The sequence below is a fragment of the Cheilinus undulatus genome, linkage group 3 (assembly GCF_018320785.1).
Source record: "Cheilinus undulatus linkage group 3, ASM1832078v1, whole genome shotgun sequence".
In the NCBI taxonomy this organism is placed as follows: Eukaryota; Metazoa; Chordata; class Actinopteri; order Labriformes; family Labridae; genus Cheilinus; species Cheilinus undulatus.
The window spans coordinates 49,575,494-49,647,582 of NC_054867.1; the positions used below are offsets into that span (position 1 = coordinate 49,575,494).

Here is a 72,089-nt window from a genome sequence, read left to right on the forward strand (position 1 = left end):
TGCTTAATCAATCAAAAATTGTGCTATAATACAGAATGATTTTTTGCTTGTGTTTGTTGAAAAAAATGAAGAACTTCAAAAGTAATAACATGTCAAATCACAAATGCAATATTGGGGGGAAAATTGCAGTTAGATTATCTTCTCATTTCATTGAGCCCAAGTATCTACTTTGTACTCAGTACTTTTTACTTTACTTTTAACTTATTAGATTTATAGACCCGTACTTTTACTTTTACTTAAGTAAATTATAACCAGACTAACTGAACTTTGGCTGGAGTACAATAGCCATGTACTTTTTCCACCTCTGATATAGCCAAATAAAGAAAGGCCTTTCCATAGAAAGCTAAGAAGATGTAAAAGTTTGTTCTAAATTAAGCCCACCACCTTCTGGATGTAGTCTATCATTTAAACTATGGAAATGACATTAATATTTTATCTGAAACTGAATGCCTTAACCATATCGCTGCCCTTATCCGCGTTTAGTACAGTTTGTCCCTAGCAGAGACCCATCCAGCCGGTCCTGTCTATGGACGGCTGTGATTGGTCAGGGTATCAGAGCAGAGCCGTAATTGGTCAGACTATCAGCGGTAGCGGAGCGGGCAGAACAACACACGTTAGAACTGAAATCTTAGAGTTTGAGCCATTTAGCTGATGACCAGCTATTGAACCTGTGTAATGGGTTAATTAACTAGTTCTGTGTAAATGTACGTCGTCATTGATAATCTCTGCGTTATTTAATGAATCACTAACTGAGATCAAAATGCTGTTGTAACGGAGTTAGCCGTGTTAGCTTAGCGGGCTAACATGTCATTGGAATCAGCGCTAACGTTAGCTGGTGATTAAGCTTTGATTTTCTAGCTAACAGGAAAGAGCTGCACCGGAAACAAGGTAAAAAACACTTCGATAGATAAACTAGACAATTTTTGTACTGTTATGAGGGATTGTTTCTGACAGAAACCTTGGAGAAGACAACGTACTGTCGTGTAGTTCTGGCTAAAGTTTAACCTAAGCTGTGTCTTTGTACCTTTTTGTCCACAAACTGCAAATAAAACGCCTCATTTCCCTTCTAAACACTTACTTAACCTTTATAAGTATGCGAGATACCGTTTCGACCTCCAGGACAGTAACGTTGTCAACCTTAATACCTTAATACCACGTGTTTTGAAGCGATACAACCTTTGTTCATCTAATGATCACTAATGTCGAAAAGCACTAAACTTAAAAGTAAATCTACGTCTGTTTCATGAGACAGGTGTGTATGAGATGATTTAGTACTGCAAAATGCAGTAAATCACCTATGTGCTGTCTAAATGACCCCAAACTTTGCCATTGTTCTGGTGCTGAAATGTTGCCAACAGACTTTTGCAATTCTGGTACCGTGTATGTAGTTTTTGATCGTTGAAAAGGAGGAATTACCCAACATTGGCTGCCTAGGACTTCTGTTGTCTTTCACACAACGTCAACACTAGTATTAATACTGTTTAATTTTCACTTGTATGAAATCAGAGATCAAGTTCAGGTATTACTTTATCCCGACCAGATTCTGTTCTCTATTAAAAAATCAAAACTGATGCCGTAAGTTTGCTGCAGCTTCATTGAGTACCAGAATTTGCATGAATCAAGGATAAAATTACAAACCAACATGTGTTTTTAAATGGAATTTCTCTAATACATAGCCCTAGCACTTGGAATTATTTTGATCTCACTGTAGTATAGATAAGTTTGTTCACAGCAGCTTTCAAATTAATAAGACATATTTGAAGTACTAAATATCCTATAAGTGATTGGCACCATTAGACTGTTTGTATTGTTGTGAGAGCTGCACCGATTGTGAACATTAGAGATGAGGTAACAATGGGGCTGATACCAGTGCTTTTATTCTGTCATTATTTTCTCTCTTGTTTGATTAAGGAAACAGATCAGAGTTTGTCCAACAGGGACTTCCTCTGCCTTACACAAAACTCTGCTTTGAATCAGCAGTTAGGTGAGCTAGATGGCGGAATTAAATTGATAAATCTCATTAATTACAAATACAGTAGCAGCTTACCGTAGCATATATGTATGGGCACAAACGTGAGAGGTTTCATGCTGCTAACACAGTGAGCCAACTATGAGAGCACAGTGCTGACAAATGCTGCACACTTTTTGTATCTGAGCTAGACACACACAAACTAAAAGAGACTTTAAGGATCAATAGATAATAACAAAGATTTCTGTGCTCTTGTTCCTCTCCACTTAATCTTGTAGGACTGGCGTATGTAAGCCCACTGCCCCTATGTACACACGCACTTCCACTGTCTCTCCGCCTGTCACGGGATATAAAACGTGCCAACAAAACTGCGTACCCATAAAACCAGTTTAATGAGACAGAAAGCAGGAGAGAGGCTCTTGGGTACATGATGTGAAGCAACAGCTGAACGAATTAGGTATGAGTTATTTGTTAGAAGCTGCAGTAAACTTCCCACTTTTTATGATTTTATATATCACTGAAACAAAGAGGAATAAACAGTGTTAATCGTTTTAGACTGTGAACTAAACACAGAAATGAAATCACATATTATCTAAATTGTTAATTTAGTCAATTTTGGCTAAACACACACACAAAAAACAATTCCAGAATAAATTAGGGAATAAAGTAAAAATGAATTAAAGGCTATGACACACAATTCTCAGGTGGAGATTAGTTTTAGCTAAAATCAGAGATAGTCATGTGACCTATTGCAAATTTGAAGATTTCATATAATTTTTAGTAAAAAGTTTACTGTCAGTGTTTTGTTAGGGACTCAAAATTGAAAGCTCATTGCAGAAAGGATAAAAAACGTTTTTGATGTTAAGTCTTCCAAGGACAAAAACTGGTATCATCCAAAATCTTTATCAAGAGGTAAGACAGGAAACATTTGGAAATTAGAGTTGGGCAGTTGGATTGGAATTGGTGCATCTCTGGGTTAAGCACAACAAGAAAGAAGAAGAAGGAAAATCAGATTTAGCCTCTTAATTTTGCTTCGCCTTCAGACCCCTAGAAAGTTCTGAGTCCTCTCGCCATAGTTTCCTAAAATCCTGTGGGAAATACTGGGAAACAACAGATAAATACTGACCACTGGTATCTGTACATGTCACCTGGTTTGCCAGTGGCTGTTGTTGGTCAACAGGGCCAATGTCAACTGGTGCTGATGTTAAAGTGATGCATCATTTCATCCTTATTTTATCCACATTGATAAAGTAATGTTGTAACTACAGTTTTCTGTTACTGCATGTACCTATACATCTCAGGTAAATGTGATGTGAAGATTTACAAATAGGATTTTTCTAACCATGTATTTTTCCACAGAATTAGTTATGGCCAAAATATGGATAAGTTAAGACCTCTGTAGGGCTTGAAAAGATATTTGAGGGATAGTGTTGTTATTTAAAATGAACCTTTCCCTTTTGAAGAAGGACCTGTCTGGTTAAATCCCTTGTCACTCCCCTTTCTCCCCACAGCATGAACGGCCCCCCCACCAAGCGCCTCCGAGGCCTGAACCAGGATGTCGTGATGGCGATGCCCTTTGATGACCCATTTGGAGATGACGATGACTTCACGCAGGATGACTTGGATGAGATCGACATTATCGCCTCTCAAGCCGTCACTTCAACTGCGATACCTGGACACGGGCCTAAACCAGCGGGCAGACAGATGGAGCCGGCTCGTGGGCCTTCTTGGTCAGGGTCTGCGGGACCGAGTAAACCTGTGAACAGAGCCACGAGCGATCACAGCAGAGAGACGTTTGGATTCAACAGCCACAGTAACAGCAGAGGGAACGCTGGGACACAAAACAGAGAACCTCTCAGTGAGTCCAGAGCTGAACACAATACTCCTGACAGTTTTATGCCTTATTTTAGAACGGTCATGTGAACAGACATCTTGTGTTAGAATGTGTTTCTACTCCTCTGATCATCACAGATTAATATGTATGTCAATAGGAGGTGAAGTAGTTTAGTTCATCTATAAAGGAAAAGCCTAAAGTGTTTTTACAAAGAACAGACTGACGGGAAATAAAAACACAAACTGACTACAAACGGAAAAATAAAATCCTGAGGATAAGGAAGCTAAATAATATTTTTAAGTATATTTGTATAAATGCAGGATTTACCGCAGCTGTAAGGTGCCATAAAAGCTTCAACATGCACCTTGAAAAGTATTTAAATCTAACCAAGGGAAGGTGTTTGAACCCTGCGGTAATTAAAGTAAATGAAGAGGCTGTGGGTCGATGTTTGGACATCAGAGCTGTGACCTCTTTGGAAATTAACCCAAAGCCTTCTAGCCTTGAGAGGTTGTTGTGATTTTTTTCATATTTAACATATGATCAACACATAATTATATTGATAGATGGTGTTTGAGAATAATTGGCAATTTTTTTATAACAAATAATTACTATCTGAAGCTTTAGTGTAAGAAAACTTTCACAATTTTGCAGTTGCCACTGTGTTAGAATGTATAAGAATTTGACTTTGCTATTACAAAAGTAAACTATATAGATATCTATTTTCATACCATGGCAACAAACCAGCTTTTTAAAAAAATGACTGAAGAGCTTACTTTTTCTTAAAGCTTGATACTTTGATGCTATTGATCATTGAGATTATGCAGATCCTAATCACTTGGTAATGGACAGTATCAAAGTATTGAGAACTTTAGCAACAATATCATTGACCAGGTAAAAGCTAAAGACTATCTGCTTTATATTTTTAATGAAAAATGTGAATGTGAAGATAAAACTGCCAGTACACTTTGTTGGTGTTATTGACAATTGTCTGACAATTGCTTTTTTTGTGAACAGGCAGCAGGCTGCAGCAGCAGTTTGGCTCAGACAGAGAAGACTCGTACAGAACGCTGGAGGCTCAGCATGCAGAGCTGAAGAGAAAGGTGAGAGTCACGGACTGTATTTGTTTCCCAATTGTTTTCCAATTATGCTTAAAGCTCTTAACACTGCACTAAAGCAAACAGGATGTACATATTGCATCAAGAATGAGGATGGGTAATTGAAATCTAGTCCTGTAAGAACCTAGTTTTCCTTTTTCAAAACACCCAAAAACAGTAGCGCTTTATGCTGACCTTACACCAGAGGACTTTGATAAAACTTTTACTCTTTTAAAAGATTAACATTTGACGCCCCCTCAAGTTTCAAGTTGCTTGGTTTTTAGTCTCAGTTTTTCACAAAGACAGGGTCTTGTACAGAGGCGGTTTCAGTTACACAGGCTTTGGTAATTTTCCTTTCATAAAAATATCTACTTTATATAAAAATGCATGCTTAACTAACATATTGGAGCAAAATTACATCGCATGAAAAGACACGGTAGAGAGGGAGGCAGAGAACGAGATGGAGTTCGTTTATGAGTTGATGTCTCTTCTAATTAGATGTTTTTAGATAACTTACATAGAGTAGAAACAAAAGGAAAGTTTAGCATCACTGCTGAGAAAAACCAAAGCAACTGTGCAAGTTACTGTAACAATCGAAAAACTCCCAGACACATTTAAGAGTTTAATTACCTTATGAAAATGCGGAAACAAAATTGCTCTGGCTTTTACTTTGAAAAAGACAATGGAGGTTTACAGTACCTGTCATCAGCCTGTAATGACAGGATACACACAAGACCTGAGCTGTCGTGTGAAGACAACTCTCTGCATCCCTCAAGTTATGAGCAGTGCTTAGCAGCTCAGATTGAGGTCAAAATGAGGTATACACAACACTGGCTCCCATTGGATGTTGAATATGGTCATGTCATTGAAAACACAACTTGCATAAGACCAGACTAATGACTTACGAAAATATAAAAAATGTTTGATATTTTAAAAACACCAAGACTGAAGAAAGACAATGTTAAAACAGCTGGGATTGAGTTTCATGACCACCTTTCACCACCTTTGTCTGGGACTTAGAAATTGCTTGAAAAGTAATTTGGTATAATTCCAGCATTAGCCTATCGATACTTCGATCAAGTGTGGTGCTTGTGGGTTCTGTGATGCAGCACCATTTTATCGCGTTGTAGGTGTAAAAATATATATAAGTCTTTGCAGAGAGGAACACAAGCTCTAAGTAAATCAGTGATGTGCATCAAATTAAACAAACTTCCTTCTGGTGGCTTGGAAAATAAAAAACTTGACTACTTCTGAAAGTAGCATGCAATCATAACACCGGCTTTAGCTACTGCAGGACAGTTATTTCCTTCTCTGCCCGGGTCAGCCGCAGAAAGTGCTCCCAAACTCTCTGGCACGTCCTGTTACTTAAAAATGTGTATCAAGTGTAGATATCCAGTGTTGAAATAAACAGAATTAAAGTTATTTAGCTCATTTAAGAGTTTAAATGTAAAGCTGAGGAAAAAAGGAAAAAAAAAATGTTACAGTTTTTTTGTTTTTTTTCAAGTTTTGAGGATGAGAAATTTGTTTTTGCTGCAGTCAAAAATAGAAAAGATGGAACTGATACTTTTCCATTTTTTCAAGACAGGTTTTATTGGTTTGTACCACTTCTGTAAAAATGTATAGTCATTTTTTTTTCCACCATACTATAGAAAAGCATTGATTATAGCATCAGTAAAGGTATTAATATCATAAAAGTTAATGATCTCTGTTTTTAGTCACAAATATGGCATGTTGTTCAGCCTCATTTTTTAGTCAATAAAACACATTTTAATCATGAAATGGTACAAAAACTTCCGATTTTAATTAAATTAATGTTAGTTTGGACCAAAAATGTTATTGTAGTGTGACTTGTGCCAGCTGAGAGCTCACGCTGTATAAATATGTCCTGCTGAATTTGTGTCATTAGCTCAAGGAGGTGGAGGAGGAGATTGTGCTGAAGAACGGCGAGATCCGGGTCCTCAGGGACTCTCTGAAAGGAGCTCAGCAGGAGAAGGAGGCCCAGAGGCAGAACCAGATGTTGCTGGAGACTCAGAAACAGAGAGAGCACAGCGAGAGGGAGAAAGAGCTCAACAGGAAGGTGAGGAAGTGAAAAACCCTATATATACATTATATACTATACATTTCTTTAAATAGTCTAATAAAGGTATGTTGTGTGTGTTCAGGTCCAGTCTTTGCAGACGGAGCTGCAGTTTAAAGAAGCAGAGATCAATGAGATTAAGACCAAACTCAGCACAGACAAAAACAAGACCGCTTCTCCTCTGCCTAGAAACAGGTGAGTCATTATCAACAATACTTACAACAAATAATTATAACTTTGAATGTTTATCCTCTGTACCATTTTTATTGCAAACATCTTTATTTTGAAACCACTGGTTGGATAATAAAGGCAATTTTAAACTGTAATTTTCAGTTTATTTGAGCCCTCTTCACACATGCTCAAAGCTCCTAAAAATGTCCCAAAAATTTCAGGTTGATAAAAAAAAACAAAAAAAACAGCCTGGTGTTGACCACACTTTTAGTTAGCATCAAGCCAGACCTAAATCTGACAGGATACACTCTCTTCTCTCAGTCCTAAAGTGTTGGCCCAGTTGCATCATGGGAGCAGCAGCAACTCATCCTCTCCAGCAAACGGTTTCATCACCAAGGAGATGTTTGGAGCCAGCGTTCCTGCCAGAACAACGCCAGTGAAGACACGGAGGGAAGGTGGGTCATGTGGAGAATGTTGCTGTCCTGCAGGTTTCAGCTGTCAGTGTTTAAAAGGTGTGTTTATTGTGTTAAAACTACATTTATTGATGTCTGACGTTGTGTGGTTTTGTACAGACAGGGCATCAAGTAGCAGAGAAAGAATGGAAGTAACTCGCCCTGACCCCTTCCTGTCTGTCAGACCTGCACACCTTCAACACAAAGGTAAGTGTGCAGCTTTATCAGAAGATTTATTCAAATGATATACCTGCAACATGAAAATCTGTTTGCTACCTGATTGAACAGAGTCATAATTTTAGAAACAGTGTGGTTTCATGTTAAGAACTCTGTCTTTAATCATAGGTTTTACCTACGTGAATAAAATAAGGTAATTTTGCCTATTTGTCATTTTCCCAAAATCTTGGGTGGATTTTTAGTAGTACTCTAAAACGGCCTCTAAAAATGAGCTCAGGGGTCTGACCCAGCCCCAGGGCTTCTGGTTGAATAACCTGGCTGTAGATTCTCTGTGCATGGAACACGCATGTCAGGCATGTAAGATGCAGTGCTCATGCTGACAGTCTAAAAGTCCTGACTTGTTAACATGCAACAGAAATGAAGATCTAGCTGTACCGATTTGTACAGAAATAGCCTGTTTTAGATATTAGTTTATAATGAAGATCATTCATGTATTCATCTGTTAATGAGACAAATTAAAAGTGTCTGACATTAAATGAGGTTAAATACATATTTAATACTGAGTGGAGATGAATATTTGGCTCCACAGAGAAAACTTTCTGTCATTTTTAACAACTGTTTATATTTTTAATTATAACCAAAAGCAGTAAGATAGTGAACCTGCCTAAAGGCTGCTGCAAGGGGAATTAAATATGCGTCCTCTACCAGCCAATTACAGGGAAAATAAGTGCTGCAGTAGGGAGGAAAATAGGTTACCTGCTCAGGTTTAATTAGGTCTGTCTCATATTAATAACTCTTTAAAGCTATCTAAAGGGGAAAAAACAGTCAAAGGAAGTTAAAAATACTGGAACTTTTCATAAATTAACTTTCTTGCAACAGTGACAGTTTGGATATACAGTAGATGAGACTTTGGATACTACAAATCAGAATCAGTCAGCCACAGTGGTATCTTACTTAGTGATATCTCAAACCAGGGTCAGGGTTTCCATACATCCTGGAAAACCTGGAAAACAGTTGATGAATTTTCTGTCATGCTCTCATGATAATGAGTTTGTTTGCATGGAGTTGAGCCTCATCCAAGGTTTGGTCATATTCAGGATGTGCTATTTACATGCCAAACAGTAAATGGGATACCCAGAATATCCCAGTTTCTATCTAAAAGCACACTTTGGTAAAATTCCACAACCCATTTGCACTTTTTCAGTAATTTATCTGTTTACTGTTCTCAAACACTGTAAGAAGGCTCACTCTGGTAATATGCAACACCTCCTTTTTACATTTTCATTAATTAGTCTATTTACTATAGTCCAACACTGGGAAAGAAGAAAGCTTGGTGTTCTAAAATGCCTCTCCTCACGTGCACATTTGCACTTACTAGTCTATTTACTGTACTCAAACATTGTAAGAAAGCTCACAGTGGTAAAATACCACACCTCGTATGCATATTAACACTAATTGATCCAATTACTGTTCTCAAACACTCTAAGAAAGCTCACTGTGGTAAAATGCCACACATCATATGCATATTTTCACTAGTTAATCTATTATACTCAAACACTGTAAAAAGCTCACTTTGGTAAAAAGCCTCACATCATATCAGTCAATCAGTCATTTTTCTTTGTACAGCACTTTTCATACAAAAAAATGTAGCACAAAGTGCTTTACACACAAAATAAAAAATACATCACTCCACCCTACCACATCCCTCCCCAGCCCTTTCCCCAGCCCATCCCTGTCCCCTCATCCCCACTTCGTAATCCAAACACAATATTGGCAGGTATATTATGAAGCGCATTGAGTAGTCAGACGACTAGAGAAGCACTGTGCAAGCTCAAATCCATTTACCAAGTCCGTTTTATATCATGATCAATGGATTCAGTAAGAGCAGGAATATGCGTACTGAGGAAATGCCATTATGAAATTCAAAATGAGGAAACACTTGAGGTTAGGATAAAATGTTAAAACAAAGTAACAAAAGATGAAATTAAGAAATAAAGATGAATTAAAATGTAAGGAAAACTTAACAAAATATACTTAGATAAGAATAAAAGCACTAAAATAGCAACCATATGCACATTGCACTTACTAATCTATTTACTATAACTCAAACACTTTAAGAAAGCTCACTTTGGTAAAAAGCTCACCTCACATGCACATTTGCCCTAATTAATGTAAACCATCTTCAATTAGCCCATCTACCTCATGTAAAGTTGCTCACATCCTTGCATATTTTGTACTTCTGATCATATCTAGTCAGTATTCTTGAACCCTTTGCACATCTTGTAACCATTCTGTCAAAGCACACTGACTTGTATAAACTAGAGGAAATACCTAACGAAAGCTTGTAAATTGAAATCTTTATCAGGTTGGGATATTGAGACCCTGTAAACACAGGCAATGAGACAAAAAATGTTAAAAAATATTATTGTTTACAATTCTACTAATTTTATATCAGAATTCTCCAGAGAAGACAATTTTTTGACAAAATTATTTAAAGCACCATATTATATGGACATTTATGGACAACAGTATTAAGGAAAGCAGCAGCTCTGATGAACAGAACCCCATGTGTGTTGCATGAGACAAGAACATTCATTGTTATCATTAAGTAGGGCAGGTGTAAGATTCTTTCACTGGATCTTTGTGTTTTATGAAGCCTAGTTTGTATTTTTTTGTCTCAGAGAAAGTAAGAGGGGAAAAAAATTGTAGATGGTCAAACTATTATTATAACTTAGAATAATAAAACTGTATGCAGTGTAATTGAGTTGTTCTGTTTATCAATCCGTCGTCATGTATGAACATGTAAAAGTTCATAGCTATAGTCTTGAGCCCACTTCTCAGCCCTTTTAAAGCTGTGATATTTACACCCCTGTGACATTTCCCCTTCACTGTGAACGCTGAGGAGGCCTAATGGGGGGACAAGTGATCCCCCCTCTGTGCCAGCAACAGAGTTTGTAATAGATGTGTTACAGAGGAGAGAACAGGATGGCAGCCAGCAAGAGAGTGCAGTGCTGTCTATGTTCATATTAGACTGTGTGTAAATGTGGAGCCCCCACTGAGCTGTGCTCTCTAACACTGCAGTGAAATGACAGACGGGGACACCAAGCCATCACAGTATCAGTATGAATATCTCAAGATGTAATGACAGAGGGGCCTAATTATGGCACTGTTGTAGATATGTCCTGTGAAAACACCTATAGACTGGCATCTTTTATCTGATTTTCATAGAGAGGAACAGATTGGTGTAGGGGCACGATGCGTTCCTGTTGTACCTGCAAGATTGTCACTGAAAATGTCCCAGAAAAGGACCTCTAAATACGAAATACGAATGTTTGACGCTTGGTTTAGTTGATGTGGTTTATCCTGTCACACTATAAGAACATCATTAGAATTCAGTCTTCCCTGGGTGACTTTAACAAAATCATTAAATACAGAACAGCTTCCAGGAGAATAAACCTTCCTGACATGTAATACAAGCGTTGTAATTAGCTACACCTCTATGAACATGCAGGAGAATAATGGGTCATTCTTTAATTTAAAATGAAAGATTCTGGCTCATTTGTCACATGAAATCACCCGAGATTCAACCACAATAAAATCCAACTATTTAATAGAACTGTCATTATGTTTGTATTCTGATCACTTTTTAGTTTTAAACTTTCCTTTGTCCTATGACAAAGACTTGAAGTTTCATCATGCCACCGTGATGTCAAAAGCTTCATTTTATGTTTTGCTTCAGTTATTGAGATATTCTGCAAAATGTCTGTGTTATAATCAAGTCACATGGCGTTTGAAAGATTATGCAAAAGGTTTGTGAAGCAATGAGACCATTTAAGAATGCTGCAGGAGACAGTTGCTGCTGTCTGAACTAAGCTGCAGCAGCTCCAGTCAGACTGGCTGGGGGTTGCCTGCAGTTCTGTTTTTCAGATCACCAATAGCTCTTTTGTTTTGAACACTGCAAGCAGACAAATCTAACAAGACAAATGGAGGCAATACATGTTGAAAGCTGAATATATTCTTGAGGAAATTATGCTGTGATTCCTGGAAATGATTACATCTACCTTTTTTTTAGATGATCTTTTCAAATGGAATCCTCAGCCCGACGATAAGCGCCCCTGTCCCTCCACGAAACTAGGATGCACAACGCTTTACCAGTTAATACATGAGAAATTATAGATATTCTCAGTGAATCTTGGGTCTGAGCAGGGCTACAGAGGCACTTGTTTTCATCACCTAAAGCAGGGATTATCAAATGCATTTGTGCATGAGCTGCACTGTGGGGCTGGTCTTTCAAACTAACTAAAATTAACAAAAATGTTGTGTTTTCCATCACTTAGTTTAGTGCAAATATCCTGATTCTTAAATGGTAAAAACATGCAAGAAACTGGTCTTCTGTTTTGACTTTAAAAAAGAGAAAAATCCACTCTCAAAATGCCTGAACTGGTCAGTTAGAACAAAAAACATCAACTTAAATCAAGAGTGGACTGATGAGTATGTGTTTATTATGCATCTTATTTTCTGGTGATGCATGCATTGCACATATTGTGCAAAATACACTTTTTCAGACTTTCTAGCAAAAATATGTGCCCCCGGCCACAATCCTCCCAAGAATCAGACCTCTGAAGGATATTTAGACGTGCAAAAATCCAATACTGGAGTGTTTTTTCAGAAAAAAAACTTCACAGGCATGGTTTGGGGACCTCTTATACCAACATAAACTTTTCTTTAAAGGGTAAGATATGTGACCTTTAAGCTTTTGATTGTGTTGGGACTTGGGTTTTAGGTCTTTGATACGTATCTAAATATTGATTGCTTTTGGTTAAAATAAATCTGTAGATATGGGCTCATCAGATATCTGCCATCCAATATTATGCTTCCCTATTATTTGCTTATAATGGCAGACAGGTGGATTTTGGTTAAATTGATCAAATGTGTAGCAAAACTAGATGAAATTGTTCAATTTCAAATATTTTGGGTGTTCCTATAGCAGCTGAAGGAATTATTTTATTAAAGAGGATATCCTCATTACTACATCCTATGTTTTCCTTTCTTTTTCTGCACATTTTATGAATTTAGTCATCTTCTAGGGGCTGGAGGGGAAGCTGGGGGGGGGGGGTGCCAGTTGATGATCACTGCATAAAGGGTTATCCTTTTTTGAAAATTACTGGTGATTTCATATTTTTGGCCCCATGTACTTCCTGCTGTAAATGCGAGGTTTTGAGATGAGGTCCAGTAATACCAGTCTCAGAAACCACCACATGTACCAGGGATTGCATTTTGACAACAAAAGCTTCAATTCATCATTCACCCTCCCACAATCAAAAGGTTATGTGTTATCAGAGGAGAAAGTCGTACTTCTTGGTATTTTAATACTTTTACAAGGACCACGGGAAAGTAAAGCTGCTGGTGCCCCATTATTCCACATTTTACGGTAGCTGGGGAGCTTAGGGAGCTTAAATAAGGCATTAAAATCAGAATATATCAGCCTCTTTTCAACAAGCTTTTTTAATGTACACATTTCAAAGTGTGTATGTATATTTTGTGTTCTGTGTGTTTTAAATGTCTTGACTGTGTGTTGTGTTGCTTTGTCCTCCAGGTGGCGTCCTGCTGGGATTATTACTGCAGCAGCCTTTGTCTCCCAGCAGCCTCGGCCTCTCCCACCTGCTGTCTATGAGTCTCAGTGACATCAAAATGACATCAAGGTAGATTACAAAACAAAACTGCACCGTTGCCATGACAACATCGGCTATAGTGGAGTGTTATTTGTGTAATACAGAGCTGCTGTAGTTAGAGGGAACGTGTCTGCAGCAGGTTATGAAAAAAAACCACATTGGCTCAAATCCTCTTATATTACTGCTTTCAAAGAGCCATTGAGGAGGGCATTTAACCTTCAGCTACTTGTTGAATCAGCATTATAACAACAGATCAAAGCAGAATGGATTTAGCCTCATAAAAGTCAGTCTAGTCAGGCTAAATAAAGAAGGACAAAATATTCAGAATTTCTGTTTAAGATTTTTTTCTGAATTTAGTGCAGCAGACTTTCATTTAAAAAGTCTTCATCACTCCCTGGTGAGCAAAAGTAAAGCACAGAATTCTAGGAATTTCTATGATATTTGGATCTCCTCTGTTTCTACACCTCTTTTCAGAAGTTAATGATATAATGATATGAATCCTGCAGCAGTTTCCCAAAAAGCAGTTTGTCTTTATGCGGCTAAAAAGAGTCCCCTTAGATTACCAAATCAGATTATAGATTATTTTAGGTTGAAATATTTCCAAATTAAAGTCATTTAGTTCAGCTACTTTGTCACCATTATTTATTCCAAACCCACCAAAACCAATGGTCTTTTACGTTAAATAACTTGAATAAAGGATTACTCGTTTCAAATATAAAATTAAAGGCTATATTTGACCAGAGTACTAGGTTCCTGGTTTGCTTCCCGGTCAGGGCCTTTCTGTGTGGAGTTTGCATGTTCTCCCCGTGCACGCGTGGGTTCTCTCTAGGTACTCCAGCTTCCTCCCACCACCAAAGATGTGCTCGTTAGGTTAATTGGTGACTCTAAATTGGCCGTAGGTGTGAGTGTGAGCGTGCCTGGTTGTCTGTCTCTATATGTCAGCCCTGTGATTGACTGGCGACCAGTCCAGGGTGTACCCCACCTCTCGCCCAATGACAGCTGGGATAGGCTCCAGCCCCTCCTGCGACCCCTAATGTCCACTATCCTCTAATGGAAGATGTGTGTAAACTGGAAAGTTACAATTGCACTGAACTGTGTCCTAGTTCCTTTGTTTCATTCCGCTTATTCCACAGTATCAAGTATTTAAATACTCAATCACTGGACATTTATGAATCGGTTCCGAATCTTCCACCTCCAAAAACATGTTTTTTTTTTCTCCCACCTCTGTAACCCAAATCAGTGGAATCACAATATGCATTTTCTCACTAGTTAGCCCTCTGTTCTTCCATTCAACGCTTGTTAGTTTGTACAGAACAACAGCTAAAGTGACACAATGTAGTGATGTGTTTGCCATTACAGCTAACTATCTTATGTAATGTGTTTTGTGTGTCATCTCTGTATGTCATGATTTCAGCAGGCGGTCTGGAGGGTTTACACTCGACTCTGATACTGCAGCCAGCGCAAGCGCAGGTGGATCTCCCAGGGCTGCCCAGAGTCCAGTCCAGAGTCTGGCTGTAACTGGACTCAACATGCTGAGTCAGAGCCGAGCAGAAACTGCAGCCAGCAGCAGAAATAAAAGGTAGAGACTTAATGAGGTGTTATAGCTGCTCTGAACTTTACTGACTTTGATATTATCTCCTGAAGGAACCAGAATAATACATGAGGTGTCAGCTGAACAGTTGTGTGGAGAGCAGAGACCTCTTGTGGCCAGATCTTGTAATAACATGCATCTTGTAACAACATGCATGGCTAAACATCACTATGAGGTCATATGTAAATGTAGATGTATGCTAGTTAGGAAATAATCTAAAGAAATAAAGAAAAATATATCAGTTTTGACCAGTGGTTCCAGCCAATGTCTGAAGAAAGGATTTAGATGTAATCCTAAGACCCTTTTTTTAATTACACTTTCTTACAATGGTCATTCTTAAACCATGTTATGCCTTTCAAGGAATATTATCCATATTATCCACCTATACAGACTTACAAAAACACTGAATGAAACCAAATCTAAGTCGAGATTTTAAATCTTGTCTGATTCACAGGTCGTGTCCTGGAGCCGTCCTCCTCCTCCCTCTGGTGGACCTCCACTTGTCTCGTCTCTGTCAGGCTTTCGACTCACTCCGCTCCTCCTCCACTGCCAGCAGTAGTTCAAACTCCACTGCTGCCAGCTCATTCCCAGCAGGCCGTGCTGCTCCTGCGGCTGGACCAGGGAGGCTGGAGGAGACTGGTTGTACTGGTTTCAGTGTGGAGGACACTGGTTTGGCTGCTCTGAGGCTTCTCTATCTGCTGCTGGCACACAGTGACGAGGTGACACAGCAGTCTCCAAACTGACACATTTAATGACTTAACTGAGATTTTGAAATATTAGTGTTGTAATTTAAGGTTTTGCCCTAAATTACAACACTGAATCCACGAGTTTACAAAGAAATGACTGCAGTTACAGAGAGCAAAAAGGATCTGTAGTGAGTAATGTTGGGGAAAAACAGAGCATGTTTGAACACCTTCCTATCTCAATATCCCTGTTTTCGTTTCGTTCGTTCATTAGGCAGTGTGCATCATAAGTAATGCTCATTAAGTATAGAAATTCTATATATTGTATATTGAGTAGCAGTTGGGCAGCAGATTGCTAAATCGTTTTAATTCAGAACAGAGAATTATAGATAAAATGTAAAATAAATGGTACAGAAAATAAAGTTTTCACATTCTCTATTTACACTAATGCATATGTAGTTTTGCTCAGAGCTTTTCCACTCGGTCCAAGTGTGCTTGTCCGTTAAAATTTGATAATATATGCTAAACAGCCATGGACTGGCATATGATTATATTTCTTTTTCCATGCTTGTGCACTTACCATGCTTTATACGTTTAGCTCAGTTGAACAAACTCCAGCCTGTTTGTGTTGATTTGAAAGCTGTCTATCAGACTCTTGAATGGACCAAACAATCGTGCTGAGACTGCTTGAAAGGGCGGGTCTCTGTTCGCTTTTTTTTTTTTTTTTCAGACTCTGGTGCGGTTTGTTCATTTCCAGAGAGAACACAAACCGGCATCGTTCTGACCTAACTGCAGGAGGAACTGAGCTTGGAATCAACCACAAACCTTGGCCAGACAGATTTGTTAACAACCTCAGGCGGACCTCAAGGATTTTTAGAAATGATTGCACACGTGTCCTTTCTTTATCCTCTCATCGGGCTTTTGTTCTGTTTGTAAATGTCCCCGTGTCAACTCAGACCAAAGCTGAATTATCTGTGCAGCAATTTAAGGATGGTCAGTGATTCAGATTAGATTAGAAGTGAAATCATCCTTAGATACTTCCACATTTGACTGAACTACAACCAGACTTTCCTGTGCAACGCCTGCTGCAAGTCACTGAAATATTAAACCACAAATATGAATACCGCAATGTTCAATATTGATTTTTAAGATCTCACTCAAACATGTTAAATAAGGCGGGACCTGGTCTTACCCAGTGATAATCTGCCTGTTGAGTATTTTCTGAATATTCAACGGTGACCGTTTATATTTTTGTGTTTATAGGCGGTGGAGGCCGTGCTGTCAAAGAAGAATCAGAGCAGAGCTGTGGACAAAAAGGTATAAACTTTATTTACCTTTAATTCTTAAATAGAGTAAAGATTGGCCATATTAAATATCAGCTTTGTGATAGGAAACTAGTGACTGCTGGTGATAATGTTAAAACTTAAAAGCTTTATCTGCAACTAGACATAAAAAAGACAAAGATACAGCAAACATTTGACTCAAGGCCCTTAATCCTCATCTGAACTGCCCCTGAAAGAAACATTTTGGGAAAGAGTTTACTTTTAAAGATCAAAAACGACTCTCTTTTTCTCCCTGTGGTTGCAGGCTGAGCACTCAACTACAGATGTAGGTTCTTGCTCCCAGAATGCTTTGCTGCAGTCAGTGTTGCATCTATGTGAAGCAGGCACAGGTGGCAGTGAGAGCAGTTCACAAAGGAAGCAGCTCGTCCTGAGCACCTTGAAGACTCTGTGCGTCCTAATTCAGAGGGCGAAAGACACACAGGCCAACGGGTAAACAAACAAAAACACTTCATGATGTTACTGCAATGATGTTTTTCTTTTACATACATGCAGTTATCTGCAGGACTGAAGTAATTTCGTACTCTTCACTATTACAAGTGTTAGCATTAGCAGCAAGGATGGGAATGAAATAGAACTGTTATTAATAAATACAGCAGTATAGTGGATTCAGTTAACTTGTTCTTGTAATGATAATAGAAGTAAGAATGATGTTAATAGATAAAGCAATGAGCCCTGTAATACTAGCATTAGCAACAATAATGGCAGTGAAGAGAAAGAAAGATAAACTTTATAAAGGTGATGATAGCAATTCTAGCTAAACAGTTCTTAGAGGTCACATACTATGCAAAATACACTTTTTCAGGCTTTTCTAACAAAAATATGTGCCCCTGGCCTGTCCACAATCCCCCTAAGAATCAGAAAAATCCATTCCCTCCCCCACTCTCTTTCTCCACATTACAGAAAATGTGTTCTGAAACAAGCTGTTCTCAGATTTTACCCTCATGATTTTACCCTTGTGTGGGCAGTTAACACCACTCCCAGGTTTGGTTGGCCCTCCTCGCTTGGAAGAAAGTTCCGCCCTCCTCTCCTGGTCCTCCTCTCAGCTGCCAGCTGAAAGGACCAGGAGAGCCACATCCATTAATCCACATCCATTTCCTGAGAGGGGCGGAATCAGACAGCTCATTAACATTTAAAGCTGTAGACACAGAAACAGCTCGTTCTAAGCTCGTTTAGACATGCAAAAATCCAGCCCTGGAGAGGTTTTACAGTAGCAGACTTCACAGGCATGTTTTGGGGAGCTCTGAAACCGATATAAACTTTTCTTAAAGGGGTAAAATATGTGACCTTTAACATCAGACCTTGTGGGGTAAGCAGCCGAGTAATGGTGTGTCATTTTATAAGCTGGCTTTATTGGAATTGTAGAAGCTAGTGCCCGTTTTAGAGCCAGTTTTCTTTTTATTGTTTTTCAGTAAACATTTAAAAAGCCAAACTGGGAGCCAAAAGATCAGCTCTTATTACTGAGCTAAGCCAAATGAGCCAGCTCTTTAAGGAAATGGATTTTCCATCACAACAAATAAGACTTGTTGGACAATAACTGTGAAAACATGAGCAAGATCAGAGTTCTGTACTGTACTCAACTACACCGGACTGTGTGGTGGAGACAGCCATACATATAATGGTGTCTGACACCGCTCGTCAAGGCTTAAGACAGAAGCTTTTCATGTATGTCTGTTGCTGGTTTTCAGTGATCTTTATAAACCTTTGCCTTAATGAGTCACTACTTGAGGGACTTCAAAGTAGTTGAAGATTTTTTCTTTTTTCTGCATGTTTAACAGTTGGTACAGTCGTAAACATTGTAAAACTTGATAACTGATTTCTATGTAGAAATCATTGTGACGTGACAAAGTCTGCAAACAACGTGTGGGTTGGCAAGGACTCTTATATTAATTGCAGTGGTGTCAAAACAATCATGTTTAATTTTTGCTAGTATCATAGCTGAAATTTCTAGAGCAGTACAGTACACAGTTATTCAATCAGAGGTGGATGCATACATCTTGTGTTTTATAGTGTGGTCAAAACAGTAATGTTTAACCAACCAAGAGGCGTATTTTATTAATTTAAATTAGAGTAACAATGGAAATAAGACTAAAGAGAAGCCATATAGAGACTAACAGGTTTGTTTACTGTTTTCAAACATTTGTTTTGTCTTTTAGTCGATAAATTCACATTTTTCTGACTAATACCAACAAAAGGAGTTGCCTCATTTTGGTTTGTGCGTGAGCCAGAAGGAGCAGTGAAGATGTCATGAAACTTCTCTCCCACTGATTCACCCTTCAGCCCACAAACACGCTGTTATTACTCCTTTTATTCTTCTGATTGCATATGAAAGAATCAATGACGCATGCACAGACACGCTCACACATGATGCAACACTCACCTGAGATGAATAATGCTGCAGGTAGAGGAGTGGCTGAGAGGGAAGAGTGTATTGGTTTACAAATTTTCCACTTGCTGTCAATTATGTAACACTTCACCGTAAACTACCTGAAGGTTTGGTTGTCACTGTGGTTGCATAACAGAAGAAATAGGTGAAGGGGGCACTCTGTGTAAACGTCATGGAGATGCCTCATAGTTTTGTCTTTAGGAAATAAATACTGGTTTGTTTATTAAAATAACAGATCAAACATACTCATGGACCAACCCTTTGGACCTATTTGTGCCATTAAACCCCTCTTCTATGAGTGATTAGTTTTTAAAGACATGTTGAAACCAGAGAAAGTCATTCTAGTATCTTAATAATTCTTCTTTAAATATACAATATAATCTCTTAGAAATCATACAAAAATGTGATCCCTTAAACATCAAGTCTCACCCTGAAATCTGATTTGTGACCTTTTAGAGTTGTATTTTGATGTCCTTTATTTGACAAAAAGAGGTGCTCTATTTTTATAAATCCATCTGTCTTTTTAAGCATTAATGGCTTACTTTCTACTTTCGGTACTGACTATAAAAGCGACCTGAAATGCTCTTTACTCATTTGTTTACCTCCTTTCTACACGTGTAACTAGTGCTGCAGGATAATGTGACACATCATCTCTATCTGTCCATACAGGCTTTAAAATGAAGCTGTGATTAAGTGACTAGACAGCTGTTTGGAAAGGCCCTGCCAGGCCCTTTTGTTGTATGCAGGATGATTGTGTTAAGGAGCTGAAGTGCTGCTAAAACATGTGTCCAGTGCAAAAAATCAACATGAATGAATGACCAAGGCTTCTTCTTGTTAATATTGTGGTCAATGGACTGAATCTTGTATGGCGCTTTTCTAGTCATCTGACTACTCAGTGCTTTATATGACACTGGTCAGACTTACCCATTCACACCCATATACTCCACCTTCACACACTGATGTCAGAGGCTGCTATGGCCATCAGTGTTACCATTACTATTATACTATTGCAGTAGTACCATTATTATTTATACAGTCACATGCCATGTGACTGCACATATGAGTTCAGAACTGGGGAACAAATCCTTCACCTTCTGGTTGAAAGATGGCCAACTCTACCCACTGATCCACAGTCGCCTTTCATAGCAGCCTTGCCTAGAGTTTCAGTTATCAAGTGGACATGCTTGTTATGAAGGCAGAATCTTAAACTTTGATACAATGCCAGTAAAATTAAAATGATATCTTTCTGATACCACAGAAATGCAAATACAAGTCCTATAGCAGTGATCGTCTTTCAGGGGCCATATCAGACCCACCACAGCTTCCCATACGGCCCCCAAAAGACTATCAAAATCAGAAATATGCAGTTGAAAATAAGTTGTGGTAATTGGGGTATGTTATTAAAAAAATCCCTATTGACCTACTGTTTGATCCATTCTACAGAAATCCATCCGTCATTCATTAGTAGTGAATATGATGCATGATAAACACACACTCATTTGTCCGTTCTTGATTAAAGCTGCTGCTTTCCACGTCACCTTTCCACTTAAGGCACTTTGAAAGTTCTATTTTTTCCTACCAGAGAACCACAACCCAGCCCATTTATCCCACAAATCCCAATAAAGTATTTTATACAGCATCAATCCCAGTGATGGATAACATACCAGCTCCAGAAATATGTGCCCAAAATATCACAAGCACCCCCTAGTGGCAGTTGCAGTTGATGCGTTTGGGACTGATCTCACTGCCAAAGGCAAAAAATTCTTTACATTTTTGAAGAAAAAAGATATATATAGATAAATAAATGTGTTTATTGGACGAAAATATTTTATTTTTAGTTTTTGTGAAGTCTGACCCCTTTGCGGTCTTCCAAGAAAAACCTGGCCCTTGTACAAATGTAGTTTATGACCCCTGTCCTAGAGGCACCCAAAAATGAGTGGGGTTTTTTTGTTTGTTTTGTTTTTAGTTATTTAAGGTTACATGCAAATCCCTTGTACACTGTCTAAATTGCATTATAATTTGGCAATACTGTCTTACCCTTGGATTTATTTCCCTGCAAGCCACTTCTCATAAAATTGGTGTGTTTTTTTTAAAGCTTTGGTAATAAAATTGCACAGCTTATATCGTAATAAAGCATGTAGTATTTAAAGGGGACTTATTTTACCCTTTTAAGACAAGTTTATATTGGTCTCAGAGGTCCCCAAAACATGCCTGTGAAGTCTGTTGCTGAAAAAAACACTCCAGTATTAGATTTTTGTATGTCTAAAAACCCCTCTCTTCCAGCCCTGCTCAAAGCGAGATGTTTCTGTGGGGCTTTATATGTTACTGAGCTGTCTGACTCCGCCCCTGACCACGCCCCTTTCAGGAAATGGATATGACACTCAACTGGCAGCTGAGAGAAGGATCAGGAGAGGAGGGCGGAACTGTCTTCCAAACGGGGAAGGCCAACCAAACCAGGGGGTGGTGCTTACTCCCCCACATGACATCATGAGGGGAAAATATGAGAACATCTTCTTTCAGCACACGTTTTCTGAAAGGTGGTTGGGGGGGGGGGGGGGTGTCATGAATTTTTTCTGGTACTTGAGGGGATTGTGGACAGGCCAGGGGCACATATTTTTGTTAGAAAAGCCTTAAAGTGATCTTTGCATAATCTGTCCCCTTTAAAAATTCTGATAAACTTGCCAAGTGGTTGTTTAATGTTTCAGAGCTACATGGAATTGAGCTATGTCAAAGTAATGCAGAAGATTATAAGTCACATCCACAATATGTTTATTATCAGTGTTTCTGAATTCATTCTGATCAGATAAGAGATTCAGTCAGTTTGTCTGTCATCCATCTTTACAAGTTCGTGTCTGTCTTTGTGTCTCCCTCAGGTTGCAATGTGTGTTGCCGGTGGTGTGTGCATGTGTTTCAGCAGACAGCAGGCTTCAGACGGTCTCTGAGTGTGTATCAGTCCTCACGTCCATGTCTGACCACCGGTCTCTGTCTCAGCAGCTCTGCTCTCTGCACGGTGAGGCTACATGCTCTGCTACACCACGTTTACTATAAATATTTCAAGTTATTGTGACTTCTAATCATCTCCATGGTGTTTGTGGTGTATCTATGTTGCCCTTATTTGCATGAATTATTCCTTCAAGTCATTGAAGTGTAATTTTTTTGCTACTTTTTTTAGATCCCTGCGTGTTCCTGAAGCTGTTCCAGTTCATTAGGACGAGGCCGGACAACCAGGCGACCCAAACCGACTGGATTCAGCTGGACCTGCAGGTAATGACTAACTTAACCTAACAGGAGGTGTAGAATAAAAGTATGATCCTCCAGTCTGCTTCTTACGGACCTCATGACCTCTCTTTAACAGATTTTTGTGTTTTTGTGACCTTAACAACACAATTGTGTTCAGGAGATAACTGTAAACAGCTCTTTAGATGATTTTTGGAGAAATTTAAGATGTTGCACTGTCTGTTTCGCAAAGAGTTAACCACAGGTGATCAGTTTTTGGTTATTGATGATTAGAAGCATAAATTTCAATAAACCAATCATATATTTTCAATGAAAATCTTCAGATCATGATCAGTTATCAATCAATAGGAGCATCTCTAACACAGTATTGAAAACATTCAAACAATCAGAAGTGATTATATCACCAAAAGTAGCTAACTTACGCTGTGTGTGACACACTTGAAAGAGATCATTTAAACACTTTTTCCTCTTTCACATCTCCATATGTAGGATTAATCTGTTTAAAGTGGTCCTGAATAGCAGGTTGTCTTTTTAGCTTTAAAAACTGCAGTTTAAAGATAATCCAGCTAGCACACTTTGGATTTAAACATTGTGACGTCCCTCTCAGCGTGTACAGCGTGCAGTCCCAGGCCGACCTCATCAGATAATTGTCTTGACAGTTGAGGGTCAACAGTTGATCTAGTTTACTCTGCTCCAGGCCCAACAGCTGGACCCTGTGCTTATTCAGTCTACATGCTGCTCTTCCTTCTTCTGATGTGCAGCGACCAGCACGTGCTCAGCACGAATGCCCTGAATCCATGGATTGCTTCCTCTGCTTGTGTCTATATTTTACGGTTTATTTGAGAGGTTCAAATTCATCTGCAGTGTGAAGGTTGTGATCAGTGTCCAGAAGTCTTTCTTCTATGAGCAGTGCAACAAATCTCTACTTCACTTGAACAGCAGCATGCAAGAACTCAAAAGAGAAAATATGGGTTTGTTAGATGCACCAGTGGGTCAGATTTATCATGCTTTAGTTACAGGGCACTAAAGGAAGGAACCACCAGAAAAACAAAGTCCTGAAACTAAACATAAATTATAAATACTCTTTAACTACGGTCAAAGTTTTTTAGCATATTTGATAATATTTAAACAGAGATTGTAAAAATTAGGAGAATAATGTAGCTGATGTCAAAATTGATGTTCTTTTTCACATTACTTTTAGTGTCAACATTTTCTCTCACAGATCAGTTTGTCCTACAGGTGACTTCTTCTGAGTCATTAAAACTTGTCTTTGAATCAGCAGTTTTTTTTTACCTGATGTCAGAGTTAAGCTGACTAGACAGAACAGATAAATATTGGTTAATTATCTCTCTTTTCATGCAACTTTATTTGCAGAAAGCTGTGTTTGTAAATAGGGCTGATATCAGCTGATACCAATGTTAAACAGATGCATCAGTGCGTCCCTACATTTTATTTAAAGTCCCTTAAAAGTGAAATCCAAAATGTGTGTCTTAACCCACTAGGTATGTTGGATTATGGTTGCTGTAAACATGTGAAAACACTGAGCTCTACATGTGACTGAATTCTGGATTTAGAGTGTTAGAAAGTTTTTCAGCTCTTTCTTGGCTGGGTTTAATGTGGGTGGGGCTAATATGTGGACTGGTGATGTCACCAGCCCACAGTGGTGAATGACCCCGCCCCTCTAACACTACAATATAAAATCACAGAGCACTTAATCTCAGTACAGTCTGTTGTTAGCTGATGTAACTGCCTTTCGTGAAAGAAAATAGTCAGTTAAAATGCTGTTTTTTTTGTTCACTGTGAGGTAAATTTTCCAAATCTATCAGCTACAGTGGTCTATGGATCATTTAAAGTATCACAACAGAGATTTAAGGTAGAAAACTGACTGTCTCTTCTCTGGCATAGAGCCAGGCAGCTGTGATCTGATCATAAGGTAAAGGGGCGGGCTTTTAGCAAAAGTGTGTTGGTTTCTTTTGGAGTGGGCGTGGCTTCAGCTCATTCGACCGTCATGCCCACACCATCCTGGAGGAGATTTTACTGCCTCATTTTTCATTATTTTGAAGCTTTATTTAATAAATTTAGAAATGTTTTATCTGACTGAAATTTGACCTGTCATACAACAAACCTAAATACAGACTTATTATCACTTTACAGGGTCCTTAAGAGCCTTTTTCTGATTTGCCTTTTCCATATCTCTGTACCAGTGCCATTAGATTTTCAGGTTGTCCACCCATCCATCTGACACATTCTTGTGAGTGCAACACTTAAAGGGATGCTTCAACATTTTGGCAAATTTGTCCATTGCCATAATTCCTATAGTCTTAGTAATAGGTTCATTACTTTTAGTTGTCGGTGCAAGCTGTTTCTAGATCGCCGCTGCCGAGTTTGGGCCTGCTGTGCCAACTCAATGTAAGCTGATGGTATTCTGGCTTTCCCTCATCAAACTCATCAATTACACAATCCAACAACTCCAAAATGCTCTCGTGGACAAGTTGTGACCTGTACATTCACCAAGCTATGAAATAATCATGGAACATTACGAGACGGAGATGTTTTAAAGCTAAATGCAAAGCCGGAACTACACTCCAGACATGGCTGCTGCACTGTGTCACTCCGCTCAGTGGTTTACTCAAGAAATAGTTCAGAGTATTTGCTTCATGCGTCGTAATGTGACATAATTATACGTTATTATTTCATAGCGTTATTATTTCAAGAATACCTGAGGTATTTTCTTCAGACTTTGCTGAAATGTCTGCTCTGAATCAAGGATGAACTGATGGGATTGTGGAGGTCTAATGATGGGGTCAGAACCAGCCCAGCCCTTCTTCTTAGCCCACCACTGTACTTTCACTGTCTGGAAATTCTTATGGAGGTGTATAACCACCAGGTGGTGGTCCTAGTTCTCTTTTAAAAGACAGAAACAGTAGAGCTGTAATATATCATGCACACTTGCATACAAGTAAGCAGTGTCAATCTACCAACCAAAAAGGCCACTGGGGAGAAACTTCAGTCTTTTCCAACTTACTTATTAGTAATTCATTATTTTAAAACACCTAGAAAAGACCAGGTGTACTTTATTACTTTAAAATGAGCTCAATGTCAAAAGGAAACAACACAAACATGACAGGATACTGTAAAAAAAAAAAAAAAAAAAAAAAAAAAAAAACAATAACTCAACCACACAGGGTTGGAAAAACTGCATGGCTAGTTTGAATGTCTGCAGGTGTTGCAACAGCAGCAGCAGTGTTGCATGCAGATTTTCCCTTACCACAACACATTACAGATCTCATAAAATTGGTGACAACAGTTGCATTAAAAACACAAATTTAAAGACAGATTCAGAATAAAATTAGACCACAGAAGGGCATTCATTACATGCCTAAACCCCTGGTTCCTGACCTGGGGTCTGGCAGCTTTTTTTTTTAGATACAATTGAGGACTGCTCCAAAGAGAAGGATTGGGGACTACTGGCTTATATGATCACAATGCAGAATGATACATTGAATCTATATACCTGTATTATGATGCATATAGTCGCCTTGGATTTCTGTCATATAACTTCCTGATATTAGTTTCTCATGATGATTTACTATTAAGATATTGCGCTCATCTTCATCAGCTTTACAGCAGCAACTAAATGGCTAATTTTAACTGATAATAGGGTTATTAAAGTAAACAAAATGAAAGCAGCTTCTTATATCATTCCAGTTTTATGAGATAACTCAAGCAGCAGTGTTTAAAAATAGATCGGACCTGCTTGTTTATTTTGGCTTCAGCTGGTATCAGAGTTGGGCTTTTGTAAAAGATTTTATCATGCTTGTCTTCAGTCCATTTTTCTTTGATTTTGTGTCTCAGGTGGTTCGTTTGCTGAGCAGATTGATGACTCAGAGGGCAGAGAGCTGGAGCAGCAGTCAGCACAGCTCCTGTCCATGTTACACTGAGGTAAAACCCTCTGACACTCTGCTCTGTCTCTCTTTTATAAGGTGAAAAATAAACTTTGTGTTGAAGGTTTACTCACCAACACGTCTTTATGTCTCAGCTGGTTCAGACAGTGGTGATTGTTTTCCATCGGCAGTGGTTGGATCTTCGGGGTGCTCAGGAGCTGACGGACTCAACAGGTGGGTCAGTTATTCAAGACTTCCTTTGTAAAGCTGTGCATAAAAACATTAAGTCCAAGTACTTATCAATGTGTTTTTCTTCCCTATAGGTTTGACCCCGCCGTGGTGGCGCAGCCCGGCAGTGTCTTTGCTCAGAGAGTGCCTGCTGCTGCTTCACTGGCTGCTGCTGCATCACGGCAGCTTCTCAGAGAGCTGCAGGCCGCTGCTGCACATGTACGACCAGGTGATCCCCGCTGTGAGAGACACGCTGAAGAAAATCCCCAAACTGAGCGAGAGTGAAGGTAAAAACCAGCTTACATGTGTAGGTACACAGTGAGGTGTTAAGTTCAGTAGTTCACATGGACAGCTCACTGCTTCATTCTAAATATGACACTGAACATTCAACAAAATCAGGTGTACATGTTGGAAGTGTCAATCTAGTCTATTTTTAACTAATCTGAAAGGTTTGCTTTTCTTAATACCTTTCTTATTAAACAGTTACATTGCTGTAAACACTGATTCTGTTTCTGTCTGTCAGAGCTAGCTCTAGAGGAGATCTGTCGCTCAGACGGTGATGAAACCGACGACATGGACACTGATACTGGCTCCTGATTGGCTACTGCTGATGCTGTTAATGACCAATCATCAGATGTTAACACCAGATTACTGAATAATACTTGAAAACTTCAGACTGAGACAAAGACATGTTTCTGTCAAACTGATGTCTATGTGAAGAGAAACTTACTGTAGAGTGACTGAAGTCACAGGATCAGAGGATTTATTCTGATGGAATTTCTCATTAAAACATGAAGGTGAGGAAGTCCATGTCCTATACATCATTTTCTTCCTCCACCTGCACTCTCTCTCTTTAGTTGTCTGTAAACTTTCACTCTGATTCACAATTTTTATTGTAATAAAAGTAAAAATAATGCTTTCTGTGTTTGCACTAGTCCAATGTTTACCTTTTTTTCCCTTGCAAACCAGCAGAAGTTTTAAAAAGTTACAGATTTGAGCAGAGAAACAGCAATATACTGATTTAAATGTGGAGGTCAAAGGCCAAGGTCATTATTTATTCTTGCTGACAAGATTTCTGAGAGCTAAATTACAACATCAAACACCTCAGCCCTTCTTCTTCACATACAACTGTACTATCAATACTAATAAGTATGTCAGGCAAGGTATTGAAGCACCAGGCAGTAGTTTGATTTTTGCAAGAAAACCTGCTCCAGACTTCCTGGAAATGTGAATGACTATCACATCTTTATGTTTAGTGATACTGCATGGTTCTCAAAACTGATCTCTGAAGGTCTGTTTACATGCAAATAGTTCACAAATGTGACTCAATTTGGAGGTCAGTGATCAGGGTCCTTGGGCCTGACATTCATGATCCACCACTGTGCCGTCACTGTCCGGCTATTGTAAACCTTAAAGAGGCTTATTATCACCACATGGTGGTTCCAGTTGTCTTAAGTCAGCAGTGGGTACAAGAGGAAGTGGAAGACACTGCAGGTCTATTCTAGATATCTAAAAAAAAAAAAAAAAAAAAACACCCAAATCCATTAAAAAAAAAAAACTAAACAGGGAGCCTCTTAGGCTTCAGCCCACTTCTCTAAGTGGGTGTCTGTGCTCTCAGAAAGGGACCTGAAATGTTAAAAAAAAAAAAAAAAAAAAAAGAAACACTTGAGTCACTTTTTGCAGTTTTATAAGGTGCAAAGGACTCGTGTGTTGATGCATGTAAAATGTTACTTTTTTGCGCCTTATAAAAGTGTTACAAGTGACTGGTGTGCTCATGTTTCTTTCTTCCTGGATTTGGCTCAGATAAGAAGTCCACTGAACCATCTTTGAAACAAACATAACAGTCCAGAAGCAGAAGATTTTGTAAAACATCTTTATTTCTTCTCAGATTGTACATGAGGTCTGTATGACAAGTTCAGAAGAAGGCATCCTGTTAGCTGGCTGCAGGTCTAATGCATTATGATCAGTCAAATAAACAGAAACTGATAATTTTAGACCAGTTATCTCAAAAATACAACTTCACTGTTTACTTAGGATCCAAACTTTGTGCTTAATGAAGAGCCTTTACCCTGGTCTAGTTTAAGTGGAATAAAAACTCACAAATTTAGCAAAAAATGTCACTTACACTCCTGCTAATGAACATTTCAGTGCTTTTGTCTATCAGCAGACAGTGAAGTATCTCAATTAAACCTGTTTGAACTTTATCAGGATTATAATAGGCATGAGGAAAAAGAAAATGTAACATCACAGGATCTTTTTTAACTATTTTAAACCTAGAAGCAGCTGCTGTTGCAGGAAAAAGTAAAAACATAGGCAGGACAGTAAATAAAGTCTGAATCCTGAGATAACTGGCCTAAAAATTGCATAATTTGGCTTCTATTGAACAGTGAACTGTGTCTGACTGAAGGTGAATTTACAGCATAACATCACTTTTGTATTTAATTAATTAAAAAAAAAAAAAAAATGTTTCTGAAAGATATCTGCAAACTTAAAAACACTGATCCTTCACTTCAAATTTTAAAGAGCAACCAGAAAGCGTAAACACTGAGGAAGAAACTATGCCGCAATTCAAGCTCTGCCTCCTTCAAATAATTTAAAAACATCCATCTGCACATTTAGGGCATCTTTGTCAGCCTATTCAATCTAAAACGTTTTAAATGTAAGGTTAAACTCGATCAATGAGGATGTGTGAATCATTAGTTTGGCATGGAGCTGCAACTCCTTTGCAAGAGGGAAATTCTCCACATTTACTTACAAAAATTACCGAAAAAACCCCGCATGTAGTTTGTTTAAACTGACTTCTGGATTCCATGTAGAGCCACTGACTCCCATTAGTCATGCACTTAAAAAGAGGCGGGGCTTGAATGGCGACACAGCTACAGTGAGTGAAAGGCACCTGAGGGTCGGGGTCAAGTAATCCAGGATCAGACTGTTTTGGAAATGTGTTTGTCTGTTAATGCTTGTCTAGTTTTGTGAAGACATGTTTGAGCTTTTGGACTGGAGAGTAGACATTTTTAGTGAGTTTAAGATTACCATTCCTTCTTTCCAGGAAGTGGATCAGATACTCAGATTTGAGTTACGACTAACATTGCACAACATTCCTACACCTGCAGGACTGAAATAGTTTAACTGAAAAAAATAAAACAGTGATTGTCAACATTTTCTAGCCTTGACTAAAATCACACTCTCAGCTAAAACTGCACCGTTGTTATGACCATTGTCATCATGGCCTGGTTGTTTTAAAGGGTTTAATCTGGATTATAAAGATCCAGATAGGAATGCATTTTTTCTACCAAGGATCATGCAATCAAACTTGTTTTTTTAAGGTTGTTCAAAGAGAAACTGTTGAGAATAAACCAAATCAAATCGCAGATTTTTCTAGGATGACCTAATCTGGATTTCCAGTGTTTTAAAGAAGGATTAATACTGTATACTTTGTCCACAGGGGGTGCCAAATCTACACAAAGTGGAAATTTCTAATAGCTGCTTTAAATGAGCATGCAATGTTGTGAACTGTGTTTCGCTACAATAGTGTGGCAGAAGAACTTTGTATCATCATGTTACCACAGTAATGCAACATAAGGATGCAACTGCTCCTTTTAATGTCCCATTTCATTTTATTTAACTACATTTTGCTCCTTTGTTTTAATTCTAAACAATCAAACTTCAAGACTTGATCCTACTGTGAACAACCAGGCCCGCATGATGATTCCTCCGGGTTTTTCAGGGTCTAAGGTGTATATTCATGCAAGTTGGGGGGGCCTAAAGTGCTAATTAACTTATAACAACACTATTCTGAATACCTTCATCACTTTTTAGTTGTGTGGTTAAGAAGTGATCTTTTATAAGTGCATGTCTTCACAAACATAAACCTCACAAACATATGTTAGTGTTTTTCAGTCCACGTTGGCACCACCTGGTCGTCCTCGTCCTCATCTTTGTTATGTGGTGTTTTATGGGAGCTGCGTTGAGTCTTTTGTGTGTTTTGATGCTGCGTGCACCGATTGGTCAGCCACGGGTGCATTTGCAACTCCGACGCCTGTAACCTCTCCGCAGGCGACTTCCTCAGCATGCAGCCAATCAGACACTTTGCTTGTGGTGACAGCCAATCAGGCAGGCTAAAGGCGCCGCGGCGGATCTTGGCAAACAGTGCTGCGGGCTGAGTGTCCTGAAATGGGTAGCGTCCAATCAGCATGGTGTACAGAGACACGCCCAGGCTCCAGATGTCTGCGGCACGGCCTGAGTAAGAGCCTTTCCCATTGGTCAGCAGCTCAGGGCTCACATAGGCGGGGCAGCCGTGTCTGTCTGTCAGAGAGTCGTCTTCGTTTTTACCGTGGAGGAGGACGCAGTCGTTGAGGCCGAGCAGAGCCAAACAAGTTCTGTGGAGAGAAAACATCACAGATCACATCTTCAGTCTGCAGGACTATATGGAGTATTTGAGATTGTATCCTGAAGGTGTAGTTGGGAAAGTTATGGTATTTTATTTTAGTATTGTTTTCTTCTTTTAGAGGCGCTCTTAAAGTTGTTATAAAACACAGTAACACAAATATTAATGGCTATTTATGAAAGAAGACCACAAGTACAAACACTGCAGAAAACCTCCAAAGTTTACAGGAAATTGGAGTTAAGTAAAATGCACCATTATGCATGTATTTTCTTAGAGCTCCTGTAGTGATGCACTTTTGAACATGTCCATTTTGTTGTCTCTTGGTTAAATCTTATGTTTTATTCCATATAAGCTCCAAACGGCAACATTTTTCATCAGATACATTTGAGTGGTTAAAATGTTTTGGAAATTTTCCGTTGCAATTTCTCATCAAGGAGGAGCTGGTGGGTCCTCAGGTTTAACAACCATAACCACTGTCTTATATTGTTTCTTATGCAGTGTCGTAGTTTCTTTATAACTCACCTGTATTTATCAGTGAAGACAAATCTGCGGAGCTTCAGGTCTCTTAGTACGACTCCATGTTGATGACAGTGTGCCACAGCGCTCAGCATCTGAGAGAACAGATGCCCCGCCTCCTCTTCACCCAGACGCTTCCTGTTTCTTACGTACGCGTGCATGTCTCCATGATGACCAGGCAGGAAGACATAGACGCTGTCCTGTCCAATTACAACGTCCTGCAGGCCACAGATGTTGGCATGGTGACCGACACGGGCATAGGCAGCCAATCGCTCCTGGTAACCACGAAGCGGAATCACCTAGAATTATCACAAGAGGATAGGCAAGACTTTTAACGATAAACGTGTATCTGAAATATTTTAAGGATTTCCAACAGTGTAAAAACTAGCATTAGCAGGAGCAGCTGAATTTTTTGCATTTGCATAACAAAATCACTGCATCAGGATCAAGAATGTTTTGTTTTTGCAGTTTAAGGGGTATCAGTCATGATATCAGCAGTAACACGGGCATTTTCGGCAACATCATAAGTAATATTTTAAGTTTTTAAATATTTTTAGCATAATAAATCAAATTTAAGGTAGTATTTTTTGCAACTGTTATTTTTTTGCAGTCTTTGCGGTGCTGGTTACATTACCTGGCAGGTGTATTGCTGTTCTGTCTGTGAGTGCGAGGCTCTATAAGTCTCCTCCCCCTCACAGCGCTCATACAGGATGTAAGGTCCAACCCTGGTTGGAGATTGGCTCTGGTCAGACTTGGGGGTGGGGCTTCTGGACCTGGGGCGTTGTGGTACACCTGCGGTTGGAGGAGGTAAAGCCAAGCGGGGAACTTTACATTTGGGTAGATTTTCCTGGGGTTCATCCAGTAATCTCTTCAGACACTGCTGAGACCTCGCTGTGGCCACGCCCATGCTCATCTGTGATTGGAGGAGACAAGAAACAACATTGGGTTAATTAAAACATCCTTCCAAAACCTGCTGATGTGGGAAATTTGGGTAGTGATTTTTCAGGTAGGAGTTGTTAGTGGGTCCTGAGGCTGGACCTGTTGAGAACCACCATCCTAAACCAAAGGTCAATTATGAAAAATGGCTATTTCAGATTTAACTCTGCTGACAACCAAACTGGCAATTCAACCAACCAAGAGTCGGAATTAAATATCAAAGAAGGTCAGAAAAAATCAATAGTTGATCTTCTGGTGGTGTTGAGTGGCTCTGACTTAAACTTACTGGTATGTTTTTGTTTTTTGTTTTTTTTTAACTCTGGCAGCATGAATTTTGTCACCATCAGTTAGCTAAAGTATGGCAAATTAGACTCTTGTTCACCTCTTTTGCAAAACAAGCACTTGGTGTGCTGCAAAACAGCTGACCTGCAGTTTATTATCCAAGCATAAAAGCAATATTTTCAATCATTTTAACAAATTTTAAGAGAGTCATAGCTATCCTCATACACCCTGCTGTAACTGTCTTTATTGCTTCACTGAGGCCATGTTTATAAAAGTCAAATTGGTTAAATTTAGTGAAAATTAGTCGAAAAGCAGTGTTCTTCAGTTGTTTCAAATGAGAAAAGGGATAAGAGATTCTGTATATTCTAGAAACTGTAAATAAGGAGGGCAGGGCTTTTCATGTGGAGTGGACACTTTATTAATTAAATCAACTTCTCCCTCTCTTTATGCTCTATTTTTGTTCTCCACCAACTCCTCTGGGAACATCTGGCTCTTGTGCTGTGAAATATTGCACTGTTTGATTTGTCTTTTCATTTTTGTGGAGTTTGCATATTTTTAACTGGATGAAACAAAAAACACTATAAAGAACGTATTATTAAACCAAACAATGATGCACTTAAAACTGATGTAAGGCTTTGAGATGCCAAAAAGAGGGCTGCAGACCCTCAGGGCTTCACAGCAATTTTATACTGTCATCTCAAACATTCTGATTAGAAAATACTGACAAAACCACTTCAGACTGGCCTGTCTTATCTCCATTTGCTGCATTAAGGTGATTATTGTTGTACATTTTAAGCAGGTTAAGCTGGAGACAGATTAAATTACACTCCTGGTTTTATTCCTGCTTTTCAGCGCCCTCTCCTGGTGACACTGCAGCACAGCCTCCTTTTAGCTTGAAACCGTCCTGGGTGTAATTTTCTCATACTGTAATAAGAATAATATTATTATCACATCTCTGTGTGTTGCGCGTCTCTGCTGCTCACATGTTAACACGTCTATAGGCTTCATGATGAAACTTCCTGTAAGCTGACAGACGCTTCAGCTTTCAGATCGTTGCATCAGAACACAACAGTTTATAGTTTAAACAGGCTTTAAATACAGTCAACACCTACCACACAGACACAGGCACACAGGGGCAGAGGGAGGATAGACGTGTGGCTTTGGAACAAAGTATTCCAGAGCCCACGGCCTCGGTGGTGACACTGTGTGGAAACCTGCTGTTAGCCAACGCTGCTTTCACTCTGGTGAAACACCCTGAGTCACAATGTCACCACGGCAGCGTCACCCCTAACACACACACACACACACACACACGTTCAGTGAATCAGTGCTGTTTGATGTCTCATCTCGTCAGCTATTTGCCAAAGATTTCTCCATCACTTTCTGCCGTTTCACAATCAGAGATCAGACGGTGAAAATAAACAAACATGAAGCAGAACGAAATCTATTGAAAACACGCTCTTAGCTTTATTTATCCCTAGTTACTCATTTACTTTTATTTGTAGAGACTTAAAAACTTTTACTTTCATTATGAGATCAGGGCACTGACCCCTGTTGAAACCTGTCTGTGTGTATAAAACAGTGGCAATTTGCAGCTATCAGCAATAAAAGTCTATCTGAAACCAGCAATAAAAGTTCATCACAACTTCACATGGTCCAAGATTGTGTGAAAATAAGTTTATGTCTAGGAAAAACATAAAAATACAACCTTTGGAGCTTGCAGCCAAAGAAGGACAAAGAAAACGTGAAAATATTCACATTAAAGAAGCTCAAATCAGACATTTTTAAAGGATTTTTGATGTCAATGTGCCTTCCAAGGTTATATATTCATTTTTAACTCTGTATCTGGAGCTTTAGGTCTAGAAAATCCCTTTACAAATGTGCTTTTCTTTTTTCAATTTTAAACCAAAAATATCAAAATATAAAATAAAAACAATTAACTATTTAGATATTGTTGATGTTATCTGGCTTTCATACAATACTTTAGCACTAAACATTATTCCCACTTTTGACCTTGTTTAACTCCTCAGTATGTCACAGTTCCCTGCATGTTACCTCCTCCTTACACTCACCGATCACTTTATTAGGTACACCTGTTCAGCTGAACCCTGATATCTAATCAGAAAATCACATTGCATGCATTCAGGTATGTAAAAGATGATGTGATTAAGTTCAAACCGAGCATCAGAAAGGGGAACAAAGGTGGCTGAAGCGACTTAAAACATGCCATGCTTGATGGACCTTGAAGCAGACGGGCTGCAGCAGCAGAAGACCACACCAGATGTCTCTCTTACCAGCAAAGAATGAAAAATTGAGGCTATAATTCACACAGGCTCACCAAGACTGGACTTTAGAAGACTTGATAATGTCACCTGGTCTGATCAGTCTCAGTTTCTGTAGGAAAATCCAAATGTCCGGGTCAGACATTGGTATAAACAACATGAAAACCTATGTCCAAAGTCTCTTAATCCAACCTTCTTCCTCATTCTGATGCTAAACTTAAACTTCGGCAGCTTGTTTTGGCCATGTCTACATGCCTAGATTGCTGCCATGTGATTGGCTGATTAGATATTTGCATTAACAAGCAGTTTCGCAGGTGTACCTTATGAAGAGGCTGGGTAGTGCATATCATGGAGTCTTATCAGACTGTCACAAACACTTTTAAAGTCTACTTAAAATGTCACAGCACTTTATCAGATTTAGACACCCTTTTTTTATCCTGGTTCTGCCCCTCAAACTTTAATTTGAATGCACTAATATTTGATTGCTTGGACTAATTAAGCATTTTCAAGTGGTATAATGCAAGTAATTCACCTTGAGCTGTACCTACACTTCTCTCAGATTCAGTAAAATCTGCACACGTCTTCTAGTCCTTTGCACTGACTTTTAACTGTAGTGTGTATCACTGTGGACCCAACAGTCCTAGCACAATGACATCTCCCATTTCCTTTCACAGCCCTTTGAATGAATCATACTGAAACTAAAAGTCCTGCTAAGTCAGCAAACACATCTCACGAGCTCGCTCCATCAGCTGATGCAATAATAAAAATAGTTGCTGAGGAAATTATTGAGTATGATTAGTGAGATAAAGACTGAACTTTGGTGCTAATAGTCAACCCTGTTTGAATTTATAATGAGCTCAGAACTCACCAGCTGCTGTCCTCAGGCTAAAACATCTACTGTACTTACATTCATTTAGAGGAGCGCTTCAGAAAAGGAACTGTTAGTGATTCTATTTCTCCCTCCTTTAACATGTTTACTAAATTTCAGAGATTCATATTACACTTTTAACTTCACTACAATTATTAATTGCCTATTGTTAAAATTTCATCCTAATTGTTCCTCAGTTTTTAAAATGAATCAGTCTGTAAATCATTACTGAATATTATGCATATCACAGGATTCCCACATGCTTTTAAAATCATATTCAAGACCATTTAAAGACCTGCACTGAGGAAAATAAATACCATTTTTGGCATGAGAAACTCTCAACAATTACAGGAAAATTAGGACAGACTTTTTTTTTATTTATTAAAAGTGTTTTTGAAGTGTTAAATAGCATAGTACAAAGAAATTCTTTGGTGATAAATGCCCAAATTTGATTATTACTGGCACATTTAATGCCTTGACTGTATCAGTATGCCTTATGGTGAGATTTATCAGCGGATTCTATACAGCTTAACTATTCAAAAGCAGAATTAAACTTTTTGTCAGGTAGGATCTGGTAAAATAAGGCTGGGCTGCACAGATTTTAAGTAGGTTTTACCACAGTAAAGAGTGTATTTACTCACAGTGAGTCTGATGAAATCAGAGAGGGTCTGGGATCCTCCCACAGGAAATTTGGAACAGACAATTCCCTGAATTCTGGAGAATATTCATGCAACAATTTCCGCAGAAAGATGTGTAAAATAGTAAATACATGGCTTTATTGAATAAGGAAATGCCTTAGTCAAAGTGCCTTCTAAAATTTAAGGTCAAAATCTGACTTTTGAGACTTTTTTACAGCCTTAAATTTCAATTGTGCAATTCAAGACTTTCTAAGACTCTCTACAGGAACCCTGATATCATATTTCATTGCTTTTTCTCTTAGCTCTTTTGTATAAATCATATAGTTTTTGTATTTAAGGCACAAGCTGCCCTGAACCAAATGTCCTACAAGAGGTTAATAAGGTTGATTAAACTGAATAGGTTGGAAATGTTAAAGATGAAGTTTTAAATTCCAATTTAAACTGGCAGACTTAAAAATTGACATTTTTGTAGATAAAACTACAAAAACTTTTCCCTAATGTACTCCACCTCGAAAAGATGCAACATAAGGATGTTGTCATATCTCAAAGCATTAATAAAAGTCATAGAATAGACATAAATATACCATAAATCATAAATATTAAGGTGGTCATGACACCAGAATTTCAAACCCCTCAGTATGATGCAATGCTTGCAGCCAACCTGTCTCTGTACAATGGTAAGAAAAACTGAAGGCTGAGGTACCAAATACTGGGTCGTTTCTTGTTTTTATATACTAAAAATGGCCGGGGAATTCTATCATACCTGTACTGCACAAAGACCAACGTAGCCAACGTTTTTGAGCAATTTTAGAGAGTTTGACGACGTTTACCTGCAATTTTGATTAGTTAATTCCTCTCCTATGCACCTATTATATGGAGTAGCTGTCATTTATCACTGTTTCGGTACCTGTCGTTGGACTACTTTCTATTATCTTGTTAAGAAAGGAAATTGTGCCATTTTAAAAACCGCTATATCAAAAAAGTACTGGACAACCTTATGACAATGTTAAGCCAACTGTAGACGTGCAATGTTGCATTAGGTAGCCTTCACAGTACATTCTCAGGCTGCCTCGTTAAATTATGAGTTAAACGCCTCAAATTATAAAAAGGGAACTTTAAAAATGTATTCAAAAGTACTTTCTTCATCACTGCTGTAGCTTACCTTGTGTTTTTAGACGAACTGGTCCGAACTGATGCTCAACAGGAAACCAGTAAATCCAGTAAAAACCGTTAAAGTCGAAGTGAAGCTGTTTTTACCGCTTGTGCCAGTTTTAAGTGAAGTAGAAGTCCATAAAATAAGACTTTGTAAAAGTTTAAACACGGAGGGAGACCAGTAGACGTGCTGACACTGGGAGGACTGGAGCGAACTGTACGTTGGTGACGTCTTTGTCTCGATATTGTTGTCGTGTCGGTTGCGCAACTTTCGTCAGTCAGCTGTCAGGTGTTGCTCTTCTTCTTAAGTTGGAATGAAAAAGGACTGAACAAAAAAATGTAAAATCAAGTTAAACAAAATAAAAGTGTTAACATTTTTTTTTAAAAAAGAGCGTATTTACGTTGTAAATCCGGAGCTGGAGCGAACAAAGCCGAGTCAAACCGAGTCTTCCTGTGCTTCTGACTGAGGTTAATTTCCGTTATTTCAGTTACTTTTGTTTCGGTTTAAATCCACTCTGACCCCCAGTCGGCTCGTTCTCCGCTCCTACTCCAGAACTTTCGGGCTCTCTCTACCCAGAAGAGCCGGACTGAGGACTGACGCCAACTCTGTTTGGTTACGGCGTTTCCACCCGCGGTGACGTCACTGACCAGGGCGGAACTTCGATGTTGCAATCCTGAGCCGATCAGTCGTCAGAAAACACACATGAAACCGATCCACAGACTGTTGAAAGAATAACCGAACACACACGGGAGTGTCTTTATGTTTCAATATTGAACGCTGAGAAAAGCGAAAGTGGAAGAAAGACGTAAATATACTGTTTTTATTCAAAACCGATAATAACAAAAGTTAAACCCAGGCTGTTAAAAGGAACTAAATCAAAAGTAGTTTCAAAATAAAGCAGTTTGCGCAACGCCAAAGAAGCCTATTGTAACTGCCTGACTGCTTTAACATGTGCTCTTAAATGTTGCAACTGTTTAAAATGAGGATATTTGTCATTACATGGTGTAATACACGGACTTACGAATTTCCTTCCTGGAATCATATCAAATCTGTCTTAATCTAAAATATTGCATCAGATACTTTATTCTTATCTAAGCCTTTTGATGCAGTCTTTCTCAAATGATCGAAATATGCGATTTACTGCAATTCATTAATTACAAAGCCTATAATTAATTAGATCTTTCTTTTATCAGCTGAACATAAAAACCGAACATATGCCTTATATTCATTGTACATGTGGCACAACATATATATATGCATACATAGATACATACATATATACAACTAATAAGCACTACTACTAAAAGTACTGGTCAACAAATCTACTCAAGTAAAAATAAAAACGAATTAAATGTAGTATTGAACAGCTACTGAGTAGTTGTACTGTAAAATATGACCATTTTGCGAGAGAACAGATCACCAACCAGGATGTTCAGGTAAAGCTTCACCTCTGTAATTACAGTACACACCTAACTGACAGTATGTATTAAGATCATATAAATTTAGCACTTAAAAAGTGTCCATATTGGTCCACACAACATGAAGTTAAACTAAACTTTAAAGTTCAAATAGTTTTACAGTATGACAGAGCTGCAGTAACTCTTAAAAATCAGTGCCAAGGTGTGTCTCCTCTGGCAAGAACAAAGCAGAGAGCCAACCTCATAGCAAGGCAATTCATACTGATGAAGAATCAGCTCTATGCGTCCTTTCGGAGCAGCTCAAGACAACAGGTGGGAACTCTAACTCAGTGGATTACTTCGCACATGGCTCAAATGTGAGATTTAGAAGTGGGTATACTCTACATGCACAACATAAACACATGTGCCTGAAAAACATTCAAAATCATACAGTATGTTGTATGAAGATTGCCTGGCGGTTACATCACTCCTAATGTACATGGGTGGCCCAGGCACAAGTCTGGTGTGTGGCTCCTTTCCTGCATGTGTCTCTCCACTGCCGTCCTCTCCAGAGAAAGGCATTGAAAGCAGGAAAGTAAATCTTTCTGATTTCTTAGTAAATCAAACAAGGAAAACTTAGTAAAATGAGGATGAGGAGCTCAATGACTACAAGTAGCTTTTGTCTTTTTTGATTTGTGTGTTTATTTTATTGATTTATAGGAAACAATAAACATGACACTTGTTATTTTCACAAAAGGAAAAGAGTGAAGTAAAAACACTTCATAATCGTCCAAAAGCAAAGAGGAGTAAATTTCCAACAACAAACCAACAAACAAACTGTCTGAGTGAAAAAATCAGGTCTATGTAAAACAAAGGAGGAATGTAGTCTCTATTATAACAGCTAATAAATAGAAAGCTGAGGTATGATTTTCTAAGATTTGTGTCAGCTCTGGTGAAAAATCTCTTTGTTGTTAAAACCAAAACATTCACATTAACACCCATTTCCAGCAAAGATTGCTCCAGTGGCAGATTAATCAAAAGCCAGTACTATCTGTTCTGTTAAAAATATCACAGACAACATGTTGATGTCAGTCGCTGCAACAGTCAGAGATTTAATTTCAACACATCAGCTGCTTGTTTTATATAAAGAACAGTGTTTCACTACTGACTCACTGAGCATGACTGTAAAGATCAATGTAATGCCTTTAAGATGAGCCGTTTGGTCCCTAACAGAAGCTTTGCCCATATTTAATCCAATGATATATAATGTATAGTGTCTTTACAAGCTTGAAAAGTGTAAAGTGTAGTCAACTTCCTGGAGCTCTGTATTCAAAGGGGCCTCTAATATAGTCATTATAGGTGGGACTCAAATATGAGGCACACATTAAAAATGAAGTGCATGTCTCGAATTATTATCAGGGATTAAGATATGTATTTGGAATGAAATAAGGAGCTGAGAGTGAATAAGATACTGTCAAAAGTTGATAGAGTTTGATTATCCAAAAAAGTCTTTGCAGGGAGGACACTGGGTCTCAACAGCAAGACCCAAGCCCCCTTAGAGATCCAGATATCCCCGTATCAATCTTTTCTTGTTAGGTAGTTACTTAAAGGCATATTGAAATAATAAAATGGTGGATTGCAGCAGGAAAATGGCTTGCAGTTAATTAAAATGTATGATCTGTGTCAGAAGAAAGGATTTTGCACTGATAACAAGTAGACACTTTTACTTTTAAACTGATCTAGAGGCTGTTAAAATATTATGATGCTCTTCTGTGTGGATGAAGCACTGTTGGGTATTTTAGTATTTATATTTCAGATTAAACATGTCCTGCAGCTCTCTGACTTTGTTACTTGAAAAAGATATTCCTTAATAAAACTCACCACAAAAGTAAGGAAATGTATGTTTGGTAGACTATTTGTTGTAACAATGCTACTTGGTAGTAAATCTCATACCGTTGGAAAGCCTGTTTATTACCCTTTTAAATGTTGCCACATTTGTAAGGATCATGCATTTGTGGGGTGAGCAGCAGAGCTGATATGTGGGTTGCGCCCATGAAAAATTTGCCAAATCTTCTCTGTCAATGCCAAACAGCCTATTCTGCTGTTGCTATTGACTCTTGATTTGACATCCTGGTACCCTCCCTGTGCTAACAATCAGGTGCCTGATTGGCATGTGATGCCAATTGTCCAACAATGAGTCCAGATCATAGAGTCAAAGTGCGGAGAAGACGCAGAGAACGCTATGCTGATTGCTGCACCAATAGAGCAATATTTTTGGTGGAGGCAGTGTGGTGGTGTGGGGCGGCATCTCCCTCACTGGAAAAACGAGGCTTGTCATCATTGGAGGCGATCTCAATGCAGAGAGATATCGATATCAGATTCTGCAGCCAGTGGCAATTCCATATCTCCACAGTCTGGGACCAAACTCTGTCCTCCAAGATGACAACACTCGCCCCCACAGAGCGGGGTTTATCAGAGACTACCTGCAGAATTTGGGAGTGAAGAGGATGGCCTGCCAGCAGTCCTGACCTCAATCTCATTGAACACTTGTGGGATCAGCTTGGGTGTGTTGTTCCTGCCAGAGTAACCAACACAAACACGTTGGCTGACTTGCGACAAATGCTGGTTGAAGAATGGGATGCCATCCCACAGCAGTGTGTGACCAGGCTGGTGGCCAGCATGAGGAGGAGGAGCCAGGCTGTTGTGGCTGTGGTTCTTCCACACACTACTGAGGCTTCTGTTTGTTAAATGAACAAATTGTTAAATTGCCAATATGTCTTGTGGCTTCAGACTTCAATCATCCAATCCACCAAACACTAAACAAGAGTCAATGGCAGAATCAACTGTTTGGCATTAGCAGAGAAGATTTGGCAAATTTTTCATGGGCACAACCCACATACTCAGCTCTGCTGCTCATCCCACAAATGCACGATCCTTACAAATGTGGCACCATTTAAAAGGGTAATAAACAGGCTTTCCAACTGTATAAGATTTATTGTCAAGAAGCATTGTTACAACAAAGAAATAAAATACCAAACATAAATTTCCTTACTTTTTGTGCTAAGTTTATAAAGTTTTGTTGCTATTATTCCTTCTATCCATCCATTATCCACACAGCTTATCACATTTGGGGCCACTTTTAATCCATACATTTGCACCATGAGTGAAGTTATCCCCTGAGTTAGAATTCCCACCTGTGACATTAGGCTTTCCTAAAGGATGCATAGTGCATATTCTTTATCAGTATGCATTGCCCATACATATGGGGCTGCTGGAGGCTGGAGCCTATCCCAGCTGTCATTGGACCAGAGGCAGGGTTAACCCAGACTGGTCACCAGTCAATCTATTGCTGCTTCCAGCTAAATATTAAAGGGTCTGATATTGTTCACTGCCCAGGGCCTTCGAATTACTGAAAGCACCCCTGAACACAGCTTAAATGTTTAACATCTGAGATGAGCTACAATCTTTGAGATTCAAATTAGAATTTTTGACATGACTGAAATTGATTTAATATCATGCAATGAAAGACCCTTGAACAAATGACCACTTAGTCTGCTCAAATAAGATAAATATCAAACAAAAAAGTCTAATAGTGAACTGTATTAAAGTTAAACTAAAGATTTAACACCACAGAGCACCACTCTTCTTGTCTCTTAATTGCACATACAGTATTACATTATGGCCAATCATCAGTCGGTAAAAGAGTCTAATCTGCAGTTTACATCAGTATATTTGCTTTATTGTGGGAAAAACCAGTAAAAGGAGAATAAAGGCATTTTCCCTGTGATACAAACAGACCAATCACAGCCTTGTTAGCCGACCTGCACTGTTGTTGACCTTAATCTGTGTCGGTCTGTGGTCGGCAGCTCAGCAGGTGTTTACCTGAACTCACTCAGCTGCTCCACATACAGATCCACGTGTGACACATTTCTGAACTGAATCAACATCAGTTAATCAGTAATCAGCGATACGTCTCATGTGCATTGTTAGTAGACAAATAACAGCTTCATTTACACCTAAAGACTGGATTTCAAGTTCCAAAACTGAGGAGTTTTTTTTCCAAATAAACACAAGATGCTGGTGCCCTGATTGGGGATATCTGTCACAGAAGAGCTTCTAGTATGAGCTTTTTATTGGCTGCCAAAGGTCAACAGTGCAAGCTGATGCACAGGAAGTTGGAACCTTACTTTACATATGTTTCTTCTCACAGGTCCAACAAAACTTCAGAGCAGCTGGTTGGTAATCCCCAGCCCCAAAAACACTAGATATGATGAGAGCCAACATTAAACATGAGAAAAACAGCAAAGAGAGCGCAAAGACTGAGGAGACAGCTTAGAAAGAGGGGATATAATGCCAGAGTGAGGTGCCTTTATGTGTGCTAAACCTCCATTTTTCTTGTGTGAATGAGTGTTTTTTTCTGTTATTCACTTGGGATTTTGACATCTGTTTATTTGGAAGATGAGATCACTTCAGAAACCCTGTGATTAGTTAAGGTAATTATTTGTAGACATAACCTTTAAACAAATGTGAGAGTGTAAACAGGGAGGTTTCAGGACCACAGGATCTCTACTGCAAGCTGTGTTGGAAAATATACACCTTCATCATTGTGCTTTCTAAACTCCCAACAGTTTTAGATCACTCTTACCTGATCTGTAGTATAATGACAGCACTAATGCATGCATATTTGGTAAATAAGATGGACAAAAAAAAGCCCAAGATGCTGTAATGTTTTACATTAACCAATCTTAGAACTCATTAGCGGTATAAAGACTGTAGTGGCAGAGGCAGTGGTTATTATTCTTGTAAGATTCTAGAAACAACCACACTTTTAAATTGGTGTAATTTTCCAATGCTGTGCTGTCAGTTTAGTTTTTTTTATAATGTGTTTGTGGTTGTAACCTTGGTCAGGTCTCTCCTGTAAAAAGACATTTTGGATGTCACTGAGATGAGACAAGTTTAAAGGCTCACAATCTGAGAAAAGTAAATGTATTTGTTCAAAAAGGTCAAAACATGAAATTGAAACTGAAAAATAATGTTTTTTTAATGGCAAATATATTGGAAAGAAAGTCAAAATCATGAGTTTAAAAGGTCAAAATATGAAAAAATAATTGTAATCATGAAATTAAAAGTCAAAATATGATTCAAAATTTAAATTGTTAGTCTTAAACAGGGGGTCTCAACCTTTTCAGCCCGGGTCCCATAAAATAAAGGTGCCAGAGACCGGGGACCCCCACTGTACCTGAAGGTGGTTGAACACAGCCATGCACAATCAGGAATAGTGGTGTGGAGACAAGGCCGCCAATAAGGAGGGATAAAAGGGGAGGTTTCTGGGACCCAGCCAAACTGAGGGCCAATGGAGGTCAGCAAAATCATGGTCCATTGTGAAGTAAAGCTGTGAAAGCCATATTTTATATTTTACCTAAATAATAACCACTCTTAACGAAGAAAAGAAATATCTCTTTCTTTTAATTTGTGTAGTAAATAGCCTTCTTAAAGTTAAAATAACTTCTGTTAAATACATATTTAAATGGGTGAAAAATTGCTTAAATTACTGAACAATGGCAAAAAATGGTGGAAAAAGATGTTGAAATTGGATTTTTAAAGAAAATAAATGGGTTAAAAGTGGCCAAAAAATAACCAAAAATTGGTGAAAATTGGCAAGAATTGGCACAAAAAGTGGTAAAAGTGGATTACAAAGTGGCTGAAATGGTTTTTAAGTGCAAAAAAAAAAGTGAGGGAAATTAATTGGACAGGGATTAAAATTGATATAAACTGGCAAAAATGGGATAAATGTGGTTAAAATGGGCAAAAAGGGGTGTAAAAAGTGGTTAATAGTGGCAAAAATGAGGCAAAAACAGGCAAAAAGTGGCAAGAATTGGTTTAGAAGTGACAAAAACAGGCAGAAAAAGAGGTGGAAAGGGTATAAAATTGACACAAAATGGGTTTCAAGTGGCAAAATGTGCTAACATTGGCAGAATTGTTGTTAAAAGTGATTAAAAAGGGCTAACATTAGGTAAAATTGGTGTAAAGTGACAACAGTGTAATTTTAAAAATATTCTTAGTTTTTTTAAGGCATCTGGTGACCCCCTCTCAGTGTCTCGCAACCCCCAACGGGGTCCCGGCCCCAAGGTTGAGAACCACTGGTCTAAAAGGTCAAACTATGGGATTATGAAGTCAAAGTCTGGAGTTGAAAATATGAGATAAAATACAAAATAATTAAGGTTAAAAAAAAAGGTCAAAATATCGCTTAAAAATTAGAATTATGAATCTTAAAGCTCAAAATATTATATGAGAATTCAAAATTTTGAGTTGAAATGCTCAAAGTATGAAATCAAAAGTCAGAATCTTAAGTTTGAGTCCTAACTGTGAGATGCTAAACTGAAAATGTGAAATTAAAACACAGATTAATTTCTTTCCCCACATTCCTGACTTCTTATCTAAATATTTTTACTCCTTACTTTTTCAGATTTTATGACTTAACAAGGATATCTTAAATCATCATGAATAAGTTTACATTTTTATACTTGAGGAAATCTGCAGACTTGACAATGATGGGCCAGTTACAACAGAAATATGAGATCACCTTGCGGGCCGGATTTAACTGTTCCATGGGCCGGATTTGGCCCCTGGGCCTTGAGTTTGACACCTGTGCTGTAACGGGTTTATATCACCTACAGCAGTGGTTTTCAAATGGTGCGGCATGGCACACTGGTGTACCGTGGGAAAATGTACAACCAGAAGTAATGACTACAGCTTCACAATAACTTAAGTTTTGTCTGTTCTTGCTTTGTCAAGAAACACATGATGTGTGGAAATAAAAAGTTTTTCTTTATTAGCAGTCATACATTTGCACTCATTGCTGTTATTCATATGACGGTTCAAGAATCCCCCAGCCCTTCCACCAGCCTACATGGAAAGCTTTAAGCAGGAACAGCACAGGTTCCTGTTTTTCTTGTGCCTCCAAGGAGAGCCTGGGGCAGGGAGAGAAGCAGCAAAAAAACTCAGAGTAGAGCAGGAATCAATGGCAAAAGAATGATACTGATAAAGTCAGAGGCAGAATAAAGGAGGAGCTGGGGTGGAGGAGGGTTGTAAAAAGTGGCTTACAGAAGGAGCAGCAAAGCATAGTCAAGCCAGAGCAGTTTAATGAGGGTTGTGTGAGATTAGCTGATCTCAGTTATATGGCAGCACACGACTCTGTGGCCTGCCTGGATTTACTGTAACATGTAAAGGCCTGTGTTGTTTAGATATGGTTTTGGTGTGCCTTGAAATTTTGCCCTGGGCAAAAGAAGATTGAAATCCACTGACCTACACTATTCCAGCGAAAAGTTGCAAATATATAAACAGGAAAAGCTCCTTTTGTGACGACTGGATTAGGGAAATATCCTGCATCTTAAAAAATGAGATGCACTAAAGCCAACTGTCATGCCTGTAGCCCTTTCCTAACCTTACAAAGCAGATGGATTAGTCAGATTGCATGTCTGTCATCAGGCACATCCATCTTGCAAAGCCTCAAGCTTTTATCTTGTTGTTCAGTGAAATCTACTGGTGCAAGTGGAGGAATTCTGTTTATCCTGAGTCCATGTTCACAGAGTATGTTACGTTTGAAAATGAAGTCATTTAGCCTCTTTATAAATATTTTTTCCAGGTTTTTTAAAACTGTGATAACAGCAAGGTAGGTCTCTAATTTGAAAGCAGGTGTTAATCGCCTGATTTGTCAAGTGGAATGACTTTAGCTGTTTCCTTGTCAGCAGTGATTAGAGTTGTGAATTTGATGCAAAACTAGTCTAGAGAGGCAAACATGAGCCGTCTTGGGTTGGTTGATGACCAGACAAGCTGCTGCACTCTGGATCATCTGCAGAAGTCTTAAGGTGCAGGCAGCAAGGCCCGCTAGTGATGAGTTACAGTAGTCAAAGTATTACAACAGCCTGAACCAAGAGCTGTGTTGCTTGCTCAGACAGGTAGAGTCTGATCCTCTTGATGCTACAGAGGGTAAATCTGCAAGACCAGGCCAGAAAACCTTGTTGAGATAGAGTGTCCTGGCCAAGACAGGCAGCAGCACATTTAACAGAGTTACAGGCAGAGCATACAAACAGATCAACCCATCTCAAGGCATAGAGCAGAGAGTCATCAGTTGAAACGCCTTCTGTCAATGCCTTCAATCTAACTTTACAAAGATTTAAAGACACCAGCTCCCCAAGACACTACAGCAGATTCTGCAGCCACACTTTTTTGGGAACAGATATTGTCGCTGATGTTTAATCTAAGTTTTATATCAAGATGCTCCAAATTAAAAATCCCTTAATAAAGCTGACTGAATTGAATTAAACTGACTTGAAAACCCATTTCAACATTTAAAACTGACAGTGCTGTAAAGTCAGAAAACAACCCCAGCGATTCCCTTTAGCAACATTATACTGTGTTATTGTCGCTCCATTAACCTCTCTTGGGTTCTGCTGGACTTCAGAAGCCGGTTTCACACGTGTAGAGTATGCTGGATTTCCAACAGTGACGTCACATCAGAGAGGAAACACCTCAGGGCCCCGTGCACCTTCGATCACACTCATTCCCTGAACTCATGAACAGCTGAGTGGCGTTTAATCCCACAGGACGCTGAGACGACGCCTGCTGCTCCACAGGAAATGAGGTCACAGCTTCATTAGGGAGATTTCCTGTTTGTGTGTCACCTGTGACCTGTGTTTGTCTGCATGTGCTCTGATTGGACGGATTCAAAGTGACAGAGCCTGACTGACCTGCTTACAGCCACACAGCAGGTTATCTCCACATGGTTAGTGTGTTTTTACGCCACATGATGAAATATTGAAGAAACAGAGGAGGAGGAACACTGTCAGTGTGAGTGTGAGTTAAACTTTACTGTCTCTTTCATAACCGACGTGATGAAATCAGAGGCCAAGTGTCTGACTCAACTACGGCCCGCTACCGGAGCACACACTGTCTCTTCCTCTAACACACACACACCATTAATGATCCACACTGTCCTCGTTCTCAGGATGATCACCTGAACGACCTCGCTGCAGCTGCTGCTCCTTCACTTCTCATTTGAAGCGTCAGTCAGCCTGCCGCTGTGCCTCTCTGTGGGTGTTTTTATGTGCTCTCTCTGCTGTACTCTGGTGGTCTCTTTCTCTCTCTTTATGCTGCAGGGCATGCTGGTCTATCAAGCCTCGGGGCACACCCGCTGAGTTTCATATTTGGTGAACAGAACGAGCGTTAAAGACGGTTTAAGGCTTCAGGGAGGTTGAATGTGCAGTCGGTGGTCTGAGTAAACGTTTAAACAACATTTTTTCTGGAAATATCACCTCTGATGGGTCACCTGTCTGCATTCTATGACTGTAATTATGTACTTTAACACAAACAGTGTACTCAAGTAGTTAAATCATTTATAAATTAAGGGTAGTATTGGGATTTTTCTCTGTGGTGTTTCTGGCTTTTCTTACAAGTTTTATCATCATTGTGTTATACATAGGGCTGTTAAGATCAACTGAATTAATTGCAATTGAGTAAAATCCACAATTTGTGCATTCTTTTTAATTGCAATTACTCGCACTTTAGTTAGACTCTGCAGCGTCTCCCTGCAGCCAGTGATGCTCTATGTTAGGGATGTCAAACTCAGTCACAGCAGGGGCCAGATTCTGAATTTCAGTCTGACTGAGGGCTTTACAGGGCCAACATTTAGGCTGAATCCCAATTCTCCCCTTAACCCTAAATCTTACCCCCAAGCTCAACCCTCAGTCTTAACTTGCCCCTCAAAACCAAGTGTAAGGGCCATCTCGTGACTTAGAAATGGGGCACCCCTTGATAGTAGTTTTGATTTCAGACTGTAGGGGGCAGTAATGTGCCAAAACTGCATAGTCTGTTGATTCAGAGGAAGAAGAACGTGTTAATATTCAACCAAGTGGCAACCTCTGATCCTAAAAAATGAAGCCAATGCGGAAGTGCAAAAAATTGCTGTACTGCAACTGTCCACTTGAGGCCGGCTGCAACTGGAAGTTCCATCTGCACACATGTTAAACAGCCGGTTTTGACACACAAAATAAACTGGTTTACAGCCTGGTTCAAAACACCAAACATGTCTCATTAGCTAGTGTCTTACTGTGCTCTCACTGTACGGGGGGTGAATTTTTTTTGTACCACGATGGTTCGGATTATATTTAGGATATACCTCACTTCACGGTGATTGGTGCGTCTCATTTGATTGACAGATAGCTCGGCAGGCAGAGGTTCCGTTCCTGTCAACCGCAATGCTAGCTAGCAGGAAGTCAGGCTTAGTGGGCGGGCCATTAGGTTGATCCAAAGTTTGGTTGTGGCCGCGATTTCAATATGGAAGCATCCACGGATTGGCTTCAAAAGCCGTTACTCTGCCTATTGTAAGCAGACGACTGACGCCACACAGGGTTTGTCCAACTCTTTCTGCAGTCTATGTATTTGTAGTAGGTTGGAAATGCTACATGTTTATTTTTTTATGAAACAGAATTAGGCCAGCCCTCGCACTTTGTAGGAATGCACATTTTGAGACTGAAGGTTAAGATTGAGGATTAAGGGGGATTCAGCCCTAACCTTAAACTCTCAAACTTCTTTACACCAGAAATGAATCATGAGGGGAAAAAAAGCTGATGATTTTGAGATTAAAAAAGTCAAATTAATAAGTCTAAAGGCTCAAAACCTGAGATAAAAAGTTAAACATATTAGTTCAAAAGGTCAAAACATGACATTATAAAGTCAAAAGTCAAAATAATGTTTTAAAAACATCAACAAAATATGAGATAGAAACCTGAAATCATGATTATGAGAGAGTCTCTTGTGCTTCAGCCCCTCAGCGGGTGAGGTGCTCACAGAAAGGACCAGCAACAATCAGGGGTGTTTCAATGGATCTCCCAGGTAAACTCAATGAAGAAATTGGAGCACACGAATCACTTGATGGCATTTACTCAGGAGCAGAGGACTAACGTTTCGACGCGCACTGCGTCTTCATCAGAGTCAAACAGTAATCGTGCAGTTTCAAACTGGAGATTAAAAAAAAGAAAAAAGATTTTAAAAAATTTGATAAAATTCAAAATCATGGCTTTTAAAGGTCAAAGTATAAGATGAAATTCAAATTCATGAGTTTAGATGGTATACACGGGATAAAGATAATAAATTCTGAGTCTAAAAGGTCAAAATATGGGATTAAAAATTTCCAAATCTGCAGACCTCATACCAGTGAGACAGTTATGATAAAAATAATTTTATGATCTGGTGGGCTGGGTCTAATTATACCACGGGCCTGGTTCGGCCCCCGGGCCTTAAGTTTGGCACCCCTGCTCTATGTCTCATTTCAGTTTAAAAACTTACAGACAGTTCAGCAGACTAGTCAAAAGTCATCTGCAACTTACATTATTAAACATTAACTTTAACCTGTTCCCTTATTTCCTTTTCAATACATAAAAAGTTATTTTTTTCTATGATAAAGTTTATGTTGATCCATCTTTAAAAGCAGTCCGTTCTCCTGGCAACCACCAAACCCAGACTCATCCATCAGATTGCCAGATGGAGAAGCGCGATTGGTCACTCCAGAGAACGTGTCTCCACTGCTCTAGAGGCCAGTGGCAGCGTGCTTTACACCACTGCATCTGAAGCTTTGCATTGCACTTGGTGATGTATGGCTTGGATGCAGCTGCTCGGCCATGGAAACCCATTCCATGAAGCCCTCTACCGCTGTTCTACAGCTAATCTGAAGGCCACATGAAGTTTGGAGGTCTGTAGCGATTGACTCTGCAGAAAGTTGGTGACCTCTGCGCACTTTGCGCCTCAGCATCCCCTGACCCTGCTCCATCATTTTATGTGGCTTACCACTCTGTGGCTGTGGTTCCCAATCGCTTCCACTTTGTTATGATACCACTGACAGTTGACTGTGGAATATTTAGGATCAAGGAAATTTCACGACTTCACTTGTTGCACAGGTGGCATCCTATCACAGTACCACGCTGGAATTCACAGCTCCTGAAAGTGACCCATTCTTTTACAAATGTTTGTAGAAACAGTCTGCATGCCTAGGTGCTTGATTTTATACAGCTGTGGCCATGGAAGTGATTGGAACACCTGATTTCAATTATTTGGATGGCTGAGTGAATACTTTTGGCAATATAGTGTATATTCTACTGCTTTTCTTTATTTCTAGATGCTGTACTCTGTTGAATAACACCTGTAACAACCAAATTTCTTTTGGTATCAATAAAGTATTTCTGATTCTTAGTCACTGCTATGGTATAAAGTTTGTGAGCCACCAGGGGCAGACTACTGGCCTTGGGCTCAAAGTAGTCGCCTGCCTTGCCGACTGAAAAGCAGCACCATTGCACTGTCTATTTTATTTACTTTTCAGTGATCATTTCTACATCCTTCCTGTCCTGTTTAGAACACGTTGCATCTGATGGTGAGCTTGGTTCCTTATGTTTTTGAGTTTCCTGTTATGATGAATTGAAGAATTTATGGACTTTTCAGAAAACTTCAGATTCAGAAGAACTATTGAGGGGTATTGGTTTAGCTTCATTGTCATATACAGAAGCGTCTGACCTAGTGTTCTGATAGGAGTGCACTTGATCACACCTCATTTTAAGAGCACAAGTCAGCCCAAACTGCTACAACTACTGATATCATTCCTGCATGTGTTATTATTATTATGTGTTGAAGTGAATGTAAAAGCTACTCTGTTTCATCTGCTTTAATTACCTACCATTTGTCGTTGTCATTATATTCGCTAATATTAATATTTCAATCAAGAGAGACTTAATCCAAGTAAATAATTTATTTTACCAGTTTGAAAATGTAAAATGTCTTTATGCATATTCATGCTGCACCTCTTTGCATTTATGTATTTGCCACCATCTTTTCTGTGAATGCAAAGTGCTTTTCTGTTGATGCAGGGCATTTTGAATATGCATTAGTGTGACATTCTCCAGCCACTGTACATTTGCCACTGAAACAACCTAAAGCCTTAGCAAAAAAATCCCAACAGAGTCGCTCTGCACCAGCGTAAAATGAGGCCCTTGCAGGTAAATATCAATATGGCTAAATCAGAAAGTTCCTGATTTTGACTTTTTATGCACAAGTGAAGCTTAAGGATCTTCTCCATGGCTGCAGGATCTCACTGTTGACTGAGATGAGATTAAGTATTTATAATTAATTTCTGTCACATTTTTTATTCCAATTTAGAGCTAAAGGGATTACTGTGAGCCTCTTAGTTGTAAAATTGTTGGTTATGTTACACTTTGTCATTGCAGCGCTCACATCAAATAAAACCTGATCTTGTCTCAGCCTCTTCATTTCAGTCTCCTCTGTAATCCCCCAACACTCACACACAAAGAGAGGTCACCAGGGATGATGCAAAACTGAGATAAGAAGACACTTAAATACTGTATGTGTGTGAGCGTGTGTGTTACATCTCTATAAACACACACACATACAGTGAGGCCAGCCTGGGATTGTCTCTGTGATGAAACCAGCAGTAATGTCTGCTGCTGGCATGACGACTCCATCCACTGTGACATGACTGCATGTGTGAGTGTGTGAGTGTGTTCAGAGCATGTATGAGAGCATTAGGACTGGTGTATGACCTCTGACCTCCATGTAGTGCTCCAATCAAACATTAGTATGTGTTAAATAGTCATAAATATAAACATCATATCTGGTTTATTAAAATTCAGAATAAAACAGAACCAACAGAGTGAATTGAAGATCAAAAGATGAGTTTTTAATCCAGTTTTGGTTCAGTTGTTTTGTGCATTTGAGAATTTCATCAAATCTGGGTTTCACTAAGATTGCATGAAACAAAACACGCTGCTCTTTTATTTAATGAGACAGTATCTGCATATTTTCAGCACTTTGTGTATGCAAAGTTTTACTTGTAGCTCTGCAGTACATCTCTTTGCCCTTTGTCATTTAAGACTTTACCTTCCTGTCTTTGTGTTTGCTCCTATAGTCCAACCAAATGAGGATCTATTCCTGATTTTTAAGCCAATCTCTCTTCCTTAGATTTGGATATATTGTGCAAAAAGTGTTTAATTCATTTATTTATCTTATCACTGTTCTTTACATTTATAAGGCTGCTGCCTCACAGCAAGAGGGTCTAGGTTCTACAGAGCCCTCTGTGTGGGATTTGTATGTTCTTCCTGTGCATGCATGGGCTCTCTGTGGGTACTCTGGCTTCCTCCTGTAGACCAAAGTCATGTTTATTAGGTTTCCTGGTAACTGGCAACCAGTTCAGGCTGTACCCTGCCTCTTGCCCAGTGACTGCTGGGATTGGCTCCTGGATCACTTTGATGGGGATAAGCTATAGATAAAATGAGGGATGGATGGATGGACGGACGGACGGATGGATGGATGGATGGAAAGGCTGTACATAGATGGATGGATGGATGGATGGATGGATGGATGGCCTGTGCAGGGTTGGATGGCTGGATGGATGGAAAGGCTGTACATGGATGGATGGATGGATGGATGGATGGATGGATGGACTGTGCAGGGTTGGATGGATAGACTGATGGGTGAATTGATGCATGGATGGATGGATGGATGGATAGATGGATTAGTTATGTTGGAAGAGCAGGGAGTTTTCTTAAATCCTTCAGTTGATTCCAGTCTATATGTATTTGTAAAACATTTTTTTTTAATACAACTACTTTTTTATTAATTTTCATGCTTGCAACCACAGGGTACATAGCCCTTTTTTTAACAGTACAATAACATAACATACAATAACATAACATAACAATATAACACAATCTACATTCTTCCATAGTAGTGTCAGAATAACGTAACATAAAACATTTATACATTTATACATCAAGACAAAAAAAAAAAAAAAAGGAACAAAATTTGTAAAACATAATTAAAAACTCAAGTGGACCAAAGTATACTCTGCAATGAAAGATTAAGATGATTAAAAATTCAGGACCAATAAAAAACAACAGAGCACAGAAAGCAAAACAGGAAGGCCAATATAAAAGAGGAGGATATAAGCCATCTTTGCTTTTTAAGGGTTAATTTCAAAAGTGTGTTGGGGACAAATAAATGTGTGGACGCAGAGCTAACAGGTAGAGGGGCTCCAAGGGAAAAGGTTGGGGACCACTGGGTTCTGGATCTAAGTGTCCATAAATTGTGGGGTTTTAAAGGGTCAGAAACATAGAAAAAACAGCCTACTCAAAGAATTGTAAGTCAACAATACAATTCAAAAAGGCAGACCTGAAATGCACAGAAAGATAGAGACAGAAAGCCAAAATGGGGAAACGTGGTGATGAGCTGCAGAGTTTTGAATAAGGGAGTTATTGTACATGTTAGTCCTGGAAGCTTCAGCTGCAGGTTTCACTCTTAGCCTCTGCCCTCTGATATATGAATGCATTTCTGTTAAAGCAAATATTCTATTTAGGTATACTTTCTGATGCAAATGTTGTCCTTCTATGTTGATGTCCTACATGCAACTGCCATAACACTTTTTACATTATGCATGACAAAACGATTGGGGGTCAATGGGTCCTGAAACCTTGTCTGCTGGATCAGGCTGATTGTACTTAAGAATGTAGTCTGACCTTGGCCTTATGAAGATGTAGGTATTGACTTCAGTAAATACGATCCAAAGTCTCCTGGGGGGATTTTAATCATTTTATCACTGTAGAAATACAGAAGTGAATGCACTCAGTGCGGTTTTTCTTTCTTTATTTCAGCATTTCTAGTTTGGGCCCACATTCACAGTCACATTCAGACCTTAGCTGAAAGCTCATCAGTACCGTTAAATCCGTGTCCGTGTTCATTCTTGTTGATTCCCCACAGCAAACACAATCTAATTAACCGTCTGTCCCACACAAGGTTTGAAGCCCACACAATAACTGCTGTTTTCTGTGCGCGGTTTAGGATTTATGAATCAAAGAATCAAACAAATCCCTCTCTCTGGATCATCGTCCTCAGCGGCTCTCAGGTGTGTTGCATCAGCAGCTAATTAGGCTCCATATCCTTTTCCCCCATGTGACCGTCAAATCCTTCCCTCATTTACCAAAATAAAAGTCTGATCAGAGCAGCAGGGAGCGACACTGACGTTTGTCATGGTTCAGATTCATCATTGAAAGAACTCAGCGCTCTTATGTCAGATTTCCCTCTGATGAATGAATAAAGACTATCTGCAGCTCAGTAACAACCAGCGCCACGTTTATGAGGCGTTTGCATCATGTTGGACGGATGGAGGAGATGGGAAACATGCCCATGTTTAGGACTTACATCATTCATTAAGATGCTTCTATGATTGAGAGAGAGGATTAAAACACTGAGCAAGGACGGTTTCATTTAGCTTTGTGTGTACGCTTTTATTCAAGACTCTACAGAACATCTCTGTGCAGATTTGGGCCCTTTGACTTTTCTTTAATTAGTTTCCTTTTTTGTTTTAGCTCTAGGTGTGTAAACTCCTCTACTGTCTACCAAAATGTACAGTAGCAAAACACGGTCAATTCTTCTGTTCAGTTTAATGAAACAAAGCAGTTTTCTTCAAGTTTGTTAGCTCTGTCATGCAGATTAAGAACGTGGTCTAGCTGTCATCTACATGTGTGCAGGAAATGATTGGTGAAATAATCACAGACAGCTTTCAAAACAGGCTTTACTCACACATTGGTGCAAGATGCAGTGTTAACTTGGTAGAGGCGGTGTAGAGGCGGAGAAGGTGTGGCAGTCAATAGCTACTTTCACACTGCCTCTCTTTTCCGTGTCCGTTACGCCTTCGTTCCACAACACCGTTCTGTATGAAAGCGAGGGGGGTCGATATCGCCCAACCTCTGATCCAGATCGAGAGGTAGTATCAAAGCCGTAACATGCTTTTCCGCATTGAGTGTGAAAGGACGTCACGGCATTCTGCAACAGCGAGTATGCGCTGCTGTCTCCAGAAACGGTAGATTTAAAAACCAGCACGGTTTAATCAAGCGGCATTTCATCGAAGAAAACAACAGGGGGATAAAACAAAGAATAATGTGGATTAACTGGAGGGACTGTGAGGTTAGAGAGCTGATCACACTCTGTACAGGAGAGGAGAGAGCAGACACATCTCTGCTCACAGCAGCATCTGAAAAGTTCCATGATGTGTTTAAGTGAGCTCGGTATTCTGAAGTTTCCAACCTCCAACGTAAATACGTGCGCTGTGACACTGCTTAAAATCGGAACTCCAACTCAGAAACATGGTGGAGAAAAAGTCTATTGGATCTAATCGATCAAAATGAAAGTTCATGTAATTTTCCCCGTATTTCATTTAGAAAATACAAAGCTTTGAACCGAGAAATCCAGAGTTTTGAGTTTCATTGAAAGCAGCAGCTCAAGCAGCGGCTGCTATCTGATTATGGGGCAACGGGGTGTGTGTAAGCTCGGGCGTGCACGGCTCTGTTACACCTGTGTGAATTGCTCGTTGTGGAACAGGGACAGGCGTTCCTTTTCACCTTTATTGCAGAATCTCTGTGTAAAAACAGCTCATGCTGCAGAAAGTTTCAAAGACAAACTGATCAGTTAAACACATCTTTACAATGCTTTATTGTATCTGCACAGAAGCAAACATGTCTATCTAACCGACAGATAAAGTCACCATTCCAAATCTAAATCTGAAAAATAGTTACAGTAGGGTCAGTGTTGTAGTTCAGAAAGTGACTATGGCAAATGAAGACTTTCAGTCTGTGGCTGTTTCTATTAGTTAAGTTTTTTTATTAAATGTTAATCTAATAAGTACAGAGCAATACATGGGCCAATATAGTTTTTTTCTGATATCTTAATTTTTTAGTGTTATAGGTTGTTAATAACCAAGAAAAACAACCAAGCCATGTAAAAAGGCATAACTACTGACTTTATAAACTTGGAAAAATATTAAGTTTGTAAAGTAATAATTATTAAGTCAAAAATTGCTGGATGGATGGATGGATGGATGGATGACAGCTAATGGATAGATGGATGGATGAATTGATGCATAGATAGATGGATGGATGGATGGATGGATGGATGGATAAATGGATGAATAGATGGATGACAGTTAATGGATGGATGGATGAATTGATGCATGGATGGATGGATGGATGGATGAATGAATTGATGCATGGATAGATGGATGAATGAATGAATTGATGCATGGATGGATGGATGGATGAATGCATGGATGACAGTTAATGGATGGATGGATGAATTGATGCATGGATGGATGGATGAATGAATGAATTGATGCATGGATGGATGGATGAATGAATGAATTGATGCATGGATGGATGGATGAATGCATGGATGGATGGATGGATGAATGAAACTGATGCATGGATGGATGGATGACAGTTGATGTATGGATGAATGGATGATGCATGAATGATGGGTTGGTGGATAAATGTTGGGTGCATTGATGGGGTGTCAATGGATGGATGGATGGGTGAATGGATGGTGGGTGAATGGATGTTGGGTAATGAACCTCGCCATAGAGGATCAGAGTCCTCTTATGGATACTGTCAGTTTTCCTCTCAAATAACCTGAGTTTAAGAAAAATCCCTTCAAGGACCAGATGATAATGAAACTGATGATTCTGGACAGATTACAAGTATTTCTTCTATCAGTCCCAGTAAAGTAAAGTAGAATTTGATGTTTAAAATTGCAGTATTTGTGCACGGCAAACAATTTCATCTGGCATAGTTTTCTTTAGTGCAGCAGGCTTTTTACACAAGAGTTGGTTCTCATAAATTTATAAGGTTTTCAAAATTTTTTTTTTTTTTTTGTGTATTTTTACAGTAATTGGCAACTTTTTAAAGTTGCAACTTAGGAGTTTTTTCTTGTAATTCAAGACTTGATAAACTCAAAAATTCAGAGTTTGGTTTCTCTTAAATTGACTGCTCTATTATCACACCTTTTTAGAATAACATTGATCCTATATCTATTATTGTGGCCTCAATATGCAGTCCCACTTACATATTTCTATATTTTTGATGCAACTATAAAAAAAGACCTAAACAAAGAAATACTTGCATGGTCTTTCTCTGTCATTTGTAACAACCACATCTACAAACTAAGTCAGCTGAAAGTCACAATTTAACACAGTCACCAATTACACTGATACACCAGGAGCACTGTCTATGTGTGGATATAGTTTTGTAGAAACAAGTGCAGACGGTGTGTTCTGACCACCAGTCTGAGCTGATTTTACTATTGGTTATTGATATTCTCAGAGTTAACATCACTGTTACCTCCAGAGTGTCTCCATGTTTGTAGTTTACATCTCACACAGCAGGTAGTTGTACACTGACTGAGCTCTCTCCTGTATTCTCTGGAGGTTTCCTCCAGTAACATACAAGGTGAACTGCACTTACATTTACCAAAACACTCATGATTCAGTCAGACATCTGTGAATGCAAGCGAGTATTACCCAGCCTTAGTCATGATCTGGCAAAAATATGTTGGATAATTGTCCTGTTTTCATGTAAAAACTAGCTGTGTTATCCTAACAGGACATGAATTAATCTGCTTTATTTGGAGACCATAAAAATTAATTCATGCTCTACATCAGTGAGGCAGAAATGACTACCACAGGGAAAAGAGTAAAAATCGATGAGTCCACAAAGGGTTCAATCACTCATTCATCTTAGGTCCAGTACCCTCTAAATCATTGATTTATGCATTAAAAACTGTTTTTTTTTTTGCTCAGCTCAGAGCCCTCACTGATGGTATAACTGTGCCTGAGGAAGAAGAAATTTCACATTCCCATCAGTGGGCTCCACGTCTGCTTCTGTGGGTTTGTTTGTTCTCGTGTCCGTTTGAGTTTCCTCCAATGTATCGGCAAAAAAAAAACTGCACAAGCCTCCCAGAGCTTCAAAAAACAAATAGACATGATTTTATAAAAATACATTCATATGAATTTTTTATGAATCATTTCAAACGCTCGCCTCTGAGTCTAACTAAAAGTAAACAGAAAAAAGAAAAAGCCTGGGTTCTACAGAAGAACATAAAGATCCACCGCTTTAGCAAAAATAAAGGAATGGCCTCAGTCTTTCAAACTTTTGGAGTGAAGTGTATTCACATTACTGTTCTGAGAAAATATGGGGCTTATCTGGAATTGTCCAGTGAATGTGTTACATGCATTCAGTTCATTCTTCTCTGAATAACACAAATACACTTAATATTTGAGTTTTTGCAGTTTCTGCATGCAAAAGTAGACAAAGTATAATTCTCTGAAACATCATTTGAGTAGAAAAGATCTCAAATCAAGTCAAAATGCAGTTCATGAGCTCCTGTAGCGTAGATCGGGGTTCTCAACCTCTTCAGTCTGCGACGCCCAAAATGAAGGTGCCAGAGACAGGGGACCCCCACCTGAAGGACACAGCCATGCACATTCAGTAACAGTCACATGCAGACGAGGCCGTCCATAAGAGGGGATAAATGGGAGCGTATTCTGAGGCCCAGCCAGACTGGGGGGCCACGGAGGTATATCCATATATTGTATTTAACCTGAAGAATAACCACTCTTATCAAATAAACAAATACTTTTTTCATTCTTTTGTGCCTTAATAAATAGCCTTCTCAAAAATGTACTTTCCGTTTCTTAAAAACAGAATTGGAATGGGTTAAAAATGGCTAAAATGCATTAATAATTGGTGAAAAGGTGAGTGAAATGGGAAAGTAGCAGAAACGGTTTAGAAGTGGCAAAAACCAGATGAAGTGTCAAAAAATAAACAAGAAATGGGTTAAACTGGCAAAAATGGGCATAATGAATAGAGAAATGTGGTTAAAATTGACAAAAATTAGCATAAAAAAAAGGTAAAATATGGTTAATAGAGGCAATAATGGGTCACCAGAGGCAACAATAGGTGGACAGAGGCAAGAATTGGTTTAGAAACCGGCAGAAAAAGTGGTGCAAAGGGTTTAAAACGGACATAAATGGGTTTTAAGTGGCAAAAGTTAGCTAAATTGGAGGGGAAAGTGTGATGAAAACAGATTGAAATTTGGCAAAATTGAAGTAAAGTGGCAAATTTGTAATTTAAAAACATTTTTTGTTTTTGTAAGGCATCTGGAGACCCACAGTCATTGTCTCGTACCCTGATCCCAACACCCACGTTGAGAACCACTGGCTTAGAGGACTGGAATACTGAACAACTGTTTTGATTGTTGATTGGTCTTGAAATCAACTGGTTTGTTCTGATAAGTTCATGAACCGAGGCAGCGCTACGCTGAAGCTGAAGAACACAGCCAAAGCCTACATTGCAAAATAGTCCCAAACATGGGAGGCTGTCTGCATGAAAAATAAAACTTCAAAATTTTCTTAATGCACATTTGAGCTAAGATTGTTTTTTAGCCAATTTTTGTCCAAATTTCTCTAAATTATGCAGAGAAACCCATCTGTAGTGCTGAATAGCCCAGCGTGCTCCCAGTTTCATAAAATGTTAATGTACTCAACAGGAAATAAAATTTGAGAAATTTCAAAATGTTCTAAAAGGAGGAAAAAAGTTTTAAGTGACATCTGAAGGAACTAGAACCAGTTTCTAACCCCTAAACAAAGTAAATATCTTGTTTTAACTCTCAGCGGTGTGTGTGTTTGTGTGTTGGACACGTGCATGTGGCCGTGGTTTCATTGCTCTCCTGAGCAACCATCAAATGCAACTTCAGGCAATACCCTCCCTGCACACACTAACACACACTCTGACACACACACTCAGCCATCTCCGACTGAAACAAACAAAACAAACAAACACACACTCTCCCTCTAACACCATCCGGCTGCTTTCTGCCGTAACGAGGTGCAATCAACACGCAATGCTGACCAACGCGCTCACAGACGGCGGCTGGTTGAAGGATGAAGTCAGCCTCTGATTGCAGAAGAGTTACAGAGTGTTGAATAGTTCCTGTGTTAGTGAGTTGACCTCATACTGCCATGATGTCACATGTGTACTGTAAGAGTTTCTCAACACAGCAACACAGCAGCTGTATGAACACGTTCACATATTAAAGCTTCATGGCATGTATGTTTAAAAAAACAGGCTCAGAGTGATTAAAAGCCTTTCTACTTTAGCTGTGGTTCATGTACTGGGAAAGTTTACAGTCACACAAAGTCACACAGTGCTGGGTGGTTTACAAAAGCAGGACAGCAGACAGTTGAATATGATGTATACGCCAGTTTCTTTCCTGAAAAAGCCACAAAAGGGTTAATGTGATAGTTTATTAAAGATTAAAAGGGATGATGTAGAGTGCAGTTAGGAATGGGATTGGTACTGTCAAAAGATGTCAAAAGATTATAATCTCTAATATCTATTAATTCTGTAGTTAATTGTGATTAATCACATCCTTTTTGTCACTTTTTAAAATCCCACTATTTTGCATTCAAACTGTCAGTGTGTAATGTTGGATTTTGTTGCTCTTGAACTGAAGGCGATCGATCATTTAGATGTAGACCTGCTTTTAAAAGTAGATCCAAGATTTTAGCATGAACTTAACCATAGACAAAGGAACTTGTGATGGATTGAAAAGGAAATAAGGGAACAGTAAAAAGGTAAATTTTTATATTGCGGTGTGTAGATGACTTCTGACCTAAGGCCCATTTCCACAACTTTATAAAGAAAGAAGTGGAAGTTATGCAATTAAAAAAAAATCCCAAACCATAATTATGACATACAAAGCTGATAGAAAGTCGATAAAAAGTCATAATAATAACTTTCTATCTCATAATTTTTTATCTCAATTTAACTCAACTTTCAACTTAATATCTCACAATGATGATGTACGATTTTATTTTTTTCAAGAATTGCCATACTTTCACATTTTTTCTTTTTATTTGGAAAAAAATTGCTTCCATACATTAAGGATCAGTGGTGGATTTATTTTACATAACTATGGCAACAGGATGACTTGTTAGCACCTTTATCAAAGTGTAACCAAATATGACGCTTATTAATTTAAGAAGATTATCTTTATGAACAGAACATGTAAGATTCATAAACTTTTATTGGACACAACTTATTTTGAGCAATGACCCAAATGACCCCTTTTAAGTGGTGTTTTGTAATTCTTCCTTTCCTGTGCTCTTGTGCGTTTCATTGTTAATTATTGTTGAGTTTCCTGTTTAATACTCTTTTTTTTTAATCATTGTCCCTTGTGTCTGATGTCTAGTAGAAACTTTTGGTGTCTTCCCTCCAGTGTGGTTGTGCAGTTGTTGCTCACCTGTGCTTGATTGTCCTAGTCTCACCTGTATGTAATTATCCCCGTGTCTGAACTGTGCACAGAATCAAACTGTTTTACATTTTAAACACAGCAGAGGTAAAATCAAAAGTAAAACATTACTTAGCTGCCAACACCACAAAGCAGAAAATACCTGAGTCAGTGATTTCACCAGGAAAAAAAAAAAAAAAAACTTTAATTTTTGAGACTGTGGTAAGTATGAATGCAAGTAAGTGAAGTTTGTGACAATGGATGAAACAAATACTAAAAATGAGGTTAAATTTTTCAAAAGAAATATTTAGATAACAAAAACTCAGCACACCTGGACAGGTGCACATGAGAGTAGTCAACACAATATTCCAGCCAACTTCTCGGGCATAATACCAAGAATTGCTCCATGACTTCACTTCATTGCTTCACTGAGTTGCCTTACTCAGACTTTCATCAGGTTGATTTGTTATCAGAATAAACATGATGAATGTCTGACTTTTGAAATGGTGTGAAGCAACTGGAATTGCAAAAGCCAATGACCATGTGAGAGTCTTTGTTTTTTGTATTTTACTTTTTATTTAAAGATTATCCACGCCTCAGACATAGTTTACTTACTGCATAACTATGTTTTTCATCCAATTTCCCTCATTGTCCTTCAAAGAAGTACCCCTTAGATATTTGAGTTTCCTCTGAAATTTCTCTTCTTGGTCTTGTCTACCCTCTCTTCCTCTTTGTCCTCTTCCTCCTCAGACTCTCAGGTTGTTTCCATCTTTCTGTCCCATCAGCTTTCAGTGAATGTTTGCCTTCTTTATTGGCTTTTCCACATCATTAGAAACAAGTTCTTTCAGTTTTGACTGGTTGTGTTTACAGCAACAGTGTGTTTAAATCATGCCTAACAACCTAACAGGTTAACAGGAGGGGTCAATTCAGTAAATGGGTTTGAACAACTGACCAATTGGTTGGGAGAATGTGATTTAGTGCTTTCACAACAGCCAAAAAAGTTGTTACAGAACTGGAATATCCTGAGTAATGCCTGGGTTAAGACATAAATTACATAATTATTCTTTTTTTTTTTTTTTTTAACAATCAGAACTTTTGGAGATCAGAACAGAGACATTGGACAGGGGAATCCTGATTAGTCAATCCTGTGCACTATTGGTTGGTACATTTTGACAAACAGAAGGTTTAGTACAACAGAAAGTTTTAAACAACGGAGGAGTCGTATGACAGAATGTTTCGAATGACACAGAAAAGATTTTGTACGACAGAAAGTTTTAAACACTAGAGAAGGTTACGTACGACAGAAAGTTTCAAGTGACACAGTGAAGGTTTCGTTTAACAGATCGTTTTGAATGACAGAGAAGGTTTCGTACGCCCAAAGACAGTAGAAAGAATTGGACAAACCCTGTGTGACGTCAGCCGTCTGCTTACAATAGGTGGACTCACACAGCTCTTGAAGCCAAGCCGCGGTGGCTTGCGTATTGAAATAGCGGTCTCAACCGAACTTTGGATCAACCTAAAGGCCCGCCCACTAAGCGTGACTTCCTGTCAGCTAGCTAGCTAGCATTCTGGTTGACAGAAACATAGCGTCTGCCTGTTGAGCTATCTGTCAATCAAATGAGACACACCAATCAGTCCGCAGTGAGGTTTTTCTAAATATAATCAAAACCATTGTAGTAAAAAAATTCAACCCCTGTACAGTGAGAGCACATGAAGACATTAGCTAATGAGACACGTTTGGTTTTTTGAACCAGGCTGTAAACCAGTTTATTTCTAGAGTAAAAACTGGCTGTGTAAAAGGTGTGCAGATGGGACTTCCGGTGTTCCTGCAGCCACATGTCTACAGTCCCCATGGTTTGCGTCATGCTGTTCCATATGGAGTTTATTCCTCGGTAGCGGCTATGACGTCACGGGTTTTGTTGCTCTGATTGGCCTGTAAAGATGTGACAGACAGAACCTTCATCCAGTCACCCTCCGTGAGTTTTTTTTTTCAAAGGCTCTGCCCTTTCCCAAATGCTGTCTATCAGTGTCCAGTTAGAAGGTTTCAAGCGACAAAGAGGTTTCGTGTGACACAGAAAGTGTTTCAAGTTGAGAGCTGTAGAGCACATGTGCATTCAGGGTCCTCAATTTAAAAAAAAAAAAAAAAAGAAATAATATTGAGAACAAGGCAATGCTGGTCCTAACTCCCTGGAGTACAAAAATTGAGAATTTGTCTCTTTAAAAATTTGAGGAATAATTTGAAAAACTACAACCTCGACCTAAAAAAATTTGTTATGATTGGTCATTTTTAAATTAACAGATATTTCAGTGCGAAAAGTCTACATTTTGTATCTTCAAAAGTTAAGCTTTAAAATAGTTTCAGTTCAATTCATAGGCACATGATTCATGATAGTTTCATCACTATTATTATTAAATCAACCTTTATTGCAATTCTTAGCTTAACAGTACATATGTGCTTATCAGACAATCTGAAGTTAAGTAAACCTATTTTATTTTTTATCCATTCACAGCACTTGTGAAAGATTTCAGTCTCAATGGGTTTTTATCTGGTTAAATAAAGGTTCAATAAAATAAATAAATAAAACTTACTTTACATTTATATTTCTCTTTTTTGCTGATTTCCATAAATATATGAAGTCTCCTGTGTTCTTAATAAACAGCATTAGACAGTTACGCATGAGTTACGTATAATTAACATAAAATTATGAGCTCATTTTCTTTTAAATCCTGGTGTTTCTTTGCTGAAAATAACAAATGAAGGTCATGAAAAGGCAACATTTTACAGTTTGTCATTTGTGATGAGTTTTAACATTTAAATCACAGCGCTGATCGCTGCTATCACCAGTGGTATAAAAATGTTTCAGCTGCATTAGTCGAAGGTTGAGTGTCAGAGGATGTTTGTGCTCTGAATTATTAATGAACAACCATTAATTAACTTTTCTCACACTGTTTTTATGTGATGAAACCCGTCCACTTATCTCCCATCTGCTGCATCCTGAGTGTGCGTGCTGTATTTTCAGAGTGTGTGTTTGATCCGTACAGAGTGTGTGTCGGCATGATGCAACACACATACAATAGCCAATAACCCGCCACACACACACTCTCTCTTTGTTGATGAATGACAGTCAAACGCTGCAGACGTGAAGGACTTCAGTCAGATCACACAGACAGAAAAAAGAGTAAAAGCTGGTTTATTATTTTAAAAACTGAACTGTGAAGTGGAGAACAGGTGATTCATACTCACCTGCTCTCTGATCTACAGCTCAGTCAGTTATGTTCACTCACTTCCTGTTTGTTTCTGTCATCAGAGGGAGTCAAAGCAGTGAAGGAGGCGGAGAGGAGAGATGCTTCCTGCCAACAGAGGGAGACAAACTCCACACACTCGCCAGGTATTTTATTACAATTACCAAGATGCCCTCAGCGGCTCTCAGCCTTGTCCAAATGTCCTCACACTGACAAAAAAAGAAACACTCAGGCATTAGCCAGACCCCTTTCTTCCCTGAAAACCATCTGAGAACAGGGATAAAACTTATATTTTATTGATGATTGTAGACAGGGTCAGATAAATACCACACCATGTATTGCCCCACAACCACAGAACCAGTCATAAAATTCAGCAGCATTCAGATCAGTCAGAGCATTGACATTAAAGAGTTACTATCCAAACAGAAACACTGGGTCTGTCTACTCCTGACAGAGACCTTCATACAATTTTTTGCACAAGCTTGTACTTCACAGCACTGTGCTAAGTTTGAGAGAGGGGGCATCTCATCAATTCAGCCCCTTGCTGCGTGGCTTTCAGGACAAATTTTGTCCTTTATCTACCTTATTCAGTGGCTGATATCCACATAATACATGGGCATATCACCGCGTTTAAAGGAAGGTTAAACGCGCCCTGTGTTAGACAGGGAGCACCTCTGCAGCAGGTCAGCGGATTAGAGTATTTCCTGCTTTTTTATTTACTTTATCATAGCGGGGTGCATCAGAAAGGGATTTCAGCTGTTGTCATGGTAACTTAGGACAGTGTCTGACCGTTTACAAAGGAGCACAATCCCCCAAAGTTGTTCATTCTGCTCGCATTTCTGCTCTGACTGTGAAGTGTCTGGAGTCGTACAACCAAAATATCAAACATGCCAGAAATCCTCACGACCAGTCGGGAGCTGATCGTAAGGGCGTAGTCGGGCCGTGGTCGGCCGCGGTAGCCCCCTGTACATAGCTTGAGAAACGACGCCCGATTTGACTGAGAGTTGCACGACCTGTTTAGAAAAAAATAATGATGGATGATGCAAGGATATGGGATACATTTTCTCCTATCAGTAGGCATCAGGACCCGTGTCTTTCACCTCACATCAGGGGTCAAACTAGACATAAGTTGCAAGAAAAATTCTGGCATGCCAGTCTTGTTGATTTGTGTGTCGTTGGGCATCGTGGACACATCATCGACTCTCACACTACAAGAGCGTTCGTCTTTTCTGACCTTCAAAACTGGGCCTAATGTTTGACAGTGGCTTCATTCATGTCGTCTGATCCAGCTTTAATGGAACAGCTGAAACTTGAATTTCTTTTCGAGATCATTAGGAGCAAAAAATATCGATTAATATTGTAAATAGTTCTCATTGTAAACTTGTTTGATATGAGGGTGTTTGTTTGGTAGAGAGGGAACAGCTTGGCTGCACAATATTAACAGAAATGTATATTTTCAGATATAAAGAACATATACAGGCTTTATATTTAGTGTGTAGTAAATGTTCAGGACTCTTAAAATGTAAACAAAGTCATTTAAGGGTAAATCATTTTTTTACTCAGGATCAAAGGTAACTCCAGGCTTTAAAAATAGATGGCCGCTAGCATAGTCCAGTGTTCTGAGCTCTCAGCACCTTGGGTAGAAAATACACCCTCAGCATCAGCTGTTTTCGTTGTCAAGCTTAAAGTGCTCTCAGTTGAAAACTGTTCAACTTTTGAAACAGCTCTAAACTCGTCAATGTCACTTCTCCCACCAATCAAAATCAAGAAGAGGCGCGACTTCTGAAAGTTGCATAAGAGGAACCGATCTGACTCGTCTGTCTTTGTCTTTTTTTGGAGGGTATTTTTCAGGTCTGTAGCTGCTGCCTGTGTCACGACAGGATTCCTTTACGTCATCTGCATGTCTTCTGGGTGATAATTCCTTGAAATACTGAAATATGACAACATAACAGATTCTAACAAAGAACATAAGATTCATTTTTTTGTGATGAAGCAACAATAAGCTCAGGCGAGAAGCGCTTTGGAATTCGGGTCCTGAGCGCTGCCAGCTCAAAAAAAAAAAAAAAAAAAAAGATGACTATGCACACAGTTTCTATTGAGGTTCACTATCAGTGGAGCCAGTTAGTGTTAAAATCTTGCTTAAGGCAGATGGAAAAAGGCCACAAACCTGTTTTCCCCCAAGGAAAGCTTTCAGTGTAATTCTTTGCTTTTCTTTTCTTAAAATAAATTCCCAGTTCTGATAAAACTACGGCTATAGCTGCATCCTTGCTGATCTCTTCACTGGTAGCCATACTTAAGTTTGCAGTAAAACTAAACCATGCCTGTATTGTATTGTTTAGCAACTTTTGTTTGGTTATTTTTTGGGTGTTTTCTTAATTTAGAATATATTTTTGATCATGTTTTCTTTTGCTAATTATTTGTTAGTAAATTTAGATTTCCATGACTAGTAATTTAATTTATCTGGTTGACTGGGTAATGCTGTAGGCTCCTGAGGTGATGTAGGTTTGTAGGTAGAGAGAACCAGCATGCACCTGGGCGAGCCATGATTCTCTTTGTTCTTTTGCTTGCTTGCCTTCCACTTAAAGCATAAACATGTTAAAAAGCAGATCTCTGGACTTCTTTTGCCTGCATACACTACATCCCCAAGGTTGCACCGTTGGCCTTTTGATTATGCTTGACTGAAGTTACTAAATTTAGTTTGTTTCGTTTTCATGTTTTTCTTTTTTTTTTTTTTGTTGTTGTCGTTTTTTGACAAATAGCCAACAAATAAACTATTCATGGGGGAAACCAAGTCCCAAATAGTGCTTTAAAACACTAATGAACAAACTTAAAATCAAACCTAAAAGTCCACGTTTCATGAGCAGTCATGTCTTCAACACAATTCGCGGCCAATAAATCAATTTTGGTTATTTTTCCCCTTTTATTGATGTGGCCATTGAAGAGAGACAAGCATTGAGGCGTCTGCAGCCACCATATGAAGAACTGTTGTCTGTGTACACGGGGCAGCATGAATAAAAATACAAGTGGATAATGTCTCTTATTCTGAAGAGTTAAAGATTTGAGTCTAATGTGATACAGTTTTATCCTTCAAAGTCAGGATGAGCAGCTATTTTTATTGTGTAAAGCTGAATTTAAAGCCTGAGACCCGATGAGTCCCTCTCTTAATGACAACCTTTTTTTGTGCTGTTACTTCATGCGTTGTCATTCTGGCGTCACACTGACACAGATAAACAAAAGGAGTCAGAAACAGAATTAAAGCATCCTTCATCGGTATGCTGAGCAGAAACAACGAGGCAATAATCTGAGACGACCAACTGAGAATCTGAAATATTTACTGACGTGTTCAGGATTTTACACACTCGCTTTGTAATAAGAGAATCACAAACCTTTACCCTACTTAACCAAAGAAAGGTAAGGAATAAAGACAGGGGATTTCACTTTCATGAAACTCTCAGAGCTCCATTTAATAACCAGCAGCTTTTTAATTTAAAAATTATCGTTTTCTCATCACGTTTTTGATTTGTGTAGATCATTGAAAACGCTAAAAGTAAATTTTATTAATTTTGCAAGTATTTTGTCAAAAGTCTACACAGCCCGTACACTCGCCAGTCACTTTACTCGATACTTGTTAAAATGCACATCAACGCAGATATTTAATCAGCCAATCAAACGGCAGTAACCAGTGCATCTGGACATTTAGACACAGTCAAAATGATCTGCTGCAGCTCAAACTGAGCATCAGAATGAGGAATAAAGGAGTTTAGATGATTTTGAAAGTGCCATATCTAATCCCAGCTGTCACTAGGTGAAAGGAGGGTACACCTGGACTGGTCACCTGTCAACAATCCTGCATAAAACAACAGAAAAAAAACACTGATAGCAGTTGAGATATTTTACTGTTACTGTCTGATGCATCTTTAGGGTTTGCCATCCTTTAAGAGAAAACCTGAGCAGGCTTCTATTTTCATTTAAATGTAATGAGACATCCTGAATTATGTTTTTGGGCTTTTAATCTGAAATTTAAAACAGTTTAAGTGATATTTTAAGGAGTCTTCTCTGACATTTAGAGACTTAAACTAAACTCACATTTATTACAAACTACAAACTCCAATACCAAAAAAAGTGGCTGTAAATAAAAAAGAAGACTATAGGTGCCAGTGTAGCTCAGTGGGTAGAGCGGGCGTAGTCCTCGATGCACTGGTCATGGGGTCGATTCCTGCTCCAAGCGCTGTCTTCACCCCTCTCTCTCCCCCCATATTTCCTGTCTCTCTTCAGCTGTACTATCCTAATAAAGGCAAGAGCCCGAAAAAAAATTCTAAAAGAAGAAAAGGGAAGAGGTTTGCAAATATTTTTCAACATGTATTTGACTGAAAAAGCGCAGACAAGATATTTAATGTTCAAACAAATAATCCTTATTTTTCCATGGATGCATAAACATATTTTGAATTTGATGCCTGTATTGCATTTTGCGTTGTCAGCACAGTGCACCACTGCATCTACAAATGTAAGTCAAGACTCTACCATGCAAAGCCACGGTCATGTTATCAACAACATCCAGAAGTACGGGTTACTTTTCTGGTCCTGAGCTCATCTGAGCTGGACTGACTTAAAGTAGAAAAGTGTGCGTTGGTCTGAAGAGTCAACATTTTAAATCGTCCCCAGAAATAATGGCGGTCAAATCCTCTGGGCTAAAGAGGAAAAGGACCATCCTGATTGTTATCAACACTAAGCTCAAAAGCATCTGTGATGGTGTTGGTATGTTCGTGCCCATGGGATGGGTCACTGCACATCTGCAATGACAAGAGGTACACACTGGTTTTGGTGCCACATATACTTCCATCAAGACAATGTCATATTAGGGACGTCCCTGCTTATTTCAGCGAGATAATGCCAAGACACATTCTTCATGAGTTACGACACCATGGCTTCACAGTAAAAGAAAGTAGGGACTAGACTGGCCTAAATACAGTCCAGACCTGACTCCCATTGAAAATGTATGGTGCATTTTGAAGCACGAAATACAACAATGGAGGCCCCATACTGTTAAGCAACTTAAGATGAATATCAAGCAAGAATGAGATAGAATTCCACTTTCAATACCACAGAGGTAAGCATGATCCTGTCCCAACTTTTTTGGTACATGTTGCAGGCATAAATCAAGAATGTGTTTTAGGTGTTTGTATCAGTTTGAACATTAAATGTGTTTTCTTTTTGCTTAATTCAAATGAAAAAGATTTGCTCACCACTGTATTCTATTTTATTCACATTTTACACAACGTCCTAACTTTTTTGAAACTGGGGTTTGTACTTCCTACACCTTACAAGCTTCAGTGTGACATAGGTATAAACGTTTTGATATAATGTGACCTTATCGAGCTGACACGGCAGGAGTAAAATATGGGGTTGGACAGACTGCTTCCAGTCCCATATGTCGGGGAATGTCAAATATCTGAATGTGGTTTGAATGGACGCAGTCACATTTTTCACATTTTAACTGCAGTGAAGGAACGCGGTAATGCTGAGCGTTCAGCTGGACATTAAACACAGACAGGCAGCTGAACCCAGAACAAAACGCTGCGAAGGTAACCCAAACTGGAAAATATTTCAGCAGATCCAACATGTGACGGAAAATCTTTGAGTCAAATGATTCAGATTTATCTGTTAGAGTCTGGAGAATCATCAGTAGCCATGTTGATTTCATTTAGAGATGAGGAGATTTGTGTAGAGAGTAACAAGATTTCTGATGTAGCAAACTTTTAACTTGAAATGAACTCTGACTGTAGCAGAGAATAACCCACCACTACTCTACTGTCCCCAAAGAGGCCTTTAACATACATAAATCATGCCGGTGCCATTATTGTGAAAGAATATTTTATATCAGATTGGAAATAAATTAAGTCATGAAGGATGAAACAGCTGCAGGAAGCTGTCTACAGCTCAATGTTGTAACTCAAGGGATAAAATATAGCTCTATGATTGAGAAGAATTCATTATATGGACAACAGGCTTGTTACAGTTTCGTTTACAAAGTATTTTAGTATTTGACCAAATGTGTTGTTTTGTTTGATTAAATATGTTAAGAGGGGAAGAGCCCAGCTATTCCTGGTGCTAACATTGCTGTTTCAGACTGGGTGTGTGTTGGCTACGCCTCTGCTGTGTCATGTCTTGATTTCCATTTTGGTGTACATGTTAACAAATAAAGGCTTTCAGACTGCCTATGAATGATCAGGTGTGCTGTCACCGGAGGCAGTGATGGTTGACTGATGTCCAGTGCTTGTCGGTGTGATAAATGTAGCTCGCGCCAGCTACTCTACTTTTGTTGTCTTTTCACTGCCACATAGTTCATGGATCCTTGTGACAATAGTTCTCCTTGCAGGTGTTCTGTAGCATGGGTCACCTGAGGCAATCTGGATTGAA

General features: G+C 38.9%; 3 protein-coding genes across 7 annotated transcripts in view; 2 read left to right on the forward strand and 1 right to left on the reverse strand.

Annotated features, from left to right (window-relative positions):
- Positions 1–574: 574 nt before the first annotated feature.
- Positions 575–27,711, forward strand: LOC121529479 (ATR interacting protein). Of its 3 annotated transcripts, none has more exons than XM_041817393.1 (18): positions 575–888; positions 3,481–3,827; positions 4,818–4,903; positions 6,804–6,974; positions 7,060–7,169; positions 7,467–7,600; positions 7,718–7,804; positions 13,371–13,476; positions 14,861–15,025; positions 15,492–15,756; positions 16,984–17,037; positions 17,308–17,492; positions 22,320–22,456; positions 22,619–22,710; positions 26,539–26,625; positions 26,723–26,805; positions 26,891–27,082; positions 27,319–27,711. In XM_041817393.1, the coding sequence occupies exons 2-17, from the start codon at positions 3,482–3,484 to the stop codon at positions 27,078–27,080; spliced, it is 2,298 nt and encodes a 765-aa protein (XP_041673327.1). In that variant the 5' UTR covers positions 575–888; position 3,481; the 3' UTR covers positions 27,081–27,082; positions 27,319–27,711. The 3 variants fall into 3 exon arrangements, with proteins under 3 accessions (XP_041673327.1, XP_041673311.1, XP_041673320.1); XM_041817377.1 differs by having other exon boundaries at positions 26,723–26,801; XM_041817386.1 differs by having other exon boundaries at positions 14,864–15,025; positions 26,723–26,801.
- Positions 27,712–28,654: 943 nt separating this feature from the next.
- trib3 (tribbles pseudokinase 3) lies at positions 28,655–38,464 on the reverse strand. Of its 3 annotated transcripts, none has more exons than XM_041782943.1 (4): positions 37,867–38,464; positions 32,333–32,611; positions 31,705–31,997; positions 28,655–31,174 (listed from the first exon to the last, which is right to left on the reverse strand). In XM_041782943.1, the coding sequence occupies exons 2-4, from the start codon at positions 32,609–32,611 to the stop codon at positions 30,682–30,684; spliced, it is 1,065 nt and encodes a 354-aa protein (XP_041638877.1). In that variant the 5' UTR covers positions 37,867–38,464; the 3' UTR covers positions 28,655–30,681. The 3 variants fall into 3 exon arrangements, with proteins under 3 accessions (XP_041638877.1, XP_041638878.1, XP_041638876.1); XM_041782944.1 differs by lacking the exon at positions 37,867–38,464 and adding an exon at positions 35,289–35,608; XM_041782942.1 differs by lacking the exon at positions 37,867–38,464 and adding an exon at positions 35,255–35,607.
- Positions 38,465–62,516: 24,052 nt separating this feature from the next.
- Positions 62,517–72,089, forward strand: part of pnp4a (purine nucleoside phosphorylase 4a) — a 24,906-nt gene continuing 15,333 nt past the window's right edge. Inside the window, exons 1-2 of the mRNA XM_041783231.1 lie at positions 62,517–62,651; positions 65,738–65,818. The gene's annotated coding sequence lies outside the window, so the exon portion shown is untranslated. The remainder of the gene's footprint in view (positions 62,652–65,737; positions 65,819–72,089) is intronic.

What these genes read in the sequence shown, in the direction of transcription:
- LOC121529479 (XM_041817377.1), top strand. Translation starts at nt 3,482, where the DNA reads ATGAACGGCCCCCCCACCAAGCGCCTCCGAGGCCTGAACCAGGATGTC. An exon ending in GCAGAGCTGTGGACAAAAAG is followed by an intron (nt 17,038 to 17,307) that starts GTATAAACTTTA and finishes CTGTGGTTGCAG; the next exon opens with GCTGAGCACTCAACTACAGA. An exon ending in GGAGCTGACGGACTCAACAG is followed by an intron (nt 26,802 to 26,890) that starts GTGGGTCAGTTA and finishes TCTTCCCTATAG; the next exon opens with GTTTGACCCCGCCGTGGTGG.
- trib3 (XM_041782943.1), bottom strand. Translation starts at nt 32,611, where the DNA reads ATGAGCATGGGCGTGGCCACAGCGAGGTCTCAGCAGTGTCTGAAGAGA. An exon ending in AACAGCAATACACCTGCCAG is followed by an intron (nt 31,998 to 32,332) that starts GTAATGTAACCA and finishes TGATAATTCTAG; the next exon opens with GTGATTCCGCTTCGTGGTTA. An exon ending in GTCTTCACTGATAAATACAG is followed by an intron (nt 31,175 to 31,704) that starts GTGAGTTATAAA and finishes TTCTCTCCACAG; the next exon opens with AACTTGTTTGGCTCTGCTCG.